The 72,089-nt window shown below is 39.2% G+C and overlaps 1 protein-coding gene and 6 long non-coding RNA genes across 7 annotated transcripts; 6 read left to right on the plus strand and 1 right to left on the minus strand.

Annotated features, from left to right (window-relative positions):
- Positions 1–817: 817 nt before the first annotated feature.
- On the plus strand, positions 818–1,296 carry LOC119909519. The gene is made up of 3 exons (XR_005445469.1): positions 818–857; positions 1,082–1,150; positions 1,255–1,296. It is a non-coding gene; the product is annotated as an uncharacterized LOC119909519 (long non-coding RNA).
- Positions 1,297–14,176: 12,880 nt separating this feature from the next.
- LOC119909543 lies at positions 14,177–14,843 on the plus strand. Its single transcript, XR_005445475.1, has 2 exons — positions 14,177–14,274; positions 14,740–14,843. It is a non-coding gene; the product is annotated as an uncharacterized LOC119909543 (long non-coding RNA).
- Positions 14,844–17,316: 2,473 nt separating this feature from the next.
- On the minus strand, positions 17,317–19,317 carry LOC119909509. The gene is made up of 3 exons (XR_005445464.1): positions 19,298–19,317; positions 17,908–18,043; positions 17,317–17,616 (listed from the first exon to the last, which is right to left on the minus strand). It is a non-coding gene; the product is annotated as an uncharacterized LOC119909509 (long non-coding RNA).
- Positions 19,318–22,959: 3,642 nt separating this feature from the next.
- LOC119909510 lies at positions 22,960–37,322 on the plus strand. The gene is made up of 2 exons (XR_005445465.1): positions 22,960–22,989; positions 37,229–37,322. It is a non-coding gene; the product is annotated as an uncharacterized LOC119909510 (long non-coding RNA).
- Positions 37,323–37,414: 92 nt separating this feature from the next.
- Positions 37,415–38,117, plus strand: LOC119909511. The gene is made up of 3 exons (XR_005445466.1): positions 37,415–37,445; positions 37,925–37,980; positions 38,085–38,117. It is a non-coding gene; the product is annotated as an uncharacterized LOC119909511 (long non-coding RNA).
- Positions 38,118–47,971: 9,854 nt separating this feature from the next.
- LOC119909513 lies at positions 47,972–54,903 on the plus strand. The gene is made up of 2 exons (XR_005445467.1): positions 47,972–48,001; positions 54,810–54,903. It is a non-coding gene; the product is annotated as an uncharacterized LOC119909513 (long non-coding RNA).
- A 2,151-nt stretch (positions 54,904–57,054) lies between these two features.
- LOC119909512 lies at positions 57,055–59,039 on the plus strand. The gene is made up of 4 exons (XM_038727766.1): positions 57,055–57,501; positions 57,748–58,077; positions 58,220–58,492; positions 58,623–59,039. The coding sequence occupies exons 1-4, from the start codon at positions 57,441–57,443 to the stop codon at positions 58,688–58,690; spliced, it is 732 nt and encodes a 243-aa protein (XP_038583694.1). The 5' UTR covers positions 57,055–57,440; the 3' UTR covers positions 58,691–59,039.
- Positions 59,040–72,089: the final 13,050 nt, after the last annotated feature.

Raw genomic sequence — 72,089 nt, forward strand, 5'->3', positions numbered from 1 at the left:
AATATATATGTACTGTATGTTACATTAAGGGGAGTCTTAAGATAAGTTATGTAATTGTTCAGAGAGAAAGATTTTTGGTTAAAGTAGTAAACCCCCCCACCCCCACGACCCGTTACCTTGCTTTTATATGGTTGATCGTTTATAAGTTATATGTTATTTAGGCACTGGATAGCCCCTTTAGCCAACTAGAAACTTCACTATCAGAGAGTAAAATTCTGAGGTTATAAGCTCACTTATGCTCATATTTCTATCTAGCTAGCTAACTGGCATAAACATATTTTACCTCAGACTTTCTGTTAATGAAGTTCCAGCAACCTCAATATTTAAAAGTCTGACAAATAAATTATAGGAAAGCACATTAGGCAAGGCAAGTTTATTTTTACAACTTAGGGCTAAATACCCTTGCTTTACACCAGCTACTAGAAAATGTCTTTTCAATACAAAAAAATACGTTTCATTAAATACAAATTAATTTCTCAACTGTAGCTATTTATTTCACTTTATAATATGTTACCTTAAGAAGAAGAAAGGGGGCGTGTCTTATCCCAAACTACCCTATAAACAAGAAGTTTTGATGAACCTGGATTTTTATTGTTGAAGCTAAAGTCGACTCTCTTTTGTCTCTTCAGGAAAAAAACCCCAGATGGATGAAAACACTGTGAGTTTTACGGCTGAGTAATCAAATGTTTCTACAGTTATGACAGAGCTGAATCAGCTGCTCTCTGACAGAGTCATCCAAATCTAAACAGCCTTCACAGAGCCAGTGTTTGACCACATGGAAGTAGACTCTGTTTGTTTGTTGTTTTCAGGGACGGAGCTTAAACCCTGCAGTGAGTCCAGAAAGCAGTCAGGACACGGTGAGATCTCACACTACACCCAGGACAAAGTTACACTCACTGTTTTTAGATTTGTTGTTCAAAATGTAGCTCTATGAGACACACAGTGACTCTTGAATCTAAGTTCTTTCTGCAAGAGAAGAAGTGGGGAGTCTGATGATGCAGCTGGACTACACCAGAACAGACCAGAACACAATCAAGTCCACATGTTACTGAGCAGCCATTATGTTGTCTTCTCTGTGTAGGCTGATCCTGAAGATGGTGTTTCCTACGCCTCCTTCAGCTACACCAGGAAGACCAACAGTAAAGGCCGGGTAAGCTGTCTGATTGGTTCTAGTGATGATGGCAGTGAATGAAAAACACTTCTCTCATTTAATGTTGTGTAATTTCTGTGTTGTGCTGTTTGTCTCTTTTCCAGGTTCTGGGTAAAGATGGTGATGATGAAGATGATGCAGTGACCTACAGCAGCGTGAAAGCTTCCTCTTCTTCTGCTGGAGCCTCAGCTGATCCCAGCGACCTCTACGCCACCGTCAACAAACCAAACAAATAAGAGACCACAGTGTAGTTACAGCTCATATCATTACAGTTCATTGATAACTGATAAATGTTTTTATTAGACTTATTTTATGATCATTTTCAGGATTTATTGCTGTAAAAAGCCTTTTAGTCCAGAAGGGGGTGCAGTAGGTTAACTAGTAGCACAATAACAACATTATCTGGCTGCTTGAAATGTAACAGAACATAATATATGGGACATTTAGCTTGATGAACTTGCTGTCAGGCACTTTAATGTGCTAGTGCTGTGTTGTAGTTAAACATGTATTAGTTTTTACTGTTATTTCTGTATCAGCTGTTATTGTTTGATATGCAGTCATTTTAACATCTATATCTCTGTTCAGGTTATTTTTTATGTTCTGTTATGAAAGTAATTAAAGCAAACTAAGAGGAAGTGGGACAACGCTCATCTTGACTGAGTCACTTTTGAGAGTTGAATTAAACAGCTGAATGAGAGGAAACTGTGGAAACACAAGGGTTAAATTTTCACTGGTGTTAATTCCAGATACTTCAGGTCAGTGTGAACTTCATACCAGCTCATATCAGCCATAAGAGAAGGAGGTCTGTCTACATTTAATGTTACAGATAGATACAACTTTTCTTTTTAAGAAGCAACTTGAGATTTACAAAAAGCAGAGAGAAAAGAGAGACAGAGAGACACGATGGTTGAGTCCAAATGGATTGAAATGTCTTTATTTCTACTGCTGGGCTTCACTTTACAGGTAAGAATTCATATAGCATACATATGGATAACATAAACATTAAAAAGGAAATTTATTAAAATTATCGTCATTTTATTACCCAACTTTTTTTAACCAAATACATTAAAGTAATCTGTTTTTATCCCAGCAAGGTGAATGGTGAATTCTTGCAAACCAAGTATGAGGCACAAAACAGTTTTGTTGCACTGACATTAATAGAAATAACATTATTTCTCTCAATATTTTTCTTTCATTTTTAGTTACCAGACAGCTTCACATCTCCTTCACTGTCAGAGTTGGAGATAAAGTCACTTGTGAACTGTCTTGTGAAAATGTGGTAGATGGTCATGATAACTTTGACAGTGCTACCAAACTGAATGAAGTAGGAGGACTGTACTGACTGACTCTTATGTTGACCATTCACTCTGGTACATCGGTCAGACTGCAGTTGACAGGACTCCAGTGTTTAATCTCTGCACTTTATTAATCAGATTTGAAGGGCAGCACAACACAACTTAAAGAGACTTTAGATTTGTGAACTTGTGTTTGTGGTTGTGCAGAAATAAAACTAAATAATAAAGTTTAGGGCATATACATAGCAGAATATTCACCATTATGTACATAGGTTCCCTCTGGTTACAGTATTCAGTACAAAGTAGCTGAACTACTCAATGAGCTTATAATCAGATGGTTAGACCTTTACAAATGCTTCCATAATAAAGAAACAGCAAAAATATTTCAGAAGGCAGCAAGATATAACCACTTGTACAGACAGAGGTAAATAACATTCACATCACCTGCCCTCCTCTTAAAACAGGTAAAAACCACCATCTGGTGGTGAAACAGGGCCATTAAATGATGCTTCTTCAATTCTTGTCTCTTGGATGAGGGACGAAACGTCTTCTAGTGTCTTCAACCAAGTCCATTTGCCCTTGACTTTAACCTTCTTTGGATAACTATGACCTGGATGACTGAGAACCTTCACAGACGACATTAAATGATGCAGCTCTATTTTAGCGTCCACAACATCCGTGAAATAGTGAGCCTAACAACTGAGCTAACTAACAAAGATAAATACTCCGATATATGTTGAAACTAATAACTTAACATGTATCTCCACACAGCCACATGTGTTTGCAAGCAGAAACAGTAACACAATAAAGCGTCTGAACATGAAATTAAATATCAGGACAGTATTACAAGAGGTCACTTTAGAATGGATCCATGAAGGTGACAATTATTCAGCTCTTACTTAAACAGGAACGCATGTGAACACAACTAAAGTCCACACAGGATTGATTAGGTCGCGCAGCTTGGAGTGTGCAAGTCAGGACTGCTAGGTGTGTGCATTCATCTTGCTGCTCCGCCACTGTGTCTTTCCTGGATTCTCATTTTCTTTACAAATCAAAGTCTAACTTGAAGTGCAGCTGTTCACCTTCAGCCCTCAGTCCTCAGGTGAGAAAACAGGTGAGAATATGCTGAGCTGTTCTGACTAAAACCACCAAAACATTTGTTTATTTGATGACTTTTTAAGATGACATCATTCTGTCTCATTTAGTGGCAGCAGATGGTAAACATGAGGGATTTTCTAACTCAACAGTTTCAGTCAGTCTCAGTCAAATGTGTTCACACAATGAGATGTTGTCCTCTTTGTTACAGAAGTTTAACTGGAACATGAAGCTGCAGCCAATTAAAAAAAAATGTTTTTACTTTCTTTCCAGATTGGTGGTGGCTTATAATTTTGTTTGCGGGAGTTGCAGCACTAATTATTGTTTTTGTTGTTCTTCATCTGTTCTTCATTCTGAAGTGTAGATATAGATAGAAGAAGACAAACAGAAACAGGAATCACTGAGTTGTGTTGTGTCATCGTATCAGCAATATTCTAATGATTCATTACAGGAAAAAACAAAAAAAGCTATTATTTTTAAACAAAAATTAAATGTGTGCTACAAGTGAAGTGGATGCAAATATTAGGTATGCACGACAATTTAATTACAACACCAACACAAACTACAGCCTCCAAAGACGCCATAGATCTGAATCAACACGTCTTTGACACAGTGTCAATACAAACTGAACATTATTCCAGATTAAAGGGTCAGTTCACCTAAATTACATCACATCATGCAGTATTTTCTCACGTAACCTAGTGGCTTTAAACAATGTGGATGCATTCAGGTGCTGTCAGGTTGTTTCTTATCTCCTTGTGTTAAATGTGGGTCAGTGATGTGGAAGTTATGGGATTATTGGGTCAGAATTAAAATAAACGTCTAAAACTAAAAGTCTAAATCAAAACTGCATTTATTATTTAGAATTGGGAAATTGACCATCTAGGAAGAAGACCTTTTCTATTCAATTTAGATCTTTAGTTTTAGACTTTTAGTTTTAACAATGTCCCAATAATCCCTCTATAGAAAGTTGTCAGTTAAAGTGTGTCAGAGTGAGGGTTTGTTTGTGTTTCACAGGTGAATAATGATGAAGATGAAGATGATGGTGTGGTGAACTATGAAAACGATGGAGACCCTTCTGCCTCTGTCAGACTCCACTGATCAACAACTTCCATATCAACATCAGCTCATCAGAGAAAAGACTCCACTGCAGTAAAATAACAGCACATTTACACGAGTAGTTGAAGCCTTTTTATTACTGATTGTTTTTGTTTTTATTTATCAATATGAGAAATGTTTGTATGTTTTGTGCTCAGCCAGTTCTGCAGCCAGTTCAGAACACAGCAGCTGGATTTCAACTTCATTTAACAAGAACGAGCATTTAACTCTTGTTAACTTCCTTAACTCGTCTTCCAGCTGAAGAATTCAGACCTGATTTTAAGGTTTGTTTTTGAAGCTACAGCAGCTTGAGCTCAGTTTCATGTCTCTGTGTAGAATTCACTTTCATTTAACATTGTTGTTGACATATTTGTTGGGACATTTATGTGTTTGGGTTTTCAGCCTTAATGGAGTCAGTAACAGTCTCCTCTTTATTATATCTGATAACAATATAATCTGCAAATAAAGAAATGTTTACCACTTAATTCTACACTGTGTTTTGTGATTCCTTCATGTACTAACAGTGTCATAATAGAAAGTAAATATTCTTTAATATAAATGTGCTGTCTCTATTAGTAGTACAACCTTGCTGCCACAGTGTGACAATCACTCCACCTTAGTCAACAACCCCAGGCTGCATGTCGAAGTGTCCTTGGGCAAGATACTGAACCCCGACACATATTCATACACTGGCTGTTCCGCCTGGATCACCTGGATCCCAGCAAGCAAACAAAAGAATTCTCATTTCCAATACAAAAGTTGGCCAACGAAAATAAAACCAAGTCTTGCATATACAAGAATTTCGGAGTTAACACAGGAGTTATTTTCTGTAGTCCAACAGGTGCTGCTGGCATGCTAACTGGCTGTCAGTCAAGATGGACTGGGCTTCTTCCACTGGTGAGTTTTCTTTGAAACTCTGTTATAGATATTCCCTGAATGGGTGCTGCAGGACGCCGGAGAGATCAGGTTGATGGCTCTTCCCATTTCTTTTGTGCCTCCTGGTCTTCTCCGTTCTCATGCCTGTGAACCAGAAATTGATCTTATCGCTCCATCTTGAAGGACATCCCCATTCTTAAAATGCACCTCCAGGAGCAAGGAGAGAGTGTCATGGTTTTAGTTTTAAGTTTTATTATTCCCTGTGTTTCTGGTTTAGCCTATTGTGATTTTGGTGGTTTGGTTTTCATGGTTTTTGCAGTTTATTTGGTCATGTCCTGGATGTGTTCCATGTTTAGTGTTAGTCCTGTTTCCTGTTTGGTTGTGTCTCTGGATGCTTCTCAAGTCCCTGCATGGAGAGACGCCAGGAGAGAAGGAATGAGGATGTTTTTAGAGACATGAGACGTCCTTTCCTCTTAAGCGTCACGTGACGCGACGTCCGTTTCTGACGACGGCGGCAGCTGATCCCAGCTCTAACAGCTGAGACGTTTGATGGAGTTTGTGCACATGTGCACTGTGTTGGTACTGATCAAGTCTCACAGTTGTCAGAGCATGATTCTCTCTGTATGACACACATGAATAATTATACTGTCCTGCTCAGAGGCACAGGAACATTTTGTCTGTAAATGGGAGTTCATTTCAGCCCTCAGCTTGATGAGGTGAGCGATTCATTCTTAGTCCTTTTACAAAATGACACCGTAACATTTACCTCATATAGCCCTGATTAAAACTATCATCGCAGGACAATACTGTTGGAATCACATGAGCAGACTACATGAGCACTATTATTCTAATATCAGTGCTGAATGCTCTGGTTGATGTTACAGCTAATAATTTGACTTCAGCAGCGGTTTGCTCTGTTTTGTCACGATTATAGCAGCTGAATTGGTGAGATGCGCAGATGCACAGACATTAACGGAATACTCGTAAATCATCCACCCGCCCCCACCAACTGATTATTTATTCAGATTTAGAGAGCAGCACCTGGATGGACGTTTTACCCCCACCTCCGTCCACCGGTCCCTGTAGCTTCCCAGATGATTTCTGTTCAGTTTAATTAAGCCAACACCCTTAGGCTGGAAAGCTCTTGGAGATTGCTCCTTGTGTGTTAGCGTGTAACAGTGTAACTACTCTGATGGCAATAGTAACACTTACGGTCATCTTTTGTTGCTTGTGGTGCTTTAGGTGGGCTACAGGGCGGTGAGGATGGAGTGCAGTGGATACTGCGTGATTTACTACCTGCAACTGTGGAGAAAGCAGTCTAATGTATGAGAACATACTCGTTGGCTAAAGTAGTAAAAGTAGTAGCTGCTGCCAATGTCGGCACCTTCTGCTCATTCAAATACATCACAAAATTCTCAGGGGGCACCTCTAAAAAGTCCTCCAAAAGCATGAACTCTGAGAAAATTAACTTAATTTACCTGGCTGGCAGCAGTCCATTTATCAAACAGTACCCTTCTCTCTAGCGAACTCAACATAGGTCTGGCCCTGCTCTCTCTTATGGTCCCTAAATCTCTGCCGATATGCTTCAGGAACCAACTCGTAAATACACAAAATGGCAGCCTTGACATTTTCATAATCTACGCTGTCCTCCAGAGGTATTGCGGCGATGGCTTCCTGAGCTTTACCTTGCATTGGAGCAGGAGAGCCCAAACTCCAGGCAGCCACTGTAACGCGGTAGCAATGCGCTCAAAAGCACTGACATAGGAATCCACTTCGGACTCACGGAAGGTTATTACCAAAGCTATATTTATGCTTACCTACATCAAAATTCATTTTGAACGAATTAATAGCTGTATCAGTGGAGGGAGAGGGTTGTAGCATACCTGAGGCAGGCGGTGGAAATGGGCGAGTCCGACTTTCATCGAGGCCTCATCCCTGGAACGAGCACTGCTACTGGGCGGGGATGGATGGACTATAACAGAATCCTTTTAAGAGGCAGAAACCTCGAGCAGAACCATGGCTCAGGGTGGGCGGCCATCTGCCTCGACCGGTTGGGGTGAAGGAGAGAGAGAGAGAGAGAGATGTAAGGAGAGAGAGAGAGATGGAAGGAGAGAGAGGGGAGGGAGGCAGCCTACACAATATACACACAGAGGACAGTAAAGGTGATGTTGCTATAGACTAAATGACTAAATGAAAAATGGTATAGATATTTATAGTAGTGTTAATGATAATAATTGTAATGTTAATGATTACAATAACAATAATAACAGTAGGACTAGCAACAATAGTTGTTGTAGCAGAGGGTGTCGAGCAGGAACATGGGGGCAGCAGGTGACCCGCAACCACAGATCCAGACTCCACAGCTCCAGAGCCAGAAATATCTGCAGGAAGTTATAGGAGGAGAGAGGAGAGGGACGAGAAAGCACAAGACTACCAGAAAGGGGAGAAGTTGAGTTAGTAACATGCAATAATGGGATGAGGTTGCATACAGAGGGAGAGAAAGTAGAGGAGAGAGGAGCTCAGTGCATCATAGGAAATCCCCCGGCAGTCTAGGCCTATAGCAGCATAACTAAAGGATGGTTCAGGACTCACCTGAGCCAGCCCTAACTATAAGCTTTATCAAAGAGGAAAGTCTTAAGCCTACTCTTAATTGTGGAGATGGTGTCTGCCTCCTGAACCCAAACTGGAACCTGGTTCCATAAGAGAGGAGCTTGATAGCTGAACGCTCTGGCTCCTAGTCTAGTCTACAAGTAACCCTGCATTCTGGGAGCGCAGCGCTCTGGTGGGGTAGTAAGGTGCAATGAGCTCTTTAAGATAAGATGATGCCTGACCATTAAGAGCTTTGTAGGTAAGAAGAATGATTTTAAATTCTATTCTGGATTTTACTGGAAGCCAATGCAGAGAAGCTAAAACAGGAGAAATGTGATCTCTTTTCCTGGTTCCTGTCAGAACACGTGCTGCAGCATTCTGGACCAGCTGAAGAGTCTTTTTCGAGCAGCCTGATAATAAAGAATTGCAGTAATCCAGCCTAGAAGTAACAAATACATAGACTAGTTTTTCTGCATCATTTTTAGACAAGATGTTCCTGATTTTCACAATATTACGTTGGTGAAAAAAGGCAGTCCTTGAAATTTGCTTAATGTGAGACTTAAACGACATGTCCTGATCAAAGATAACTCCAAGTTCCTCACAGTGGTGCTGGAGGCCAGGGCGATGCCATCTAGGGAAACTATATCTTTAGATAATGCATCACGGAGGTGCTTGGGCCCCAGAACAATAACTTCAGTTTTATCTGAGTTTAACATTAGAAAATTACAGCTCATCCAGGTCTTAATTCCTCCTGAAGGCACATTTGAAGTTTAGCTAACTGATGAGTTTCATCTGGCTTGATCGATAGATATAACTGAGTATCATCTGCATAACAATGAAAGCTTATGGAATGTTTCCTGATAATATTGCATATATAAAGTGAAGAGGATTGGTCCGAGGACAGATCCTTGAGGAACTCCATGACTAACTTTGGCATGCATGGAGGACTCATCGTTAACATGTACAAACTGAAATCGATCTGATAAATAGGACTTAAACCAGCTTAGAGCGGTTACTTTAATGCAAATGAAATGTTCCAGCCTCTGCAATAGGACCAGATGGCCAATGGTATCAAATGCAGCACTAAGATCTAATAAAACCAGTACAGAGACAAGTCCTTTGTCTGATGCAATGAGGAGGTCATTAGTAATTTTCACCAGTGCTGTCTCTGTGCTATGATGAACTCTAAATCCTGACTGAAAATCCTCAAACTATTGCTCTGTAGAAAGTCACACAGCTGTTTAGCAAATGCTTTCTCCAGGACCTTAGAGAGAAATGGAAGGTTAGATATAGGTCTATAGTTGGCTAAAACATCCGGATCAAGTTTGAGCTTTTTCAGAAGAGGTTTTATTACAGCTTATTTAAAGTACTGTGGTACATAGCCTGTTGATAAAAATAGATTCTCTTAAACTCTTCTGTTTACCTTTGATTTAAATAATTTCAATGGTCGGGGGACAGACACCGTCACTATAGGATTTTCACTAAGTAACTCCTGAAATGGAGGAGCAGAGAAGTGTGTCAGACTGCGACTCTGCCTCATAGTCTCAACTCTGGGTTGTCATGGATTTGTTACACTAATAATTTCTAGAAATGAGAGCTCCTTCAAGTGGGATGGATGCCGTCTCTCCGAATCAGACCAGGTCTTCCCCAGAAAGTGTGCCAATGATCTACAAAGCACACATCGTTTGCTGGACACCACCTTGACAACCAGCGGCGGAATGACGACATGTCATCACTGGTCAGATTTGGCAAGGGTCCAGAGAAAACTAGGGTGTCCGACATTGTTTTTGCATATGTACACACTGACTCAACATTAATCTTAGTGACCTCCGATTGGCGTAACCGGGAGTCATTACCGCCGACGTGAATAACAATCTTACTGTATTTACGTTTATCCATAGCCAGCAGTTTCAAATAAGACTCAATGTCGCCCACTCTGGCTCCAGGGATGCACTTAACTATGGCCGCTGGCTTCGCTAACTTCACGTTTCTCAAAATGGAGCTGCCAATGATCAGAGATGGTTTCTCAGCGGGTGTGTTGCGGAGGGAAAATCTGTTAGAAACGTGAACAGGTTGATGGTGCCCATCAATTCCTCCTTCGGACAGTCACCCAGCCACCCCTTCCTGGCTGCTCAGGAAATGCCGGGGGAGGGCTACCACAGGCTAACTCAGGCCGTTCCTCACCGACTACCAGGGACTGGCTAGATACAGTAGCTAAAGATTGATCTACCAAGGTGCGGAGCCGGGCTTCTAAATCACTGAGCCTCGCCTCCATGTCTATAAATAAACTACACTTATTACACGTACCATTACCGCTAAAGGACGCAGAGGAGTAACTGAACATCTGACACACCGAGCAGGAGAAAGTAGGAGAGAGAGAGGGAGAAGGAGAAGCCATCGCTAGCTGCTAAGCTAAAGTCGCTAACGGCTAAGCTAAAGTACTGTAGCATTACCAACATTTTTGAACAATTATGAGATTGAACAGCAGTCACTAAAAGAGGGGAAGAACTGTGAGTGCTTAGGCAAAATTACTGTAAGAATAAGTGTTTAGTGGACAGTTGGTATTTAGCAAGAGCAGCAGAACACGCTACCAACACACAAGAACCGGAAACGGAAATGAGTTCACACGCTTACCACAGTACGTCAGCAACAGCGGACCTGGGATCACCAATGTAATCTGCAGACCGAACAGAAAACAAATCACTTAGTTTCAAACAGGAAGTGTTACCAACTCTCAGTAAACACGTCTAGACTTTAACTGGTAACACACAGGAATTTAGCTCACAGCTAACGTCCCGCGCTCTGCAGGTGTACAAGTCTCTCGGTCTCTAGTGGCGAGGAGTGCAAGCATGCGTCCAAACTGGCGTGGACGGAGTCCCTCGTTCTGAAGAACTCTGAGCTTTGACTTTGCAGTTGTAACTATAATGTGCTCAGGAGCAGATTAGCCATGCAGCAAAAGTTACCATGGCAATGTACCCCGGTAAGAAGTGAACCACTGTCGTAGGACTGAAAACCCAGGGTTAACCCTGAAGTTAACTTGCTAATGTCAAATCTTACGTTTTAGTATAGGCCTCAACTGTCGCAGTGGTGAAGTCATGTACTAACAGTGTCATAATGGAATGAGAATATTCTTTACTATAAATTTACTGTCTCTAGTAACTAACAAGACCACGCCTTTCTCTCTCCCAATAATCCAACCACCCCAGCTTCACTCATTTCATCCACCCATGCCTCTCTAAACCAATCACTTGCACATATGTACATAAGCCCATTCAACAAACGGAAGTATCCAAATTCCTCAGTTATGCATCATTCGCTATTCTCCATCCAGCAGCTCTGAGCACACACAGAGCACACACATATCTGCCATCTGCAACTTTCGGTAGGAGTCCGTTCTTCCTACTCTGACCAGCTGGACCCTCGACGCTCAACCTGCAGCCACACACTGGCTACCCGAGCTCCTGGTCCAAGTTCCTTCCCTCGACAGCCACCTCCGACTGAACAATTGCCCTCCTTCAGTACACATTCAAGGAAAGGCAAATCCCAAAACAAGTTCTGTGAGGCTGAAGCTCTAATAGAGGTCCAATTTGTTTCACCCCATGCCTGCTCCCTTTGTGTCAGATTTTTTCCCGTTTGTTTTTCCCCATTTTTCTCATCAATGTCTCAGCAGGCTGCACACCCTAACCCTGCTCACACATGCCTTCATCCCGGCATCTGTTCTTCTTGTCTCCCCTCAGCTGCAGAGCTCCTTCGGCTCCCCCTAATCAAGCAGCTGTTTCTCTCTCGCAGCACCACCACCACCACTAACGCTGACTTCTGTTCTGCATCAGTTACAACGAGCCATGGCGCTCCGTGTCATGGACCCACTCCATTTCCTCCTTTTCTTTCGCTGTTCCCCTCCCTCCTCAACATTGCACAATCAGCCCACGATCCGATGCCCCAGGAAGTCAACAAAAAGAGAAGGCCCATACAGCATCTGAATAGTTTGCAATAACCTCAATGATTTATGTTGCAACGTTTCAAATTGACAACATCAACCAACCTGCTGCTACGATTTGTGTAGGCTTAATGCTCAGTCAGGACGCCCATGAATGTTTTAAGCGCCTCTTTATCTTATGTCCTATTAAAGTGTCATCTGTCAGTTCCTGTGAGCCTCATGTGTTTCTGATGTTTATCTAGTCATCTTTTAAGGGAAAAACCTCCAGAGCTCTGCTGCTGTTGTTAACCACATTCTCACCAAAATACTTCCTCTTCAGATCTCTGTACAAAAAAACGGCGAAGAAACGATTAAGAACCAGCAGATCACAGAGCAGTAAAATCTCATCTTATCTGTGTTCTTCAGCAGCTGCTACAGTATCACCATATTGCACCATGGACATCAGGAGTCAGATTCTGGTGGGAGAGGAGTTTGACTCTTCACCTGTCTGTTCATGTGTGCTGTCAAACATCACCATGGATCCTGTCTGTTTTCTAATAAACACTATCTGAAGAAAACAAGTCGCATTACTGCAAACATTTATCTTAACTAACAATCTTCACACCTTCAACTTTCTCTTCTTCTTTTGAGGAGGTAAAACACGTCACAAGTACAGTGGGAGTGGACAGTGTGAACTCTGATGGCTGCATCTCATGTTGCTGATCAAGAATTTGGGGTCTCTGTCAGTCACTGTGGATGAGAGAAAACTGCATTTCTAAAATGTAAAAGTGAAAACTGTAACTGAGTTTTTGGCTGTTTGGACATCGACACGAAATTCAGAGAGACTGAAATCTAAAACAGACTAAAAGTCACTATGAGGAAGTGACATCATCCTAACAGGAAAGCTGCTCTCTACTAAAGCACTAGTTTAGAAACTCAGACAGTTCTGAGCACGAGAACAAGAGACAGAAGAAGGAGAGACTCAGAGAATCATGATGGTTGAGTTCAAATGGATTTCTTTATTTCTTCCAGCGGTGCTTCAGTTTACAGGTAAGAATACATATATCACATATATAAATGGAAGGCACATTGTAAAAAATAACTTGATCAATATTATTAACGATTCTTTATTAGCTACATTTGATTTAACTAAGAAAACCAAATCTGTTGTTTCTAATGAGTTTATTGAACTCTTGGAAACTAAGGATAAAGAAATAATCGTCACTAACTATGAACATAACAGACATTTTCTCATTTCACTTTATTTTTCATCATTTTCTCAACAGCAGCAGCAGAAAAACTTCCCCCCTCCTTCACTGTCAGAGTTGGAGATGAAGTCACTTTGCCTTGTAAAAATTTAATAGCCAGTCAGCAAAATTGTGAATATACTACATGGGTCTTCACTCATTCAAACAACACAGCAGCAGTAGTGCCGGTTTTACTTGGGCAGATTGGTGAAGATGCTCTATCTAAATCAGACAGACTGAGTGTTACAGAGAACTGTTCTCTGGTTATAAAGAAGGTCACAGTCGAGGATGTTGGTTACTACTTTTGTCATCAGTACATATCAGAAGAACATGGTCCGGACTCTCTGGTTTATCTGTCTGTTGTTACCAGTGAGTATTTCCATCATAATGTTTTCAGTTCAAACTGTCTTGTTAGAACAATATACTGAAACATTACAATAATTATGATCACAGTGATGAAGTTAACTTTACTCTTGTTGTCTTTCTCTCACAATATCTCCATCTTCACCAGTGACTGAACGTAAGGACGCTGATGAGGTGACATTAAACTGCTCTGTGTCGACGTATGGAGAGTGTAGACACACAGTGAAGTGGCTGTATGAGGGTAAAGATGTTTACCCACAGTCTGGCTGCTACGCCACTGTGTCTTTCCTGGATTCTCATTTTAGTTCAAAGTCTAACTTGAAGTGTGAAGTATCAGATATTTTCTCCGGAAACGTGCAGCTGTTCACCTTCAGCCCTCAGTCCTCAGGTGAGAAAACAGGTGAGAATATGCTGAGCTGACAGCAGATGGTAAACATGAGGTACAACAGTTTCTTGGGTTGTGTTATTTTATATAAACATATTAATCTAACTTTTGATTTAAGTGTTTCATTTAGTTCTTGTTGATTTTTTTCTGTTCTACAGCTCGTACAGATCGTTCTGCTCTGGACTACATAATGTTGGTTATGCGTGTGGCTGAACTCCTCCTAATTACTGTGATTACTGTTCTTCTCATCAGAGCTCGAGGTGAGAACATTCACACCAACATTTGTTATATTAACACATTCTCTCTCAAGACTCATCACATATTGACACTTGGTCAAGGCCCTTTGGCGTCACTTTTTAACTCCCTTTAGAATAATATTTAGATATTTTTGGCTCCAGGGTGAAGTTTGCAAAGCTTAGCAACAACAAATATGCAACGTCCGGTAAAGTTAGCAACAATAAATAGCCAACATCTGGTTAGACTTTCAAAATAACATATAACTATCATTGCAAAATATCACCATTTTGAAATGGTACGTCATTAAAGTTGTGAAACATTGCAATTAGGCAACAAAACTACTTGGTTAAAACATCAACAGTAAACTGGATGGAAAATCTGATCATTTTGGGCTGTAAAAAAATCTAAGGGACTGCTCTGCTTTCCAATTCAACATTTATTTATTCCATTTTAACAGAATCTCAATTGTGTTGTGTTGCTTTTCATAGGAGCAAGACGATGAAGGTGACGGTGCCTTTGGAGCCCCTGTTCCCTCTGTGAGACTCCACTGATCAACAACTTCCACGTCAACATCAACTCAAAAAAGAGAGAAGAAAACCTTGCAACATAATTTTGAGTAGTTTCTTAGGTGTTGAAAAACATACGTCTAAATTGTTTCCATGTTTAATAATTTAGGCTTTAAAATTTTGCTCACAGCTGTCTGTTTGTGTAAACGAGAGATTAACAGGTTTTCATTTATAACACTGATGTAAAACTTGTTTTTGTGCAATTTGTTGTGTGTTTTTAAATGAGCTTTCAGCCATAACAGAGTGTCTTTACTATAAATGAGAAAAGTGTAATCTGCAAATACAAAAGTGTTTGGAAACCAATCTGTACCACACCTTTTCCAGTGCATGGTTAATTTTCTCTGCTATATATTTTAACTTTCTTTCTTAAATTCTATAAAATTTAATTGCTTAGGATGTAACATTGTTCTTACTGGTGGTCCCGCTGCACATCAGATTGTTTCCTGAAGAAATTTTTGCCATATTCACAAATTGGTTCAAATCTAAAAAGAAATATGGAGTATACTTTGTGTCCACTGGTAACAAAAAAGCAGGGAAAAACGATGTGGAGTTCCCCACGGGTCGATCCTGAGCCTCTTCTTTTTTAACTCTAAATGCTCACACTAGCTCAACAGCAAAATTTCTCACTGTAATTATGCAGATGCCCCCAATCTCATCCAATGAAACGTCAAAAATGTGTCTAAACAAAGATAGAAATGCACCTAAATTGACTTGAAAATGCACAAAAATCTGATAAATCAGGCTACTTCTTCTAAGAGCTGGATGCACATGAACACCTTCTCTGACAAGCTATGAATGTTGTTATGTGCTGTTACATATTGTAGAGGCTTGAAACTTTACTTCAAAGCAGTTAAAGACAGTTCAGTCAGGCAGCTTCTCAATGTTTTAACTGTTTGCTGCAACTAGTCTTGGTGACCTCAAACCTTCCAGGGGTTAAAATAGTTTTCAACAGAATTTGATAAGCACCTCTTTGATAAGTTTCCTAATAAAGTCTCAACTGTCTGTTCCTGTGAGCCTCATGTATTTCTGATGTTTATCTGGTCATTATTAGAGGATAAAACCTGCAGAGCTCTGCTGCTGTTGTTAACCACCAGATACTTCTTGTCTGAAAAACAAAAATATCTGCAAAGATACAATGAGGAACCAGCAGATCTCAGAGCAGTAAAATGGACATCAGGAGTCAGATTCTGGTGGGAGACGAGTTTGCATGTTGATGTTGGTCGTTACATTAACAGACAGTTAAAATCAGGACAACAAGCAGTGATGAAGTTAACTTTACTCTTGTTGTCTTTCTCTCACAATATCTCCATCTTCACCAGTGACTGAACGTAAGGACGCTAATAAGGTGACGTTAACCTGCTCTGTGTTGACATATGGAGAGTGTGAACACACAGTGAAGTGGCTGTATGAGGGTAAAGATGTGGACAAAGATAACAAAGACATGAAGACATCACAGTCTGTCTGCTACGCCGCTGTGTCTTTCCTGGATTCTCATTTTAGTTACAAATCAAAGTCTAACTTGAAGTGTGAAGTGACAGATGGTGACTCTGGAAAAGTGCAGCTGTTCACCTTCAGCCCTCAGTCCATTCACTTCTCTCATTTAATGTTGTGTAATTTCTGTGTTGTGCTGTTTGTCTCTTTTCCAGGTTCTGGGTAAAGATGGTGATGATGAAGATGATGCAGTGACCTACAGCAGCGTGAAAGCTTCCTCTTCTTCTGCTGGAGCCTCAGCTGATCCCAGCGACCTCTACGCCACCGTCAACAAACCAAACAAATAAGAGACCACAGTGTAGTTACAGCTCATATCATTACAGGTAATTTACACTGAGAACTGATAAATGTTTTTAGTAGACTTATTTTATGATCATTTTCAGGATTTATTGCTGTAAAAAGCCTTTTAGTCCAGAAGGGGGTGCAGTAGGTTAACTAGTAGCACAATAACAACATTATGTGGCTGCTTGAAATGTAACTGAACATAATATATGGGACATTTAGCTTGATGAACTTGCTGTCAGGCACTTTAATGTGCTAGTGCTGTGTTTTTTTATGTTGTGGTATGAAAGTAATTAAAACAAACTCAGAGGAAGTGGGACAGCGCTCATCTTGACTGAGTCACTTCGGAGAGTTCAAACAGCTGAATGAGAGGAAAATGTGGAAACACCTCAAGGGTTAAATTTTCACTGGTGTTAATTCCAGATACTCAAATAAAGCAACAGCTGAAATATGAGAGGAAAAGGAAAGGACAGTCACAATGAGCAAGTGAAAAATGATTGTTTAGAGGAAGCAGATAAAACATTTGTCTTTAAGAAGCAACCCGTTTAGAGATTTACAAGTAGAAAGGGCAGAGAGAAACGAGAGAGAGAGTCTCGATGGTTGAGTTCAGATGGATTAAAATGTCTTTATTTGTAATGGTGCTTCAGTTTACAGGTCAGGATGGATATGACATGTGTTTTTGTTCTGTGGCAGGACACATTATCCTGCTGAAAGAGGCCACTGCCATCAGGGAATGAACTGAATTGAATTTATTTCAGGATAGAGATCATCTCATTTTTGCATAAAACATTCTTTAACAGAATGTTCACATTACATTTAGCTGACGATTATATCCAAAGCGACTTATTATTTTTACATATGTCAGAAGTTGCAACTTGGGGTCAAATGTCAAAGCATCACACTGCCTCCGCTGGCTTGTCCTCTTTCCATAGTGTATCCTGGTGCCACGTGTTCCCCAGGAAGAGGAACTTTCACGGTGCTGTAAGTCTCTGCATCATCTTCATCATCACCATGTTTACCCAGAACCTGGAAAAGAGACAAACAGCACAACACAGAAATTAAACATTAAATGAGACAGAATGATGCAGGTTAATGCAACATTATGATATCCAGCCATCAATTTGATATAGAAAAAGTGATTCATAAGGCTAGGCCACCTTTTTCCTTTGCTCTGTGGTCCAAATCTGATGCTCACATGCTCATTGTAGGTACTTTCAACAGTGGACAGGGGTCAGCGCAGGCAAACTGACTGGTCTGCAGCTACGCAGGCCCATACACAACAAACCGGGGTGTACTGTGTGTTCTGACCGCTATTACCTTCTTCAGCAATCTGACTGCTTTTCTGTTGGATCGGACGACATGCGTCAATGAGCCTTGGCCATCCATGACCTTGTCACCGGTTCACAGCTTTTCTTTCCTTGGACCACTTTTGATAGGTACTGACCACTGCAGACTAAAACAAGGATAGAGATACAGAAACACAGAGCAGACAAGAACAAATCATGACAGCGTGCCCATTCTCCTGCGTCTAATGCTGGCCGCACAAGAGAGGATAACTGAATTTGGGTTCAATTCATCCCTCCCGACTATTTTTTTGTTTTTTTTTTAGCCGAGGTTGGTTGAAACCGATTAAAGGCCCAAATAATCCGGTAGTGTGAGGGGTTTGCAGCCATAATCTTACGGTTGCCAACTTGATTGGAGGCACCCCTGGTCATCATTAGAGGTTAAAAGATCCAAATCAAAGACATCTGAAATGAAGCACTAACAGCCAGAGAAGAGAGAAAGACGTCCCAGAAAGGGTGCGAGCTAATTCTGCATTTTATTCACAACGCTGCAACATTTCCATGCAGAATAGCAACGCCGCTGCATGCTGTCAAGCTAGATGGATGGCATTCTGAGACAAGGTCACTCTCTTTAGTTCTCCCGCACACCACCAGCAAGCTAAAGTGTCCTCTCAGATATAAGTGGACACAGTGGTTCAAAGCACCCTGATGTGTGGCTGGATGGCTTTGCGAGTGTATCTTCCAAGACTATGTGCTGCCAGGAACAGACCCATCCACTGCGATCCGTGCACACTTCATCCAAAGTGTGGCAGCGTCAGCAGAGTGTTGAAGAGATCTGCAACGCATTGTGGTCTTCATGACGCCCATTTGTGCTTTTCTATCTCTTGGATGTGTCTGGCGCTTCTTAGAATCTGTGCTCGCAGGTGCAACCCAGAAAATTAAAAAATTGTTCTGCTTACCTACAAAGCCTTACATGGTCAGGCACCAGCTTACCTCAAAAAGTTCCTCATACCTTACTGCCCAAAGAAAGCACTGCGCTCTCAAAATTCATGGCTGCTTGTGGTGCCCAAGGTCAGAGAGGGAGCCACAGCGTTTATTATCAAGTGCCTCTATTATGGAACCAGTTTGCCAATTTGGGTTTTGAGTTTCAGAGTTCTCTCCTAGGGTGACAAGCAGGCTTTGCATGCACAGCAAACCGCCAGTCACAATATTGTTCGTGATCAGTTTATCAAACAGCCAAAATAGGCCCTGCCACCATTAGTTGTCGACAACAACTTCAAAATAATGAAGGAACAGGAGAAAACCACTGATGGTGTCACGATCGTGGTGTGGAGGCAGGTTGGAGGACCCAAACGCAGGACACAGAGCGGAGCAGGTATAGTTCAACAAAGGGTTTTAATATAACCAAAAGGGAGCACACTTACAGGTGAGTGGCTGAATAACAGAAATCCAAAAGTACAGGGAGACAAGACAAGCAAGGCTGGTTACAGGCAGGCAGAGAGTACACGCACGACAGACTGAGGGGTAACATGAACAATGACCAGACAAAGACAAGACAGAAACACCAGGTTTATATACACAGGGACTAACGAGCAGGGCGGGAGCAACACAGGTGACAGACATGAGACTAACGAGGCAGAGAGAGAGAGCGCAGGGGAAAACAGAGAGACTTGACATGACAAGCAGACCTGGGGCAGAGTGAATAAGCGAGAACACAGAACTAGAACACAGTACAGAGCTTAACAGAGAACACAAGACCCGGAGTAAACACTAAAGACATGAACTAACGTACAAGACCAAGAACATGACATGGAATCAAAGACCAACTAAATAACAGATAATGAACTGACCACACAATAACTCAGAGGAACTCAAAACACAACAGACTACATAGCAGATACTGGACACCAGACAGGACAGAACCCAAAACTCAACATACTAAGGCAGATATCAAACCCAAAAGTGCAACACAAAGGATGGACAAAACCGGCAGAGCGTGACAGATGGATGACCACACAGTGGATTTGATTGCAAAAAGAAAAGCATTAAAGCTCAAGAAAGCATAGTCTGCACTCAAAAAAAGTACTCATATTCAAAAAGACAATTTTCAGCTTATTTATTTAAATTTTCTATACATTTTCCCAAACCAACACACAAAAATTCTAGGATGCTTGAAATTCCTGTATTTTTTTATATTGCAATATATATCGCAGAAAAGATAATTGTTGCAATATCAGTTTTTTCCAATGTTTTTGGTGATTTTGCACTTTAAATGAAACTTGATTGATTGATTGATCTGTGAGGAGGGACTTTGGTGACTACCAGAAGTAAACAAGCATAGTACACCGACTGTGCCTGATGTTCAGCTCAGGTGGTAATGGCCAGGCCAAACCCATATCAGTCCAGGAACCGTCTCAGGGGCGGCCTGTCACTAAGGTGATGTGGTGCTTGGTGCTGTGGTACTGGGACATTACTATTTATACGGTCCGCACATATCGGTAGAGGTGTCCTATTGGGTGGCTGTGTTTTCACTGGTGAGAGTGTGTGTTGTGAGTAGAGGAGGTTTTACCCAAAGAGTCCAGCAGAGGGCTCCACCTGAACTTATAGAACATTGACCTTACTGTTTATGTTGCTGAATGTAGGGTTTTAAAAAGGATTACTCTGATTAATAGCAGGTGGTTGGCCCGAGGATGATTCAGATGACGTCAGAGTCGATCTGCACATCACACCCATTTAACTCATGAATTGACGAGTGCAAAACAGCTGCTGATGTCAAATGAAGCTGTAATATCATCAAACGCATCCTCATTTCATGTTGTCATACAGTAATAATAGTATTTAGTCTGCAAATGTCATTCCATGAGAATAATCATGTGACGACAGGTGCAATTGGGGCTGTAGGCTACATTTAAGATCAATTTTACTTTTGTTATTTCTTACTGTGATGATGAAACTCTCACCTCAGGAAATGATCTCCTGTTACAGACAAAAGGCACACAGCCAAAAAGAAAGCGTGAGTATCTGTTCCTGTGAGCTCATGTGTTTCTGATGTTCATCTGGTCATCATTAGTCATCTCCAGAGCTCAGTTGTTAATCAGTAAAATATCATCTTATCTGTGTTCTTCAGCAGCTGCTACAGTATCACCATATTGCACCATGGACATCAGGAGTCAGATTCTGGTGGGAGAGGAGTTTGACTCTTCACCTGTCTGTTCATGTGTGCTGTCAAACATCACCATGGATCCTGTCTGTTTTCTAATAAACACTATCTAAGGATCGCAAGTTTATCTTAAGTAACTATCTTCACACCTACAACTTCCTCTTCTTCTTCTTTTCAGTTGGTGAAACACGTCATTGTCACAAATAGACGGGAATGAACAAAGTGTGAACTTGAGCCTTAATATAGTTTGTTTGTTTCAGCGTTAGATCAGTGACTTTGTTGTATGTGTTTGTAGAAGGTGGATCTTTGTCAGGCTGCACTGACCTCTGACCTCTGACATCTTTACTGACGGCTACATCTCATATTGCCGATCATTAATTTGGGGTCTCTGTCAGTCACTGTGGATGAGAGAAAACTCCATTTCTAAAATGTAAAAGTGAAAACTGTCACAGAGTTTTTGGCTGTTTGGACATCGACAAGAAATTCAGAGACTGAAATCTAAAACAGACTAAAAGTCACTATGAGGAAGTGACATCATCCTAACCACAGGAAGTAGCTGCTGCGTCTCTCTACTAAAGCACTAGTTTAGAAACTCAGACAGTTCTGAGCACGAGAACAAGAGACAGAAGAAGGAGAGACTCAGAGAATCATGATGGTTGAGTTCAAATGGATTTCTTTATTTCTTACAGCGGTGCTTCAGTTTACAGGTAAGAATACATATATCACATATATAAATGGAAGGCACATTGTAAAAAATAACTTGATCAATATTATTAAAGATTCTTTATTAACTAACATTTGATTTAAGAAAACCAAATCTGTTGTTTCTAATGTGGTGAGTTTAGTGAACTCTTGGAAACTAAGGATAAAGAAATAATCGTCACTAACTATGAACATAACAGACATTTTCTCATTTCACTTTATTTTTCTCAACAGCAGCAGCAGAAAAACTTCCCCTCTCCTTCACTGTCAGAGTTGGAGATGACGTCACTTTGCCTTGTGAAAATGTGATAGACGGTCAGCAAAAATGTGAAAATACTACATGGCTCTTTGAAGGTTCAGGAAGCCGAGCATTAGTAGAGCTGATTAATCTTGGGCAGATTGTTGAAAACACCAAAGCTAAATCAGACAGACTGAGTGTTACAGAGAACTGTTCTCTGGTTATAAAGAAGGTCACAGTCGAGGATGTTGGTCGTTATTACTGTCAACAGTTCATATCAGGAAAACAAGCTCCAGACTCTCATGTTTATCTGTCTGTTATTAACAGTGAGTATTTCCATCATAATGTTTTCAGCTCAAACTGTCTTGTTAGAACAATATACTGAAACATTACAATAATTATGATCACAGTGATGAAGTTAACTTTACTCTTGTTGTCTTTCTCTCACAATATCTCCATCTTCACCAGTGACTGAACATAAGGACGCTGATGAGGTGACATTGTGGTGCTCTGTGTCGACGTGTGAACAGTTCTGTGAACACACAGTGAAGTGGCTGTATGAGGGTAAAGATGTGGACAAAGATAACAAAGACATGAAGACATCACAGTCTGGCTGCTACGCCACTGTGTCTTTCCTGGATTCTCATTTTAGTTACAAATCAAAGTCTAACTTGAAGTGTGAAGTGACAGATGGTTACTCTGGAAAAGTGCAGCTGTTCACCTTCAGCCCTCAGTCCTCAGGTGAGAAAACAGGTGAGAATATGCTGAGCTGTTCAAGATGACTAAAACCACCAAAACATTTGTTTATTTGATGACTTTTTAAGATGACATCATTCTTTCTCATTTAGTGACAGCAGATGGTAAACATGAGGTATTTTCTAACTCAACAGTTTTGTGGGTTGTGTTATTTCATTCATGCAGGTGACGCACAAACAACAACAACAACAACAACAACTGAAAACACAAAATCAGTTACAGCCACAAAACAACTAATGATACTTCAACAAAACTACAAGGTAGTAACTCATCTTTCTCTAGAGTCTCTCTGTCTTCCTGTCAGCCTCTTTCTCTCCCCATACTGAACTAAAACAAACTTTTTTATTGTTTGTTGACTTTTTAACTTTCTGGAAAGACAAAACTGGCCATTCATCAAAGTATAAAACAGAAAGTCATAACAAATAATCATTTGGTTTATTTTACATGTATTCTCCCTCTCTTTCCTCTGAACATTTCTGCTCTGATGTAGTGGAGCATTTAGACGCTTTTATCTAATCGTTTGTAAGTAAAGTTTTTTTTTTTTTTATAACTCCAGTCTCCCTCTGTCCTCTTCTGGAGTCTAAAGTCTGAATGTCAGAGCGACACTCGGCTGTGGGTGGAGATATTCTCTTATTCAGTCAGTCTCACTCAGTTGTTGTTGCTCAATCCACAAGATCCACTGCTGCTCACAAATCAGACGACTACATTCACAGTTAGCAAAGACATGCGGGAAAACTGTGAGCTGATGAAAGTCTGTGATTCGTTGCTACTTTAGCTGCAGGATTTCAAACAGAACTGAACTGTGCAGTCAAAATGTTTCTAATGTTTTCAGAATCGTTCTGGAGGTTCATCATTGTGTCTGTGGGTTTAGCAGCACTCATAATAATTGTTGTGGCAGTCAACATCTGGACAAGAACTAAAGGTGAGAACATTCACAGATGAAATAAAATGGAATATAATTCAGTAATCAATAGCTTTTTGTTGTTGCTTAAATAACTTTCTTGGACAAAAACACATTTGTTTCTTCTATATTTAAATTGCATTGCATATTTCCTATTGAGCTATTTTTCAGAACATATTTAACCAATTATGCTTTCAAAAAGTGATGGGGACATGTCCCCAGCGACCCTAGTGTAAATGATACCAATGGTAACAAATTTGTAACATTTCATGTATGTGACTGGTACTCAAGAGTGTTTTAAGAGCACACGTTTAACAACTTTACACATGCAGTTAAAACAATGGCTGTCCATCTGAGTATGTTCTAGAGTCTGTCTGCTGTTACTGTCCTTCTCTATAGAGTTAATTACAACCATTTTTGTGTCACCGTTTTGTTCCTACCTCTACCACACTCCCTGTCTCTGCTAAGCCTACAGTAGCATCCTTCCTCCCAGCACTGGTACTAGAAGACAAGGACTCTCTGTCTGTACCGATTCCAGCAACATCCATGAACACAGTAGCCTACAGAACATTGCAGAAAAATATTTTCTCACACACTGCTCTCAACGCTGGAATACACATGAATAAAAACATTACTCACTAGCCTACTTAATTCTGCTCCTTGCCTTCACTTCTATTATTTACACACAAGCACAGAACAAACAGCGGCTTGCCCTGCCTCTTTCATTTTCTCTCTCCCTGTATTTGTCGGCTCTGTTTCTCCATCAGCAGTGAGCTCTTTTATAAAGTGGTCGAAATGACAAAGCATTCGCGATTTCCACCCGCGACACCGTTTTCACCCGCGAGTGCGCGGAGGAGGCAATGAGGAAGCCAATCAAAACCAACATTGTACCCAGTTGCACCTGCACCAAAGTGTTCGCTGTTGCTTTAACCGGTCCATGCTTGTGAAATATCCACAGTCTGAGTCTTATAATATATAATGGATGATCATTTCTCTCAGTGTTTCTCTGCAAAATGCTTAAATGGGTGCTAACTGTAATTGGAAAGCCGATGTGTGGGAAACACTGATATTAATATCAATCTGACAAGCCCACCCCAAGAACAAATGGTCTGGCCCCTCTGGCATAGCCTATGCCAGAATTGCCAGATGGCCAATCTGCTGCTGTCTGTTCTTCATTCTGAAGTGTAGATATAGAAGAAGATATAGAAGAAACAGGAATCACTGTTTTATATTGAACCTCTAGTGGCTTTAAACAATGCAGATAGTTTAGTTTTATTTCCAAAAACAACGTCCACGTTACTGTACTACTATAAAATCTAGTTCCAATGCAAACTGTCCAGCAGCCAGTCAGATAAAGATCAGATCAGACAGTAACTAATGGTGCATTCAGGGTCTGCTGACTCAACTGTGAACTGTGGTCAGGAGGTTGGGGTACCACATAAACACTCCCTCTCTGGTCAGTCAGCTGGAGGAACATGTGACAGTTTGGGGTAGCCTACTTTTAGTTTAATATATTTATTTATTTTACTTTAATTAATTAGTTAATTTCCTTCTGCGTGTCCTTCGTTACCACAGAAACACTTCCTCTCTCAGTGTCAGAAACATGTAACAGTAGCTGATGGTGCGTTCAGGTACTGTCAGGTTATTTCTTATCTCCTTGTGTTAAATGTGGGTCAGTGATGTGAAAGTTGTCAGTTAAAGTGTGTCAGAGTGAGGGTTTGTTTGTGTTTCACAGGTGAATAATGATGAAGATGAAGATGATGGTGTGGTGAACTATGAAAACGATGGAGACCCTTCTGCCTCTGTCAGACTCCACTGATCAACAACTTCCATATCAACATCAGCTCATCAGAGAAAAGACTCCACTGCAGTTAAATAACAGCACATTTACACGAGTAGTTGAAGCCTTTAGAGAACAAAAATCTCATAAGATCATTTTGGGTTTTTTATGACTGATTGTTTTTGTTTTTATTTATCAGTGTGAGAAATGTTTGTGTGTTTTTTGCTCAGCTGTTTCTGTTTCAGTCTGACTTTGAACAACAATATTCAAGTCTTGATTTCATCTCATATCAGGAAGCCCACTGTGAGTTTTATAAAATGTCTTTTCCTGCATCAGTTGTGAAAATCTTTATTTTCTGCAGCCAGTTCAGAACACAGCAGCTGGATTTCAGCTTCATTTAACAGGAACGAGCATTTAACTCTTGTTAACTTCCTTAATTCGTCGTGATTTTAAGGTTCACTGTTTGTGTTTGAAGCTACAGCAGCTTGAGCTCAGTTTCATGTCTCTGTGTACAGAAGAACTCATTTTAATTCACTTTCATTTAGAATTGTTGTTGACATATTTGTTGGGATGTGTGTGTGTTTGGCTTGAATGGGTTTTCAGCCTTAATGGAGTCAGTAACAGTCTCCTCTTTATCATATCTGGTAACAATATATTAACTGCAAATAAAGAAATGTTTACCACTTAATTCTACTCTGTGTTTTGTGATTCCTTCACTGTCAGAGATCAAGACTTGAACCCAAACTCAGACTCGAGGCAGACAGGTTATAAATAAAGTCTTTTATTAACACCTTGGAAAGGTAAGGTGAAAGGGTGGCTGGCTGGTGAGAGGGGCAGGGCTGATGAGGTTGAAGACCAGAGAGTGACTTGACTGAGGGATCTGGCTGGCTGTAGCAGGCTAATCTGAAGGCAGAGAAAACCAGGATTAGCTGGGCAGGCAGGCAAACAAGCAGACCAGCTAGCTACTGGCAAGTTAACTGTCTTAAACACTACACAAGATTTACTGTGTATGATTCTAAGATACAGCAAGAAAATACTTGATATCAGGACCTGGGTTGTTAAAGGAGTGTTGATTACTTGATGGCAGGTATAGAGGAAAGCCAGAGGCAACCGCACACAGCCAGAAACTGAGAGGGAAAGCGATACAGAGAGACAGACGGAGAAACAAAAGCAAAACACACCAAGCATGCCACATCCATCCAAAAGATTAAAAAAACACTCTCACTCCCATATTCCCACTGGCCAAATGTGTGTAAATACAGACAGTGTAAATGCACCTAATGTGACTTGAGAATTAACAAAAATCTAATAATTCAGGTTACTTCTTCTAAGCTCTGGATGCACATGACCACCTACTCTGACCTAATATGAATGTGAAAACATTTCACACATCTTAAATGTCCGACTTGTCGTGTCTTCAGTGACTTGCAGAGATATTTCCTTTGAAAATAACATGAACAGACCTGCTGCTACATATTGTGGAAGCTTGATGCTCTAAGTCCAGACAGTTAAAGGACGCTCATCAATGTTGTAACTGTTGCAACTAGTCTCAGGGACCCCAAACCTTCCAGGAGTTAAAGTGGTTTTCATCAGGATTCAATAAACGCCTCTTTGTCTTATGTCCCAATAAAACGTCAACTGTCTGTTGCTGTGAGCCTCGTGTGTTTCTGATGTTTATCTGGTCATCATTAGGGGGTAAAACCTGCAGAGCTCTGCTGCTGTTGTTAACCACATCCTCACTGAAACACATCCTCTTCACATCTCTGAACAAAAATACCTGCAAAGATACAATGAAATCACCATCTAAATAAGAAGTTGCAGTTTTGCAAACATTTATTTATCTTAACTAACAATCTTCACACCTTCAACTTCTTCATCTTCTTCTTTTCAGGTGGTGAAACACGTCATTGTCACAAATACACCGGACTGAACAAACTGTGAACTTGAGCCTTAATATAGTTTGTTTGTTTAGTGTTAGATTGGCTCAGTGCAGAAACATATTCCTTTGTCTCGTGATCACTGACTTTATCATATTTGTTTGTAGATGGTGGATCTTTGTCAGGCTGCTGTGACCTCTGACCTCTTTACTGATGGCTGCATCTCATATTGTGAAAATTGTAACAGAGTTTTTGTCTGTTTGGACATTGACAAGAAATTCAGAGAGACTGAAGTCTAAAACCATGGACAGTATATTACTGAACAAAACCAACCTGCAGATTTGAATGGAGAGCAGTGAAGCCAGTTTTGGTCCCATGAAATACTACAGGGCTACTTCCTGTTGGCACCAGCGTCTACTGCGCATGATCCACAGCATAACTGTGAAGAAACTGGCAGAAACACAGTAATTCTGGTAGCTGCACAAACAAAAGTGTGTGATTGTCACTGTTTAATCTGCCCACCTACAAGGTTCACCTGAAAAACACCAACGCAGCGTCACTGATGGCTGAATAGTTTCTTTAGATTCACAGAGAGTTTATAATCTAACCAATACAGTTACATTGGTCATGTGCGACGGGGTGTCTCAGGGTTTTGACGCCATATTTGGGCCTACATGGATCCATGCAGGCTTTGGTCAGCTTCACTGTTTGATCTCTGGTTTACCCCCTTTGTCTAAAACAGACTAAAAATCTGAGCACGAGAACAAGAGACAGAAGAAGGAGAGTACATCCACGAACATTAAACAGTTAAAAAAACACGTGAACTTTAATTCAGTATTCTGATGTTTTAATATTCTTAAATATAAATTGAGTATGTATCACAAAGGTGGCATATAAAAATTTTATTTTAAGTTGATAGAATTGGCAGGGAAATGTCTTTAAATGTGCTTCACTCAGAAGATTCTATTTTTCTTTATTTGTACCTCTAAAAAATCATTAAATAAGATAAATAGCTTGTAGTAAAATTGTTGAATACATTGCTAAAGTGTTGCTGTGTAGTTGCTAAAACACATTGTTTAATCACCATTATAATAATGAAATGTAATCATGATGTTTTGTGAGAATTATGCTTCAGTATTGACAGTAGAAATGTATTTTACTCTGTCTCTACTCTTTTCTGACTCTTTACTCTGACAGGAAGTGTATTGAAAGTGATCAGAAATATTATATGTTTTCGATATGCTTTATGTATTGTTATTTGAGAAAAACATTTGGAGTGATTAAAGATGATCTCTACTTTTAACACTAAATGATGGAAAGTTCAACAGATTTTCATTTAGCTGACGCTTTTATCCAGAGAAACTTACAATTACTATATATGTCAGAGGTCGCACGCCTCTGGAGCAACTAAGGGTTAAGTGTCTTGCTCAGAAACACAATGGTGGACGTGTCACAGTGGGGGATTGAACCGGGGTCTCTCACACTAAAGGCATGTGTCCACTGCACCATCACCCCCCCCAAAATAGTAGTTTGCTACTTAACCACAAGAGCCTGCATTCAAAGACTCACAGGAAGTGAGCCTCCAACCTGCAGATAGCATAGAGTTTATTTAGCTTATGATGAAAATGTGTGAGATATTAACAAGTGATGAACGTGAAGTTTTTAAGATTAAAGAAGGATGTGAAATAACTGACAATGATTGAGGATGCTAAATTTACCTAATCATGATTGATTTACTGATTTATTAAGTAAAAAGAAAGTTAAAATCTAACAGTATCAACGTGTGTTGCCTCTAACGACTGTATTACTTATGATAGATGTATTGATAGATGTATTGTAATGTGATCAGCTGTGCTTACTGATCAATTGATTCAGTTCATGATGATTTATTTCTAAGCTCACTTTAAAACTTAGTTTGGACTAAGTAGAGAGGACGTTGCAGGTATGTGGGTGAGATGGGAGCTATTTCTGAATGTCAAAAGGAAGCCATACATGGGGCCCTCTGTGAAAAGGCAGGAAGACAGACAGGCATGTATTAACCGCATGTATTAAAAGATACCTGATCACGCGTGGACTGAATGCACGCCAGAAAACATCCAATCACAGAGTACTTGACATGCTTTGTCTGAGTGAACAGTGTAGGACGTCCAATCACAAAAGGACATGTCTGCATGGACACTAGAGATCAACCAATCCCAGCAAGCGTTGAGCATCCGAAGTATACTGTCACATCCTGTCAGTTTATCTATGTAAGCTGTAGCTTTTGGTATTATAATACACATTCCTCTGTTCTTTTTCTTTCACTGGGACCTTTTTAGCTTTTGTGTAAACTGAAATTTATAAAAATTTCCTTTGGGCCTGTTGCTCAAAGGTACATAGAGAAAGTCTCTTATTGTTTCCTTGTTTCTTCCTCCTCCTGAGCTCGGTGAGTAATTCCACTCTGCTACACATTAGCACAGGGCCACACCTCACACTGAATAAAACTCCTAACTGGTTAAAAGGAGTTCAGCCTGTCCACTCCGATCAGGGAGGGTTACTGAGACACCTGGGGGTAGCGTTTGGTACAAATGTGGACCAGATCCTTGCAACCAAAACTTTTCTGTTAGCAGGTCCCTACCCTGGAGTGGGCACAGAGAACTAGATAGAGCGAGACTTCCTACAAGAGACACAGAATCATGATGGTTGAGTTCAAATGGATTTCTTTATTTCTTACAATGCTGCTTCAGTTTACAGGTAAGGTATCACATATATAAATGGAAGGCACACTGTAAAAAATAACTTTATCAATATTATTAAAGATTCTTTATTTGCTACATTTGATTTAACTAAGAAAACCAAATCTGTTCCATGTATCATCCAATCATTCAATTATTCCATTTAATCAGGCAAACCAAAAACAAAAAACCAAATCAGTATCTCGTTTTTCTTTATGAAAACTGACGTTTGTTTCCTTGCTTTCAGCTCGAAACGGGAGATATAATAAACAAGGAAACCAAAACAAAATAATAGGTCGAATTTCTTTATTTGTTTTCCTGTTTCCCACGGTGCTGTCCATTCTTTTTTCAAAATAAAAGCTAGCGTCTGGTTCGATCTTCCTTGTAGGTTAGTGTTTTTGAATTGAATTGTAAGGGCAATCATGCGAATAAAAAAATACTTATTAAAATATCCGTCAATAAGATAAAGAGATTATCATGCTGAATAAAAATAGCCTACTTGAAAATATGTCCGCCTAAGATAGCATAAATACAGACGGACAGATCATTATTATTTTGTATTCCAGCAATCTGGTAGAAAGATTATTTTGACTGTAGCCCCGAATGTAACTCCACAGCAACATTAAAAATATTTTCCGTATTAATATGTAGCCTTATATCCCGACGCAGCGTGTCTCCCAGCTCTTCAAAGAACGGAGGCTACTCGCAATGCAGTTTTTCACAATTGCTAAAACACTAAACCCCATTCTCTGAACCCAGTGTTCAATGGCCTAAACCCATTTGTCGAATCAGTCACTCTTTTGGCAAAACCTTAAACAAGTTCAGGTAGTTAAAACATCGTTTGCAAATCTCATCCACTCTTTTTGCAAAACTCTAAACACATTCTCACTCACTAAAACACATTTTGCACTGTGATGCACTTTTGTTGCAAAATGGTAAATACATGTGGCAAAAGTTAAACACAACTACAACACAGCTGTCATCTTTCACGCAACATCTCACAATTCTGCACACTTTCTACAGTTTTTCTCAGTTGCTAAAACACTAAAACCCATTGGCTGAACAAAGTCTGCAGTTGCCTGAACTCATTTAGCTAATTGTGCAGTCTGTTGTCACTACCATTTCACGTGGTAAAACACAATTTGCAGATCTCACTTAGACTTTTCAGCAGAACTCTAAACATATTATCATTCTCAAAACACATTCTGCACTCTAATGCACATGTCTTCCATACTGGTAAACACAAGTGGCAACAATCAAATACAAATAGAGAACACACGTCATTGATTAAACACAACCTTCAAAATTCATTTCACTTGTTTCAAATCATGTGACACAATCAATCTAAGCCAGTTCAGAGAGCAAATTGTCCGTCCCTGAACATTGTGCTTTCCATTTGTTTACAGTACTGATTGCTCAATAGATTTTGACTGGTTGCAGGTTCATATCAACAAAGAACAAGAATTACAGTACAAGAAACAAAGGACAAGGTTGTGAGATGCAGGGTACAGAACTGTAAAAATAGGGTTACAAGGAACAAAAAAATTGCAAAGAGAAAAGCAGACTATAAATTCTGATCAATTTTGAGCCACTATGATAGAACATGTTTTCATTCATCAAATTAAATCAATGACGGACAACTATGAAATTTGTTTTGAGATTAAAAATGTACTTCTCTCTGAGAACTATATGTTCTTGATAGTCTATATCATTTTGATTGCTTTGTTTATGATTTGAGAGCAGTGTTTGGTTTTGAGCACAGGTAAAACTGTTTTGAGGCGAAAGTTTCATTTTGCACGAGGAGTCAGAGGTTTTGTAAATAGTGCTTGAAGCTGAGGTTTTGTGTTTCACATTTTCAGAAAATGGAGCGAGGTTTCAGAAATTGTGTTTTAGCAATTGAGAAAAACTGTAATGATGTGATCAAACCAAAATGTGCTCAAGGAGATATATAGACATGCAGGATATCAAATGTAAGGTCTGCTCGATTGATACCCCCCCCCATCGCTGATATTCTGTTCTCAATCTACAGGCCTGTAAAGCATGGGAGTGCTTTTGGTGACAGGAATGTTGATGAATACTCCTGTTTTTATCAATATTTCAATTTTGTCATTTGGAAATTGGTTGTATGGACTGAAAAAGTATTTTAAAGATATCTATCAATAAAAGTCAGCATTTTAACAATAAATATTGCCAAAATATGGAAATTCGCCTGGTATATTTGAAAATATTGTTTGATAACTGTAGTATTTTGGGTTTTTTTCATCAGATTTACAGTTACAAGTGCATTGTAGGTGTATTAGAAGATATTCAGTTGCATTAAAAGCTTCCTCAGGATGGTTTTGATGGTTTATTGTATTAAAATATAACGTTTTTTACCAGGCGAGGATAAAAAAAATCAGATTTTTTCTTTATTGCATCTCCATGTAGTCTGTAAAAGTAAAATAAATAGAATAATACACAATGGATTTATATTCCTTAGCTTCTGACTTTTCAAAGGAGACCAGAATTATGCATCTAGGCCAAATGGTTAAGGAGTTATTCCTGATTCATTTTGGGTATGAAATTTAAGGCGTTTTTTCTGGAAAAAGGGGCCTGTTTTTAACAGGTTTAGTCCGCCGCAAAGTAGTGAGAGAATAACATGACACACCTGACCGAGACACAGACACCTGTCGCTCTGTGTCTCTGTCATTCTCACCGCTCAGAGACACTTTGCTCTGTTTGGGACAGTCTCTCTGTTCCAGGATGCTTCCTTCTGAAGCGACTGTGAGCTGCACTTTATCAGAGGTGCTATAGTTAACATTTATATAGATGTGTAGGCTTGTGAGATTTATGTGTTTCAGTTTTCCCAGGCGACTCTGTGTCTGTCAGATAATAGGGGATAACCACTAGGCTACCATATCAGCAGAACACAGGTTAATGCACAGCAGAAGGGCAGGTGGATTTTGTTAAAATATTATGACTTCATTCTTATTAGATTGCAATTATATTCTCATACCTAATATATTTCCAAATATTATTCTGCAAATGTCACAGATAGTTGCGTCTGGTTCAGGCAATCATGCTAATGAATAAAAATACTTCGTCTATAAGATAGGCCTACACAGTACAGACTTAAGATCCATTCTATCATTGTTATTATATTGTATTAAAGCAATCTGGTAGAAATATCGTTTTAAATGTAGTAGCCTATCAAGGGTCGCAAATTATATGTGTGTTACACACTCCTCTAAGTTGTTTGCAACCCGCCATTAATCAAGAGAAGAAGCAGCAGCAGCAGGAGAAAGAGTCGGAGTCACGGTAAGTTCATAAGCAAGTCTGTTGCAATCAATTAAAAAACTTAAACTTTTAAATCAACGATTTTGGCCATACAGGGGCGGGTTGGCCACCTGGCAATACTGACATGTGCCAGAGGGACTATTTGTTTTGGTGTGGGCCGGTCAGATTGATATTAATATCAGTGTTTCTCACACATCGGCTAACTTGGGCGGCCATTGAGGTACATTAACGGCCACCAACTATATTTGGTGACCCATTTAAGCATTTTGCAGAGAAACACCGAGAGAAATGATCAAGAAAACAGTCACACAAAAATGTTCGGGTTGTAATAAACTGCAGATAAAAACAGAAACAGCAGAAAAACAGACAGAGAGCAGACAGACTTTACAACATATTCAGATGGACAGCCATTGTTTTAACTGCATATGTGAATTGTTATAAACGTGTGCTCTTAAAAAACTCTTGAGCATATTCTGCCAGTCACATTCATGAAATTTTACAAATCTGTTACCATTGGTGTCATTTACACTAGGTTGGCTGGGGACATGCCCCCATCACTTTTTGAAAGCATAATTGGTTAAATATGTCCTGAAAAATAGTTTGGAATAAGAAATGTTACACTACAAATGAAAAAGCTTTGAGAAAGGTTTATTTGCACAATAAGAAAACATGCAATGCAATTTAAATATAGAAGAAATAAATGTGCATTGTCCAAGAAAGTTACTTAAGCAACAAAAAAATCTACTGATTACTGCATTATATTCCCTTTTATTGTTGTAAGTAAAGACATTTACTCCATAAATTGGTGCAGAAACTTTCTCCAGAATGCAGGAAATTAATTAATGCTCAAAATCTTCTGGGGAGGACACCCAGACCCCCCATTTACATTTTATCATTGAATATTTCTTCAAAGTAGTGTTAAACTACCTTAATTGTCCCAGATTGCTGGATGTGTCCCTGATGTTAACATATATTTAAATATGACGTTTGTTAGCAAATATCAACGTTACCTCTAGAAATTTATTGTAGCAGAGTTTGACCTAAGGAATACACCTTTTGTCTTTTAAAAAATGCCGGGTATAGGCCTACTGTATAGCCTACTGTGCTGAGTAAGTCACTTGTTGCTAACAAAAAAGACTGTGTCTTAAACAAAAGAAATCTAAACACTGTATCAGAGCAGATCAAGAGTATGGTTTTGTTCTGTATTTGCTTTAAACACAGGGTACGCTGGAAGAGAAGGATATGTTCTATGGATTCTGCAGCAATTTCTGATAATTAAGTGCAGGAGGAGAGGGATAATAAAGAATAAAATAATAATATTATACTCTTTCAAAGACTTATTTCTAGATCCTATATTGTTTCCACAATTAATAGGGAAATCATGTAAATACAATTGCTTATTCTACTGTGTGTGTGTGTGTGTGTGTGTGTGTGTGTGTGTGTCTATGTGTCACTGTGATGGCACATACACAGGATCAGTTTTGCCAAGTTACTTCCAAAAATGTAATACATTATAGATTACTAGTTATTGTCATTTGAAAGTAATTAGTTATATTACCTGTCCAGGTGTACCCTGCCTTTTGCCCGACGTCAGCTGGGATTTTCTCCAGCCCCCTGTGACCCTGTACACAGGATAAGCAGTTGACAATGGATGGATGGATGGATGAACATTGTATAATGTCAAAAACAAAAGGATTAAGCTATACATGTGACATATAGATAATCACCAGCACACCCACAGGCCTTCACACAAGCTGACTGAATCTCAATCAGTATGCTTGCCTGTATGTCTATAGCATGGACATACACGCTAATACTGTAACTGTAACAGTGGATAATAACACTTAAAAGTTTAAAACAATCTTTCAACCAGATTTCTGGAATAAAATAATAATGATCTCAGAATGGATCTTTAGTCTGTCTACCATCATCTTATAGAAGTTTTTTTAATGATTAACACGATATTCTGAATTTATCTTATTGACAGATATTTTATTAAGTATTTTATTAATTTGCATGATTGCCATTATAATTCAGTTCAAAAACACAAACCAGACACAAGCTTTTATTTTGCAACGTAGAAGCTTGTGGATGGCACCAGGGCAAGAGACTAGAGGCTCCAGCATGCAGTCATACAGTCTTGCCACTGAGGGACACTGCTTCGTAGGCTCGTTCCACGGTTGGAGATCATCCACTGCACATGCACAAATCAGAATGGACGGCACAGTGAGAAATGGGAAAACACATAAAGAAAAATACAGAAAACGTAAATTCGACCTATTATTTTGTTTTGGTTTCCTTGTTTATTATATTTCTCATTTTGAGCTGAAAGCAAGGAAACAAACGTCAGTTTTCATATTTGATTCATATAGAAAAACAGAAACACGAAATATTTATTCGTTTTTTTGTTTTTGGTTTGCCAGATTAAATGGAATAATTGAATGATCGGATGATAAACGGACCAGTGAGTTTAGTGAATCTTGGAAACTAAGGATAAAGAAATAATCGTCACTAACTATGAACATAACAGACATTTTCTCATTTCACTTTATTTTTCATCATTTTCTCAACAGCAGCAGCAGAAAAACTTCCCCCTACTTCACTGTCAGAGTTGGAGATGACGTCACTTTGCCTTGTGAAAATGTGATAGACGGTCAGCGAAAATGTGAATATACTACATGGCTCTTCAGGGGTTCAGCAGTAGCCCTGATTAAACTTGGGCAGATTGGTGTAAAGTCCAAAACTAAATCAGACAGACTGAGTGTTACAGAGAACTGTTCTCTGGTTATAAAGGTCACAGTCGAGGATGTTGGTCGTTCCAGCTGCAGATAGTTCATATCAGGAAAACAAGTTCCAGACTCTCATGTTTATCTGTCTGTTATTATCAGTGAGTATTTCCATCATAAGTTTTCAGCTCAAACTGTCTTGTTAGAACAATATACTGAAACATTACAATAATTATGATCACAGTGATGAAGTTAACTTTACTCTTGTTGTCTTTCTCTCACAATATCTCCATCTTCACCAGTGACTGAACAAAAGGACGCTGATAGGTGACATTGTGGTGCTCTGTGTCGATGCGTGAACAGTTCTGTAATCACACAGTGAAGTGGCTGTATGAGGGTAAAGATGTGGACAAAGATAACAAAGACATGAAGACATCACAGTCTGACTGCTCGGCCGCTGTGTCTTTCCTGGATTCTCATTTTAGTAACAAATCAAAGTCTAACTTGAAGTGTGAAGTGACAGATGGTGACTCTGGAAAAGTGCAGCTGTTCACCTTCAGCCCTCAGTCCTCAGGTGAGAAAACAGGTGAGAATATGCTGAGCTGTTCAAGATGACTAAAACCACCAAAACATTTGTTTATTTGATGACTTTTTAAGATGACATCATTCTTTCTCATTTAGTGACAGCAGATGGTAAACATGAGGGATTTTCTAACTGAACAGTTTTGTGGGTTGTGTTATTAATTCATACAGGTGACGCACAAACAACAACAACAACAACAACTGAAAACACAAAATCAGTTACAGCCACAACAACAACCAATGATACTTCAACAAACCTTCAAGGTAGTAACTCATCTTTCTCTAGTGTCAGCCTCTTTCTCTCTCCATAATAAACCTCATTTTACTTTTATTTTATTCATTGTCTAATTTTTTTGCATGTTTCTACTTTTAGGCATTTTTATGGCAAAACATAAAATAATGAAAGCCTCTTTAATTAAGTCACTTTCTAGAAAGACAAAACTGACCATTCATTGTATAAAACAGAAAATAGGAAGTGATCGAGAAAATTATAATTGATTTACTGATTTTTAATTGTATCTCTCCTCTTCTGAAGTCTGAATGTCAGAGCGACACTCAGCTGTGGGAGGAGATATTTTCTTATTCAGTCAGACGTCTTCACACAACACAAAATAACAAAATAAGATGTTGTCCTCTTTTATAGTCTATCGAGTTTGGTGGTGGTATGTTGCAGTTGCAGCTCTCTTAATAACTGTTGTTATTGTTGTTGGATTCATCATATGGAAGAAAACTAAAGGTGAGAGCAACCACAGATATTATAAACAAGAAGTTTTGATGAACCTGGATTTTCACTGTGGAAACTAAAGTCGACTCTTTCTCTTTTCTTTTCAGGGACAAAAACACAGATGGATGAAAACACAGTGAGTTTATAATGTTTTTACAGTTGGTACACAGCAAACCAGTGTTTGTGACATCTGTTCTTCATTCTGAAGTGTAGATATAGATAGAAGAAGACAAACAGAAACAGGACTCACTCTAGTGATTTTAAACAATGCAGATAGATTATTTTTATTTCCAAAAACAACGTCCACGTTACTGTACTACTATAAAATCTAGTTCCAATGCAAACTGTCCAGCAGCCAGTCAGATAAAGATCAGATCTGACAGTAACTAATGGTGCGTTCAGGGTCTGCTGACTCAACTGTGAACTGTGTTCAGTTTCAAAACATCAGCAGTAAACTGGGAGGAACATTTTGGATTTGGGGTACCACATAAACTCTCCCTCTCTGGTCAGTCAGCTGCAGGAACATGAACACTTGATTCAATATACTTTGTATTTATGTTCTTTGACTTTTAATTAATTAGTTAATTTCCTTCCGCGTGTCCTTCGTTACCACAGAAACACTTCCTCTCTCAGTGGCAGAAACATGTAACAGTAGCTGACGGTGCGTTCAGGTGCTGTCAGGTTATTTCTTATCTCCTTGTGTTAAATGTGGGTCAGTGATGTGAAAGTTGTGAGTTAAAGTGTGTCAGAGTGAGGGTTTGTTTGTGTTTCACAGGTGAATAATGATGAAGATGAAGATGATGGTGTGGTGAACTATGAAAACGATGGAGACCCTTCTGCCTCTGTCAGACTCCACTGATCAACAACCTCCATATCAACATCAGCTCATCAGAGAAAAGACTCCACTGCAGTTAAATAACAGCACATTTACACGAGTAGTTGAAGCCTTTAGAGAACAAAGATCTCATAAGATCATTTATAGATTTTTATTACTGATTGTTTTTATTTATCAGTGTGAGAAATGTTTGTGTGTTTTGTGCTCAGCTGTTTCTGTTTCAGTCTGACTTTGAACAACAATATTCAAGTCTTGATTTCATCTCATATCAGGAAGCCCACTGTGAGTTTTATAAAATGTCTTTTCCTGCATCAGTTGTGAAAATCTTTATTTTCTGCAGCCAGTTCAGAACACAGCAGCTGGATTTCAGCTTCATTTAACAGGAACGTTTAACTCTTGTTAACTTCCTTAAATCGTCTTCCAGCTGGAGAATTCTGACCTGATTTTAAGGTTCACTGTTTGCTTTTGAAGCTACAGCAGCCCGTTGTAAACTTTGTAGAACCAGCAAAAAGCTTTTAATCGCGAACATTTCTACACTGTCTTAGGCTAATTGAAGCATCAGCTAAAGCAAAACAGCAACGTGAAACTCAAAAAGAAACTCCAGTCGCTACTGCCAGTGATGCTTGGACTCATCGGGAGAGAGTGGCGTCTTTATGTCCTTTTGGCAAGTTATAAATTAATTTCTTGTGAATGGTTGTTACGGGGTTTCAGACGGCTTTGAACCGCGGGGTCGCTCCTCATCAACAGACAGGCAAGCAAGCGCTCCTCCATAGCAATGGCTTCTGTGTAACTGGCGAGATGCCGTGAACGCGGTCATTCTCCTACAGTTTATCAATACACAGAGACTGATCTGACTGTTTGATCTGAGTTTCCTGAATAATATAACTGTTTCTTTAACAGTAAACAGGCTGCGACCTTTGCTGCTGTCTCTTATTCATTAAAAATAATCTATTAACTTCTACTGAACTAATTTTATAGAATCAATTATTTCATGTTGCACATTTAACTGTTGAAGCTTGGTAAAAAATGAATACAAAATAATTATTATAGAGAGGTGGCGATGGAGCAGTGGACACTTGTCTTTGATTCCCACTGCAACACATTCACCAAATAAGTTGTTGTCATGGGTCCTGCTTCATCATCCATGTTATAATAGAGTCAGTATATTTTCCTGTTTTTTGCCCTTTGCCAATCACATGCCTGGTAAATACAGACAGTGTAAATGCACCTAATGTGACTTGAGAATGTACAAAAATCTAATAATTCAGGTTACTTCTTCTAAGCTCTGGATGCACATGACCACCTACTCTGAACTAATATGAATGTGAAAACATTTCACACATCTTAAATGTCCGACTTGTCGTGTCTTCAGTGACTTGCAGAGATATTTCCTTTGAAAACAACATGAACAGACCTGCTGCTACATATTGTGGAAGCTTGATGCTCTAAGTCCAGACAGTTAAAGACGGTTCAGTCAGGACGCTCATCAATGTTTTAACTGTTGCAACTAGTCTCAGGGTCCCAAACCTTCCAGGAGTTAAAGTGGTTTTCATCAGGATTCAATAAACGCCTCTTTGTCTTATGTCCCAATAAAAAGTCAATTGTCTGTTGCTGTGAGCCTCGTGTGTTTCTGATGTTTATCTGGTCATCATTAGGGGGTAAAACCTGCAGAGCTCTGCTGCTGTTGTTAACCACATCCTCACTGAAACACATCCTCTTCATATCTCTGAACAAAAATACCTGCAAAGATACAATGATATCACCATCTAAATAAGAAGTTGCAGTTTTGCAAACATTTATCTTAACTAACAATCTTCACACCTTCAACTTCTTCATTTCAGGTGGTGAAACACATCATTTTCACAAATACACCGGACTGAACAAACTGTGAACTTGAGCCTTAATATAGTTTGTTTGTTTCAGCGTTAGTTTGGCTCAGTGCAGAAACATATTCCTTTGTCTCGTGATCAGTGACTTTATCATATGTGTTTGTAGATGGTGGATCTTTGTCAGGCTGCTCTGACCTCTGACCTCTTTACTGATGGCTGCATCTCAGATTGTGAAAATTGTAACAGAGTTTTTGTCTGTTTGGACATCGACAAGAAATTCAGAGAGACTGAAATCTAAAACCATGGACAGTATATTACTGGACAAAACCAACCTGCAGATTTGAATGGAGAGCAGTGAAGCCAGTTTTGGTCCCATGAAATACTACAGGGCTACTTCCTGTTGGCACCAGAGTCTACTGCGCATGATCCGCAGCATAACTGTGAAGAAACTGGCAGAAACACAGTAATTCTGGTAGCTGCACAAATAAAAGTGTGATTGTCACTGTTTAATCTGCCCACCTACAAGGTTCACCTGAAAAACACCAACACAGTGTCACTGATGGCTGAATAGTTTCACAGAGAGTTTATAATCTAACTGTAATGTTTAGCCCCATGGTGGAAGGAGGAGACATGGAGTTCTTCACCTGGTGCTTCAATTTATTTTTTCACCAGATATGTGGAAAGCGCAATTGTGCAAGTGAATTATTGCAAAAATATATCAAAAATTAACAAAAACACAACAAGGAAACTACAGTAAGTATAAACTACTCAAATTATCATCACAAACTGATATTAAACAACACAAACAAAAAAACCTATATCAGGCCTTTGACTATGGTCTCTAGCACATGTGCCCTTCCAGGCCAAAGCTGTTCTCTCAAGAGGAGCCTCTGCCTCCTTCCTTTATACCAGAAGCCCCTCCTACAAGACAAACCAAAGTTAATTGACAATCAATTAAACACCATTATGTTACCTCAACAGTCCAAAACATTTCTGGCTACATCAATACACAATATATCGACTATAAAACCGGAAATTAAATTTTACATGCTAAACAAAGCTTCTTTGTTTAAAACAGCAACTTAAGGTACTCCAGTACACCCCTCTGTACTGGCTCACATTTGGACCATTCCAGGTCTTCCCCCCTATAAATGACTCCACACTCCATCACTTCCTGTTTGCCACTTCGGCCCAGATCCCTGCTTGAGGATGAGAACAGGTGAATAAAACATACAAACATTTGGATGACCTTGGGTAAATCCAATGAGCTAAAATAAATGACTTGAAATGAGCTGTGTATGTGTTGTATTTATCTAACCATGATTTCAACTCTTCCGAATAGTACTTAAATGAACTGAAATGAAAGGACATGAAATGACAAGCTATGTGTCCATTGATGCTAGCCCATATGCTAAAGGTAATGCTAATGCTAAAAGTCCTATGCTAATGCTCAGCTAAGGTTAGCTTAGCATGCTAAGACCAATATTACTGCTGGCTTAAGATGATCTTTACTTTTAGCACTTAATGATGAAAAGTATGACAAAAAAGACAGATTTCTTTTATCCAAAGCGACTTACAATTGGTTTATATGTCAGAGGTCACACGCCTCTGGAGCAACCAGGGGTTAAGTGTCTTGCTCAGGGTAACAAAGGTGGATGTGTCACCGTGGGGGATTGAACCTGGGTCTCTCCCCCCCCCCCCTAGTAGTCTACTACTTCACCACAAGAGCCTACATTCAAAGACTCACAGGAAGTGAGCCTCCAACCTGCAGATAGCATAGAGTTTATTTAGCTTATGATGAAAATTGAGGATGTTAAATTACCAATTTCCCTAATCATGATTGATTTAATGATTTAGTAGTCGACTGATTTAAGTAAAAAGAAAGTTAAAATCTAACAGTATCAACTAGTGTTGCCTCTAACGACTGTATTACTTATGATAGATGTATTGATTGATTGATGTATTGTAATGTGATCAGCTGTGCTTACTGATTGATTGATTCAGTTTATGATGATTTATTGCTAAGCTCACTTTAAAACTTAGTTTGGACTAAGTAGAGAGGACGTTGCAGGTATGTGGGTGAGATGGGAGCTATTTCTGAATGTCAAAAGGAAGCCATACATGGGGCCCTCTGTGAAAAGGCAGGAAGACAGACAGGCATGTATTAACCGCATGTATTAAAAGATACCTGATCACGCGTGGACAGAATGCGCGCCAGAAAACATCCAATCACAGAGTACTTGACATGCTTTGTCTGAGTGAACAGTGTAGGACGTCCAATCACAAAAGGACATGTCTGCATGGACACTAGAGATCAACCAATCCCAGCAAGCGTTGAGCATCCGAAGTATACTGTCACATCCTGTCTGTTAATCTATGTAAGCTGTAGCTTTTGGTATTATAATACTCATTCCTCTGTCCTTTTTCTTTCACTGGGACCTTTTTAGCTTTTGTGTAAACTGAAATTTATAAAAATTTCCTTTGGGCCTGTTGCTCAAAGGTACATAGAGAAAGTCTCCTATTGTTTCCTTGTTTCTTCCTCCTCCTGAGCTCGGTGAGTAATTCCACTCTGCTACACATTAGCACAGGGCCACACCTCACACTGATTAAAACTCCTAACTGGTTAAAAGGAGTTCAGCCTGTCCACTCCGATCAGGGAGGGTTACTGAGACACCTGGGGGGAAGCGTTTGGTACAAATGTGGACCAGATCCTTGAACTATTCTGTTAGCAGGTCCAGGGGTGCAGAAGAAAATTCTGGGGGGCCCCTTCCTCTCTTGGTCCCTGTCTCTCGGTCATCTTTTGACACTTGTCACTGATCGATCGAACACATTTGAGGCACAGCAGCGATCAGCTGATTTTACTCAGGGAGCCTCCGGCTGCAGCTGCAGCTGCTTCAGGTGTAGCTGGTTTGATCGGCTGGACGTGCAGCCTCTCTTTTCCTCTGTTTGCTTAGACTCTTTAGTGTTGTTTACTGACCTGTTTAAACAGACTCCTTAATCGTTTTATACTTGTGACTGTTTTGGAGGTTTGCGTCTCACCAATAAAGGAAAAAACACTCACGGAGATCTTTTTTAGGTTTTTAGTTTAATGATAGAAAGTTAACACAATAATTCTCTGTTGTTTACTTTAAACATATGTTACAAACCATTATCTTAAATTTGTTTCCCACAACTTATTTGGTCACTAAACTATTTTACTCCCCTCTCATTCAAATATAAAAAACTCCCAAGCTGTAGTCTTTCCCCGTACATACTACCCATTAGGATGACCTTATTAGGATGATGAGGATCTGATACAATTTCCCAATAATTTTATGTAACAGTTATTTGAAACAAGAAAAAAATAAAATAGATAACCTTGATTGTCCAGAACAATAATAAAAGTAATAATAGGCTACCAATCAACTACTATGGCTTCAACAGGTGGCATTTTATGCAAGGGATCGAATGAAGTACTCTATCGGTATCAGTATCACCTTAAGGGTACTGGTTTTGGTACTGGTATCATAAAACACCCAACTTTAGTGATGATACACGAAAACTGGACGAGAAGATTTTAACACTATTTTGAAGAAACATGAAATGCTGAAATAAATGAGCGGGGGTCTACAGGTCCTCCCTCAGAAATTTGGAGCATTAAACACTTAATTTCCTGCATTCTGGTGACAAAAACAAATGTTTTTAAAAAGTGATGGGGATGAAATCAGCCATTTCAAAAAAATGTTACCAGTGTAAATGACACATATGAGTAAAAATAATCTGTGATTTGTGATGTCTGTTCAGAGAAATCTTCATGTGTATTTAAGCATCCATCGTGCCCAAGGTAAAATACCATAAACGTTGACATGACCCTACATTGAGAAAATGCTTACTGTACTGCAGACTGTAAAAAAGGCATGAGTCATGTTTCATTTGCAGAAACAAGGAGACAAACAAAATCAGCTTTCAAATAAATGATAGCATTTACATGGTCATTTATATAATTTCGGTAGCATTTAATCTATATTTATGTCCAACAGTGTAAGTTAGTTGTTTAAAGGCATTTAGGCCTAAAAGCAAAATAATTAAATCTTTAGAAAGTTTAATTTATGATTCTGATATTAATTTATGCTCTAACCTAAGTTCAGTCAGGACGCTCATCAATGTTTGAACGGTTTGTTGCAACTAGTGTCAGTGACCCCAAACCTTCCAGGAGTTAAAGTAGTTTTCAACAGGATTCAATAAGCGAGTCTTTGTTTTATGTCCTATTAAAGGGTCGACTGTCTGTTGCTGTGATCCTCGTGTTTCTGATGTTTATCTGGTCATTAGAGGGTAAAACCTGCAGAACTCTGCTGCTGTTACAGGGTACAAGGTAGTTTATTTATCATTATACACAAGGTTGTATAATGAAAAGAAATAGTCCCTTCATGCTACACATGCAGAACTTAATAGATAATTAAATGTGTATAAAAACATATAAACTTATAATATAGAAGGCCAACTGAAGGCCTCACTGATGTAAAACATCATATATCATATCCACTCATCTTGGTACGGACTGATCAAGGACGTTCATGGGGCCAGGTTAGTTATGATCCGAGCTTTGTGGGGGTCTCTGATATAACTAATCATCATCAAGTGTGATTATTTTACACACTGCTAGCCGCCAGCACACAGTAGCAAGCAGATTATCATGTGTATTGTTCTTCTAATTGGAGGATGTATCATAAAGCCAATAATACAAAACAACCAAGCAGCAGTCAGACAGAGTCTAATACAGTAGGTCTCATCCTGCATTACAGTTAGGTGGCTGCCTGGTGGAGAAGTGCAGCCATCCTGTGGTCATGTGGTGCGCAGCATATTTGGAAAACATGTTCATTTTAGCCTGTTTATCTCGTTAATGTAAATAATACTAAAGAAATACAAAATACATTATTTGTGATTCAAAATAATGAATTAGTGACCCCCACAGGTGCATGATTTTACTGCTTCCATGGGAGCTTAGACCTGAGCACGTAACTCGAACCCTGGATGGGACGGGTCCCTGTTAAGATGTGGGCACAACAGTCTCTGATTTCCGTTGCTTGTCCTACATGAGTCCCATTTTGTCCAGACAGACCTTCAGGAACAGCTTTAAGTCCAAGCTGGGTCTACATGGCTGTCCTGGCCCTCTTTTCTTTCCTCTGGGTGATCACTGCACCCGCAGTGGTGCCTGGTCCGGCTGATCTGCCTGGTGATCGTCTAAGATCCGCTGCTCTTAAATCCAAAAGCCGGCTTCCTTTTCCAATAACTGTATTTCTGTCATAGGTAACACATGTTTCAGCAATAAAGCCGGAACAAAACAGAAACACAGCAAACTGCAACATGTGCTGGTTGAGGTTTTCTCACCAAAACACTTCCGGTTCAGTTCAATCCAGAGAGACTTCATTGAAAAACAGAGGCTTAAAGAGTAATTAACATGAAAAGGAACAGGAGAGTTTAAGAAATGTGAGAGGGATGTGTGACCTACCTGGTGGAGGAACTGTGACGGCAGAGGCCAGTGAATGTTGAGCAGCTCGAGTCAGAGTGGATGTGAGGGGCTGGTTGAACACAGAGACAGGCTGTAACAAGGAGGCCTGGGTGATGAAATTAGATGAGGGTGTTGTCAGAGTGACCTAAAGAAGCAGATGAGGCTGGGTGAGAAGGAGAATGAGAAGGATAAGAGGTCTTTCTCCTCTTAGGCTGAGGAGGACCTGATTTCTTGGTCCTTTTGCAGCCCTGAGCAGGCCCAGAGGGGGGACCAGTTGGAGCAGAAATGTGTTGAACAGGAGGTGGTGAATACTGACAACTGCTTGATCCACCAGCTGGTGGAGCGAGAGAGGGAGGGAGGCCTGGAGCTGGAGTGATGCTGCAGTCTTTTATCTGGTCGGGGTCCTCCAGGAGAGAAAAGACAGTTTGAAAGTTTGACAGCAACAATATGATTGGCTCACAGAGGTTGTGGCAAATTCTGATTGGTTTAACTGAAAGAATGAACGCCTTTAATCAGTTGATTGAGATTTAACAGAAAAAAGGAAGCGAGGGTATGTAAAAGAGAAAACATGAAATACATCTTCCTGATAAAACTTCTGCTGAGCTTCAATTCTCCGGGAAAAAAATGCAAAGATAAAATGAGGAACCAGCAGATCTCAGAGCAGTAAAATATCATCTTATCTGTGTTCTTCAGCAGCTGCTACAGTATCACCATATTGCACCATGGACATCAGGAGTCAGATTCTGGTGGGAGAGGAGTTTGACTCTTCACCTGTCTGTTCATGTGTGCTGTCAAACATCACCATGGATCCTGTCTGTTTTCTAATAAACACTATCTGAAGAAAACAAGTTGCATCATTGCAAACATTTATCTTAACTAACAATCTTCACACCTTCAACTTCTCTTTTTCTACAACTACACCATGTGACTGGACAAAGCGTGAACTTGAGTCCTAATATTGTTGTTTGTTTCAGCGTTAGATGCATCCAGAAACATATTCCTCTTGTAATTAGTGACTTTGTTGTCTTTACTCGCTCATTTCAGTTTTACAGGATCTGCGTGAGACTACAGCGTCCTCTGACCTCTGACATCTTTACTGACGGCAGCATCTGATATTGCTATATAATAATTTGGAGTCTCTTCAGTCACTGACAGCGTCTCTACTAAAGCACTAGTTTAGAAACTCAGACAGTTCTGAGCACGAGAACAAGAGACAGAAGAAGGAGAGACTCAGAGAATCATGATGGTTGAGTTCAAATGGATTTCTTTATTTCTTACAGCGGTGCTTCAGTTTACAGGTAAGAATACATATATCACATATATAAATGGAAGGCACATTGTAAAAAATAACTTGATCAATATTATTAAAGATTCTTTATTAGCTACATTTGATTTAACTAAGAAAACCAAATCTGTTGTTTCTAATGTGGTGAGTTTAGTGAACTCTTGGAAACTAAGGATAAAGAAATAATCGTCACTAACTATGAACATAACAGACATTTTCTCATTTCACTTTATTTTTCATCATTTTCTCAACAGCAGCAGCTGAAAACTTCCCCTCTCCTTCACTGTCAGAGTTGGAGATGAAGTCACTTTGCCTTGTGAAAATGTGATAGACGGTCAGCAAAATGTGAATATACTACATGGCTCTTTGTTGGTTCAGGAAGCAGATCACAGTAGAGCTGGTTAACTTGGGCAGATTGGTGAAAACGCCAAATCTAAATCAGACAGACTGAGTGTTACAGAGAACTGTTCTCTGTTTATAAAGAAGGTCACAGTCGAGGATGTTGGTCGTTACACCTGCAGACAGTTCATATCAGGACAACAACAAGGTCCAGACTCTCAGGTTTATCTGTCTGTTATTAACAGTGAGTATTTCCATCATAATGTTTTCAGCTCAAACTGTCTTGTTAGAACAATATACTGAAACATTACAATAATTATGATCACAGTGATGAAGTTAACTTTACTCTTGTTGTCTTTCTCTCACAATATCTCCATCTTCACCAGTGACTGAACGTAAGGACGCTGATGAGGTGACATTGTGGTGCTCTGTGTTGAAAATGAACAGTTCTGTAGTCACACAGTGAAGTGGCTGTATGAGGGTAAAGATGTGGACAAAGATAACAAAGACATGAAGACATCACAGTCTGTCTGCTACGCCACTGTGTCTTTCCTGGATTCTCATTTTAGTTACAAATCAAAGTCTAACTTGAAGTGTGAAGTGACAGATGGTTCCTCTGGAAAAGTGCAGCTGTTCACCTTCAGCCCTCAGTCCTCAGGTGAGAAAACAGGTGAGAATATGCTGAGCTGTTCAAGATGACTAAAACCACCAAAACATTTGTTTATTTGATGACTTTTTAAGATGACATCATTCTTTCTCATTTAGTGACAGCAGATGGTAAACATGAGGGATTTTCTAACTCAACAGTTTCTTGGGTTGTGTTATTTCATTCATGCAGGTGACGCACAAACAACAACAACAACACCAGAAAACACAAAATCAGTTACAACCAATGACCCTTCAACAGAACGACAAGGTAGTAACTCATCTTTCTCTGGAGTCTCTCTGTTTCCTGTCAGCCTCTTTCTCTCCCCATGCTAAATTTCATTATTTAACTTTTTCTTTTTTATGGCAAAAATAAATGTAAAAAGCCTCTTAAATTAAGGTTACTTTCACACCGACCTTGTTTATTCCGGTTGAACCAAACCCTGGAGTGTTTAACCCCTTGGTGCGGTTTGTTTGGGTTGGTGTGAACGCTGGACTTGAACTTTGGTGTGTATCAAACAAACCGCTCTCTGCTCCACCTCAATGAGGTGGTCTAGGATGCTGTCAAGTGAATTCTGGAACGATTTATTTCTGGTGTGAACGCCATTTGAATTAAACACTGAAGCTATCATTGTAGGCCTGTTTCTTTAAAATTGTTTTTATTTATTTGTACTGTACTATTTAATGTTTTATTGTCATTTACAATATTTCATATTATCAGAACCTAGGTTTATTACCAAAATAGGTTTCACGGTTTGCCAATTTGCCCAGGTGTTTGGTTCATACAATTTACACTTTAGAAGAGGAAATAAAAAGAAAGACAAAGTACGCTACTGCAACAGTCAATAACTCGGGAGGCATGCCTGTCAAACGGAAGGCAGCTCAGGGAGGACAGAAGGGCAAAAGCTCGCTTGATCTTGATTTTCATCATGATAGAGAATAGAAAAACAGTCAAAATATGAACAACCTATCTAATATAATAATATGCTTAATAAAGTCGCTTTGGATAAAAGTGTCTGCCAAAACAGTAAATGTAAATGTAATGTAATGTAATTAGCATATAACTAAAATGATTCTCTGCGGGTCAACAAACACACGTGGGAGCCGCATGCTCTCTTGAAGGGACTGCAAAACTGACCTGTATCACACAGGAAAAGACTATTTTAGAATAAGTCTAGAATGCATGTTTATTGGCAATGTTTTATATTATTAGGCCCATTGTCATATATGTTTAGGGCTATATCTATCACAATAATTGAAAGCCATAGGACTTCTTTAGGGCAACAGGCGGTTTGAAAAAATATATCTGCAACAGCATTTGTTTTAATGATCATGTAGCCTACCCAAAAGTTACCACTCTATACAAGGTTGTTTATTAGTCATTATCCAGCACAAGGCTGCATAACAAAATTAAATTTGTAGTACTTTCATGCTACACACAAGTGTAGGCCTATATTCAAATATGGTAACATATAAAATAAAACAAGATATATACCGTTAGTGTCCACCAAAGCGCTTTTTTTAATTCCTTGCAATGGAAGCGCTGGTAAAAACGCCAGCAGCATGACAAGGCGCTGAGCTTCATGGAAAAGTAGAGTACAAAAATGTTCAACTTTGGGAAAGACGCTGCGCTCGTCACTGTCACTTTTTACCTAGCTGTCCAATCACAATAGAGGAGAGGCGAGACAAATACCACACCGTTACAACGGTTACTATCCTGGAACAGGGCTGATCTAACATCAGCTCTTGGACCAAACGTACTCGAGTCCGTCCTCTGTCTCTACCTGCTTCCGGCGTCTCTTCATACAGAGCAAGGGCCAGAGCTAGTCCTCTACTCTGTGTTGACATTTTTATATCCAGTAAAGTTGGGTAGAACTACTTGCAACCATGGATTTTATGTATCATTGCAACAATGCTGCGCCTCAAAAACACACCCTGGCGCCAGGCCCGCTTTAAGGCCTTTTCACACGGGAAGCGCACTCCATCTGCGAAGTCACCTGACCCCGCGAGGTCGCTCTGCGCTTCTCTTGTGAACAGACACCAAGACAAGCGCTCCGCAAGTAAACGGAAGGCAGTCAATAGATAGTAACCACGGCAACGGCTTCTGTGTGCCACTGTATACCTCCATAGCCTCGCTTAAAGTAACGTTAGTTGATATATAGCTATATTTTATTATTCATATAGCTGATAAATCTAGTCATGCAAACGCCCTCCAGTTAATGTCCCAACTGTTTAGTGAACACATATATTTCAGGGAAGTCACAGATGGCGAGGATCAGTGTCTCATCCATCTTCTTTTTGTGCTGCGCGTTGCGTAGGCTACAGAAAGTTCAAGTCAATTCAACTTTGGCAGGGGCGGGCTTGTTCGTGAGACGAGCACGGGGCTTCAGCCCCAGTAAGCCGCTGCATTAATGCGGGCTTGCTTAGCGCTCCCAGCTAGGAGTTTTCAGCTGGTAAAAAAACACTTTGGTGGACACAGGCCCTTAGGCTATTTATATACATAGGCCTACACGTAAAAACCCCGAACATTCCACAGAGCATTTTTTGAATTTGCATCTGGGGTAAACAGCAGCAACCAGATAATATGGTTTCATCTGCACAATAAACCGTCTGATATTTGGGATGGATTGAGTCCACCTTGACTGCGTTTGTGCACAAAGCATCATTGATGTAAAACAGTTCACTTCCTCATCTTGCCGGAGTCTTGCGCTCACAGCTCGGAATATGGACCACCTGCTGAGTGCTTGATGATGTTGATAGGGCAGGTCTCTGTAATGATATGAGCACAACAGTCTCCGTTGCTTGGTCAACATAAGTCCCATTTTGTCCAGACTAGATCTTTAGGAGCAGAATTATGTCTATATAGACAGTCTTGCCATGTTGGCAAATGAAAATGGATGCAGAGTTTATGCATGTTTACTTTCTGCAAGTGGATCCCCCCTGTGCCCCTGTAACACAGACCTTGGACCCTCTATGGCCCCCCTCAGAACAAAGAGTCTACAATAATCATAGACGGTCAAGACCCATCGGCAACAGTTTGTAACGCACTAGGGAACCCTATCGTGTCATAGTTCAACGCAGTGGGGGAAGCCCTGTAGCGTCAGTTTGACCGTAAACGTAGGCATATGATATGTAACCGAGGCAAATAGTGAGGGGTTCAAATCCCCAAATATTCAATTACTAGATGCCATGGGTTTTCCACAATTAATAAAATTCGAAGACATGAGTTTTGACCAGAAGATTTATTTAAACAATTAATAAAAAAATAAGATGTAGATGCCAATACTGCCAGAGATGCTAAGGGATAAGAGCACAGTTACAAACACCTCAGCATCAACAGGGGCCAGACCTGGGGGGGCACCCAGGTGCCTTGACACCACCACTCACACTGGTGTGCAGCCACCTAGACACAGCAAGACACACACAAACATCACACAATAAAACTAAGTAAAGCATGCACACACAGCTGTCATACCCACCACCACATGCATTGAAGGGGAAAGGGGTTCCCACAATCCACCACCCTGTCCATCTGGCAGAACACTAAAAGGGGGAAAAAATGGTTAACAAGCTGAGGAAAATCTTACAGCCAAAAAACAGGGACAACCGCTACACCCTTAGCAGACCTTGGCAGTTGGCAACCACATTCACAGGGGCCCATCCACCTGTAATAAATCTCATAAAATAAGAATAGACATAACAATTCAAACACAAATAGTTAATAATTTTTATTTCAGTAGTTTTGTTTAGTTTTGTTAGAGTTTTGTTTGCCTAAACCAAACCAAAGTGCAACGTTTCACGACTTTAATAACGTGCCGTTTCAAAATGGCGATGTTTCGAAATGCTAGTGTTTTATTTTGAAAGTCTAACCGGACTGTAGCATGACTACACTGTTTTAATAAATTTATGAGTATTAATACCCAATTATGAATTTTAATATTCAGAAAATATTAATCCATAAATCTCTCGTTTTGCGGGGCACCACCGCAGTTTTAATTAACCCAGAGTCTCCAGACCTCTGGGTAGCATTTTAATAATTATACAATTATTCACCAGTGATCAGTTAGCTAATAATCGCTCAATTATCTTAAATCAATCAGTCATTCTTATATTGAAGGGGTAAATTCTCTTGGCAGGGACTTGGAGAGAGGCAATACACACAATTCCTTGATGACAGTGAAGTTTGTTAACTAACTAAGGTGACACATCAAAGAAATAAACAATGGCTAAACAATGAGAAGGGGTTCTATTGTGTGGAGCATTTGACTCATACGGGCAGCTAATGAACGCAATTAGATGATAACTCGGTTAAATTTGTCCAGGAGTTTCAAGGATTAAATATACTGGACTGACAGACTATGGGACATCCCTGATCACAGAGTGCAGGGTTTTGGTCTTACTGCTTGTGTTTCTCCCCGCCGGGTTGCTGGTAAAACGGCCTCAGACTGGCAGAGTCCGTTTAGTTTAGCTTTCTGGATATAGGCTATTGGCTGTTACATATTCTTAGAGAATATAAGCAAGATACACGAATGGCATTAGATTATCGACAGGTAAATAAAGAGATATTTATACATTTCAGACGATAGCCTGTAATACTTCTTCTGTTCCACTTGGGGGAGCTTGGGTTACATGACGATATCTCTGATTAATCCTAAAACAATCTTCTCAGGAGCTGGGGAATTTAGTCATTTTAAACCTTAAATTCAAGCTGGAAAATTAATCGAGTATAGGATGACATTTCTTTATCATCATTTCTAAAGGAGGTGTCTGAAAGTGTTGGGAAAAAGCATTGGTTACACATAAAATGAAGGAATGTCATTAACCTTGCTGAAAATTAAAACATCCGGTACTTTGATGTCTTGAGGCACCCTAGAAGGAGAGGCATTGGACACTTCTTTTGCTGTCCTGCTAAGTGTCTATTGACACCATTACGGCATCCGTAAGCGATGCATGTCTGATTGAGTCTCTGCAGACTCTTACCAAACACCAGGCGATGTCTCTAGTTTTTGCATGTCAAAAGGCCAAGAAAACTTTCCTACCCCCTCCTTTTTCTCAGAGAGAGAGAGGGAAGGGATTTTTGAGTCTCCAAATTATTTGATATATGCACAAATCCACACTGTTGGTACACAACAGGACGTTACATATTTGTTGTTGCTAACTTTACAAGACGTTGCATATTTGTTGTTGCTAAGCGTTGCTAACTTGGCTGCGGAGCCTGATGCGAGGATTATAGTTTCCGTGTGTGCAAGTACGCGAGGGTCCGCTAGAGTCAACGTGACGAAAAAGTCTTCATCAGAGGGGGTATGCATAGAGTCTGCGCAGACGTCCGCGTGCCTCCTGTTTTTTGTCATATCTGCACCAGATCCACACGGCGACTACCGCTACCAGGGCAACAACCAATCTACTGCGCATGTGTGGAACATGTCCGCCATCAGGGCTGGACTGGTAATCTGGCATACCAGGCAAATGCGGTTTGGGGCTGGTGTAACGTAAATTATTTATTTATATTAACTGTTTTTAAAAAACGTGCCATAGATCATCCCATAAAGCATGGACAGTCGCCCATTGGGTAATTTTCTGTACTGACATTGGGCTGGCCCAATCACATCTCTTACTAGCCCCCACTCGTGATTCCAACTCTGAAACTTCGTAAGATGTTCAGTTTTGCCCTTGAACTTTGTTTCTATCTTGTCACAGAAAATACACTGATTAGGAAACAGGAAGGTATAGTACATTCAGATCAAACTGTCTGAGATTTGTGCAGGCGTAGGGAGTCCTTTATTGATGATGATGATGATGATTTACCACGTAGAAGCGTTTGAGGCTTGTAAATGATCCTAGTTACCTATGAATCTGAACAGTTTTGATGAAGCCAGTTGTGTCCATACGCAAGCTCTCCAATATCAATGGTATCTTGTCACAAATATCCTTCATATGGTAGTGTGAAGTGAAAGCTTACTTTGCTCCCCCTGCATTTTACACTATGGTGCACTGTGTAGCCATAAGGAAAAACTATGCAGATAATTAATTTGAAAATGCATGAGATAAAGGTCTGCATGGGCACTTAGACTCAGATCAGGATTGGTACTGAAAAAACATGACTGGGAAATCCTTGAACACACACAGTTTGATGCTTTCCAGGAGTCATTTTGTGATTTCTGTTGGCGTTTGTCTAAAGCTTCGGTAGCACTGTCATCTCACACCAAGAGCTTGTTGTTAAAGTCCAAGCAGGTAAATTTAATGCAATTAGATTTGTCTTGTCCCCCATGACCTTCAGCAGGATAAACATTTATCAAAAATGGAAGTAACTTTGCAGACAAATGCAGAGAACATTTGCACTGAAATTATATTAATATTCCAACACTAATAATCGCTGTCCACTTTATTATTGTTGTCAGTCAGCATTTTGCACAGTAACACAATTTAAATTGTAAATTTTGAGGTGAAGGAATTAAATCTCTAATCCAAGTTATCTATTAATCTTTTATAACAATTTTCATGAACCCAGTTTTATCCATACCAAGACCTCCAATGTCTACAGTATGAAGGGTATTTGTGGGTGAAGTTGCTGCTTCAGAGTCTCTTAATGCAAATACTGTGTGGATATGATTCCCTCTCCACCTTAATGTCACTGAAGGCAGTAAAATTACCACGGGGAAAGTTTTTACAAAAGTTGTCCCCTCTGAGGTTAATTAAAAGAAAATATTTAGCTGTGGTCTTTTTTTTTGCTATTTTGCACTGTTATTGTCCTGAAATAGAGTCAAGATGTGTTTGAATCCTAACAGTAACCATTTAACTGAATTCCTTGGGTCAGATTTGTGTGGAAAAAATTTACTTATTGGTCTCTGTATGTTGTTTGCTTCAAAAGTTACGCTGTTTTCTGTTTATTTCGGATTCAGGTTGACAATAAGTATAATAAAGGGTTAAAAATAAACCCCATAGTACATTATTTCAGCCTGTTAACTGGCAGAATCTTAAAATAGACACTTCAAGAATTAATAAAAAAAACATCCTATGCGCATGGACCTATGTTACCATCTAAACTAAATCTGTTCTGTCAATTTTTTTTTTCTTTCCAGCTTTATGGCTCATCATTGTGTTTGTGGGAGTTGCAGCACTCTTAATAACTATTGTTATTGTTGTTGGACTCATCATATGGAAGAAAACTAAAGGTGAGAGCAACCACAGATATTATAAACAAGAAGTTTTGATGAACCTGGATTTTTATTGTTGAAGCTAAAGTCGACTCTCTTTTGTCTCTTCAGGAAAAAAAACCCAGATGGATGAAAACACTGTGAGTTTTACGGCTGAGTAATCAAATGTTTCTACAGTTATGACAGAGCTGAATCAGCTGCTCTCTGACAGAGTCATCCAAATCTAAACAGCCTTCACAGAGCCAGTGTTTGACCACATGGAAGTAGACTCTGTTTGTTTGTTGTTTTCAGGGACGGAGCTTAAACCCTGCAGTGAGTCCAGAAAGCAGTCAGGACACGGTGAGATCTCACACTACACCCAGGACAAAGTTACACTCACTGTTTTTAGATTTGTTGTTCAAAATGTAGCTCTATGAGACACACAGTGACTCTTGAATCTAAGTTCTTTCTGCAAGAGAAGAAGTGGGGAGTCTGATGATGCAGCTGGACGACACCAGAACAGACCAGAACACAATCAAGTCCACATGTTAGTGAGCAGCACATTATGTTGTCTTCTCTGTGTAGGCTGATCCTGAAGATGGTGTTTCCTACGCCTCCATCAGCTACACCAGGAAGACCAACAGTAAAGGCCGGGTAAGCTGTCTGATTGGTTCTAGTGATGATGGCAGTGAATGAAAACACTTCTCTCATTTAATGTTGTGTAATTTCTGTGTTGTGCTGTTTGTCTCTTTTCCAGGTTCTGGGTAAAGATGGTGATGATGAAGATGATGCAGTGACCTACAGCAGCGTGAAAGCTTCCTCTTCTTCTGCTGGAGCCTCAGCTGATCAGCTGATTAAAGCAACAACTGACATATGAGAGGAAAAAGAAAGGACAGTCACAATGAGGAAGTGACTAATTACAGGAAACAGATACAACTTTTTTCTTTAAGGAGCAACTCGTAGATTTACAAGTAGAAGAAGCAGAGAGAAAAGAGAGACAGAGAGACATGATGGTTGAGTTCAGATGGATTAAAGTGTTTTTATTTCTGATGCTGGTGCTTCATTTAACAGGTAAGAATATATAGAAAATCTATCAGACTACTGTTGTGGCAGAAAATTGTGTCCTCTTATATTCAATCTTTTTATGATTTATTTTACTATTATTATTACTATTGTTATTACTAATATAATTATGTCTTATAGATATATATGTATTGTGTTTTTATCCTTAACCTTTCCTCTCCTATACTGCTTATGTTAGTCCGTCCACATTTACTAGGGTTTAAGTCAGAGCCGTCAGATTGTTTTGGTGTTTCCTCTCTTGTTGTTCCTCTCCTCTCCTGGAATGATCATTCAAGGCTGAGAGAGGATCTCTGTTCCCCAAAACATAGAAACCTAGACTGTGTAAATGATTATGCATCCCTTTGCTCGGGGCCAGACGCCTGAAGCCACCCTAGGCGGCAGGTCTCTGGACCAGCTGTATATGTGTTTTAGTACTTCTGTTTATTCTTTTATTAATAAATTCTTAAAAGACAACGGTTGGTTGTTACTGAATTATTTGCTCAATCCCTCACCAGCAAGATACAATTTACACGACAACTACCAGAAACATTAAAAAAGCTGAGTTATTAGTATTTATTACTTAACCTAAATTTAACCAAGACGTCAAGTGTTTTACTTTCTTAAAATTTTCAATGTTTCTCTCACATCTTCTCAGCAGCCAGTCAGCTTTTCCTTTCATTTTTCTGTTATTTACAGTGAGTATTACATCATAATGAACAGTTCTGAAACAATTTATCAACCAAATCTTTTAATATGGACGACTGGAAGCTGCATGTAATGTGATATTAAACTGACTGGCACCTGCCTGAACTATAAGGCTCTATTCAGTATTTAAGTTAAATTATCACCATTGTCTCTCAACAAACACTGAAAAGGCCTCAGAGAGTATTCTAGGATATAGCATAACTTATGCTGTAGTACTCCCTTCCTGCACTTATCTGTATGAACACTTCTGTACTTCTGGTTAGATGCAAACTACATTTCATTAGCGTGTACCCGTACTCTGCATAATGATAAAGCTGATTCTAATCTAATGAGTCCAGAGAGCAACATGTGTCATCAGAGTGTTGGTTGGTTGTTCCTGAGAGCCTGATTAGAAGGTAAACCTTCCAGAGCTGCTGTTGTTAACCACATTAACAAAAAATACTTCTCATTCAGTTCTCAGAAAACATTACAAAGCTACAAAGAGGAACCAACAATTCTTAAACCACTACATCACCACATCACATTTGTTTTCCGCCAGTTTCATGATTTTGGACCACGAGCCTCTGGTTCCCTCCACATTATTGGTTTTGCTGAAAACTCGAAGACATCAGTTGCTCTTCTTGCTGTTAAAATATTTATAAGAAAGAAAACGAGAAAAACTGATGGACTCAACAACAAAGAATGAAAAAAGATGCAAGTCACTATAAGGAAGTAACACTTTAATAACGGGAAGTAGATCCCGCATCTCTCTTCAAGACGCACAAGTTCAGAGACAGTTGAGGGCGTGAGAACAAGAGAGAGAGAAGCAAGATGGTTCAATTCAGATGGATTAACGTGTCTTTATTTGTGATACTCGTGCTTCAGTTTACAGGTAAGGATTCACAAAACACATACATGCATAAAATAAACATTACAAAACATTACTAATAGTGTTTAAGAAGCTAACCTTAAAGTTTGATAGCCAAGTTTACTGTTTGTTTTGAACCTGGTGAGTTGAGTGGATTCTTGTAAAAGGAAAATACTGTACACTGTTTGTTATTCTCACACATAACTATAAATATAAAAGCCATATTCCTCTCACAGCTCATTTTTTACATTTATCTATCATCTTCAACAGCAGCAACTGGGCAGAACCTCTCCTTCACTGTCAGAGTTGGAGATGAAGTCACTTTGCATTGTGGAAATGTGATACAAAATCAGGATAATTGTGACGGGACTTCCTGGTTGGTCAGTCGTGATATTGGGGCAGCAGCAACAGAGCTGATTACACATGGGAAAAATGGGATTTCCAAATCTAAATCTGACAGACTGAGTGTTACAGAGAACTGTTTTCTGGTTATAAAGAAGGTCACATTCGAGGATGTTGGTCGTTACACCTGCAGACAGTTCAAGAAATCAGGACAACAACAAGGTCCAGACTCTCTGGTTCTTCTGTCTGTTATTAACAGTGAGTATTTCCATCATAATGTTTTCAGCTCAAACTGTCTTGTTAGAACAATATACTGAAACATTACAATAATTATGATCACAGTGATGAAGTTAACTTTACTCTTGTTGTCTTTCTCTCACAATATCTCCATCTTCACCAGTTGAACAATATCAGAACAATGATACAGTCGGCTTCATCTGCTCTATGTTGACATATGGAAGGTGTGGACACACAGTCGAGTGGTTGTATGAGGGTAATAAGAACAACATGTTGACATCACAGGGTTCCTGTTCAGCCACTGTGGTTTTTACAACTCCTCCTCTTAGCCAGAAGTCAAACTATTGTGAGTTACTGAAGTGTAAAGTGACAGATAATAAGAGTGGCCAGATGCTGCTGTGTAGCGTTGACCTCCAGTCCTCATGTGAGAAAACAGGTAGGTTTGATTTTATTTGATGAATTTTAATGTTTAGGATTAGAACATTATTCTTTCTCATTTTGTTAACATGAGGTATTTTTTCATATCTTCTTGTGTTCTTTCATATCGTATTCACCAAAATCTAAAGGAAGCACATTAGAGGGGAAAAACAAAACACCATCTGGAAATGATGAAACAAAACAAGGTAGTGACTAAACATCTTACATCTCTCTCTCTCTTTCCTTGTGAAGTCTACATTATGAATGATTGTCACTCGGCTATGTTTGGTACTCCTCTACACATGTGAGATTAAATCTGGAACAATTTTTTTTTAGAAAACTAGAAGTATAGAAGTAGTTTTAAAAGGTCTGGATTTGTGTTGGCATGAAATCTTTATCAATAATAAAATTCACGTCAACCAAGGACACTTTCCAACAGAACTGAACTGTGCAGTCAAAATGTTTCTAATGTTTTCAGAATCGTTCTGGAGGTTCATCATTGTGTCTGTGGGTTTAGCAGCACTCATAATAATTGTTGTGGCAGTCAACATCTGGACAAGAACTAAAGGTGAGAACATTCACAGATGAAACTCAGAAACAGGAAGTTTTGATAAAGCTGGATTTTCACTGTGGAAACTAAAGTCGACTCTTTCTCTTTTCTTTTCAGGGACAAAAACACAGATGGATGAAAACACAGTGAGTTTATAATGTTTTTACAGTTGGTACTTTACACACCAAACCAGTGTTTGTGACATCTGTTCTTCATTCTGAAGTGTAGATATAGATAGAAGAAGACAAACAGAAACAGGACTCACTGAGTTGTACTGAAGTGGCCTTAGCAGCAAAGTTCAAAGGATTCATTGCATATAAAAATTAAACAAAAGAATATTACAATAAAAAATTAAATGGATGCAAACATTAGATAAACATGACAATTTAATCACAACACCAACACAAACTACAGCCTCCAAAGACGCCATTCTCACTTAACCTCTAGCGGCTTTAAACAACACAGATAGTTTGGTTTTGGTCAGTCAGCTGGAGGAACATGTGACAGTTTAGGGTAGCCTACTTTTGGTTTTATTTACTATATATTTATTTTCTTTGACTTTATGTCCTTTGTTACCACAAAAACACTTCCTCTCTCAGTGGCAGAAACATGTAACAGTCACTGACGATGCGTTCAGATCATTTCATATCTCCATGTGTTACATTAATTTACATTTATTCATTTAGCTGATGCTTTCATCCAAAGCGACTTACAATTGCTATACATGCCAGAGGTCAAACACCTCTGGAGCAACTAGGGGTTAAGTGTCTTGCTCAGTGACACAATGGTGGATGGCTCACAATGGGGGATTGAACCCAGGTCTCTCACACCAAAGGCATAGTCTTATCCATTGCGCCAGAGTGAGGGTTTGTTTGTGTTTCACAGGTGAATAATGATGAAGATGAAGATGATGGTGTGGTGAACTATGAAAACGATGGAGACCCTTCTGCCTCTGTCAGACTCCACTGATCAACAACTTCCATATCAACATCAGCTCATCAGAGAAAAGACTCCACTGCAGTTAAATAACAGCACATTTACACGAGTAGCTGAAGCCTTTAGAGAACAAAAATCTCATAAGATCATTTTGGGTTTTGTTTGTTGACTGTTTTTGTTTTTATTTATCAGTGTGAGAAATGTTTGTGTGTTTTTTCAGCTGTTTCTATTTCATTCTGACTTTGAACAACAATATTTAAGTCTTGATTTCATCTCATATCAGGAAGTCCACTGTGAATGGTCCATATTTGTACAGCACCTTTCTAGTCTTTTTGACCACTCAAAGCACTTTTATATGACATCTGCATTCACCATTCACACACTGAGCCTAATGGCTCAAACAGAAACTAAGATTCACACACATTCATACAGAGGTAATTCAGGGTTCAGTATCTTGCCCAAGGACACTTTGACATGCAGCCTAGAGGAGCCGGGGATTGAACCGCTGACCTTCCGATTAACAGGTAACCCGCTGTACCTCCTGAGCCCCAGCCGCCCCGCTTTGAGTTTTATAAAATGTCTTTTCCTGCATCAGTTGTGAAAATCTTTATTTTCTGCAGCCAGTTCAGAACACAGCAGCTGGATTTCAGCTTCATTTAACAGGAACGAGCATTTAACTCTTCAGACCTGATTTTAAGGTTCACTGTTTGTTTTTGAAGCTACAGCAGCTTGAGCTCAGTTTCATGTCTCTGTGTACAGAATAACTCATTTTAATTCACTTTCATTTAACATGTCTCAGGGAAGTAGTTTTCATCAGGATTCAATAAACGCCTCTTTGTCTTATGTCCCAATAAAAAGTCAACTGTCAGTTCCTGAGAGCCTCGTGTGTTTCTGATGTTTATCTGGTCATCATTAGGGGGTAAAACCTGCAGAGCTCTGCTGCTGTTGTTAACCACATCCTCACTGAAACACATCCTCTTCACATCTCTGAACAAAAATACCTGCAAAGATACAATGAAATCACCATCTAAATAAGAAGTTGCAGTTTTGCAAACATTTATCTTAACTAACAATCTTCACACCTTCAACTTCCTCATCTTCTTCTTTTCAGGTGGTGAAACACGTCATTGTCACAAATACACCGGACTGAACAAACTGTGAACTTGAGCCTTAATATAGTTTGTTTGTTTCAGTGTTAGTTTGGCTCAGTGCAGAAACATATTCCTTTGTCTCGTGATCACTGACTTTATCATATGTGTTTGTAGATGGTGGATCTTTGTCAGGCTGCTGTGACCTCTGACCTCTGAGCTCTTTACTGATGGCTGAATCTCATATTGTGAAAATTGTAACAGAGTATTTGGCTGTTTGGACATCGACAATAAATTCAGAGAGACTGAAATCTAAAACCATAGACAGTATATTACCAACCTGCAGATTTGAATGGAGAGCAGTGAAGCCAGTTTTGGTCCCATGAAATACTACAGGGCTACTTCCTGTTGGCACCAGCTACTACAGCGCATGATCCACAGCATAACTGTGAAGAAACTGGCAGAAACACAGTAATTCTAGCAGCTGCACAAACAAAAGTGTGTGATTGTCACTGTTTAATCTGCCCACCTACAAGGTTCACCTGAAAAACACCAACGCAGCGTCACTGATGGCTGAATAGTTTCTTTAGATTCACAGAGAGTTTATAATCTAACCAACACAGTTACATTGGTCATGTGCGACGGGGTGTCTCAGGGTTTTGACGTCATATTGGGGCCTACATGGATCCATGCAGGCTTTGGTCAGCTTCACTGTTTGATCTCTGGTTTACCCCCTTTGTCTAAAACAGACTAAAAGTCACTATGAGGAAGTGACATCATCCTAACCACAGGAAGTAGCTGCAGCGTCTCTCTACTAAAGCACTAGTTTAGAAACTCAGACAGTTCTGAGCACGAGAACAAGAGACAGAAGAAGGAGAGTGTTGTATATCCACGAACATGAAACTGTTAAAAAAAACATGTGAACTTTGATTCATTATTCTGATGTTTTAATATTCTTTTCTATCAATCTATTCTAGATTTTCATTTAGCTGACGCTTTTATCCAGAGAAACTTACAATTGCTTTATATGTCAGAGGTCGCACGCCTCTGGAGCAACTAAGGGTTAAGTGTCTTGCTCAGGGACACATTGGTGGACGTGTCACCGTGGGGGATTGAACCTGGGTCTCTCACACTAAAGGCATGTGTCCACTGCACCATCACCCCCCCCAAATAGTAGTTTGCTACTTAACCACAAGAGCCTGCATTCAAAGACTCACAGGAAGTGAGCCTCCAACCTGCAGATAGCATAGAGTTTATTTAGCTTATGATGAAAATGTGTGCGATATTAACAAGTGATGAACGTGAAGTTTGTAAGATTAAAGAAGGATGTGAAATAACTGAAAACGATTGAGGACGCTAAACTAAATTTACCTAATCATGATTGATTTACTGATTTATTAGATGACTGATTTATTAAGTAAAAGAAATTTAAAATCTAACAGTATCAACGTGTGTTGCCTCTAACGAGTGTATTACTTATGATAGATGTATTGATTGATTGATGTATTGTAATGTGATCAGCTGTGCTTACTGATCAATTGATTCAGTTCATGATGATTTATTTCTAAGCTCACTTTAAAACTTAGTTTGGACTAAGTAGAGAGGACGTTGCAGGTATGTGGGTGAGATGGGAGCTATTTCTGAATGTCAAAAGGAAGCCATACATGGGGCCCTCTGTGAAAAGGCAGGAAGACAGACAGGCATGTATTAACCGCATGTATTAAAAGATACCTGATCACGCGTGGACTGAATGCACGCCAGAAAACATCCAATCACAGAGTACTTGACATGCTTTGTCTGAGTGAACAGTGTAGGACGTCCAATCACAAAAGGACATGTCTGCATGGACACTAGAGATCAACCAATCCCAGCAAGCGTTGAGCATCCGAAGTATACTGTCACATCCTGTCTGTTTATCTATGTAAGCTGTAGCTTTTGGTATTATAATACACATTCCTCTGTTCTTTTTCTTTCACTGGGACCTTGTTAGCTTTTGTGTAAACTGAAGTTTATTAAAGAAATTTCCTTTGGGCCTGTTGCTCAAAGGTACATAGAGAAAGTCTCCTATTGTTTCCTTGTTTCTTCCTCCTCCTGAGCTCGGTGAGTAATTCCACTCTGCTACACATTAGCACAGGGCCACACCTCACACTGATTAAAACTCCTAACTGGTTAAAAGGAGTTCCTACCAGCCTGTCCACTCCGATCAGGGAGGTTACTGAGACACCTGGGGGGAAGCGTTTGGTACAAATGTGGACCAGATCCTTGCAACCAAAACTTTTGTTAGCAGGTCCCTACCCTGGAGTGGGCACAGAGAACTAGATAGAGCGAGACTTCCTACAAGAGACACAGAATCATGATGGTTGAGTTCAAATGGATTTCTTTATTTCTTACAGCTGCTTCAGTTTACAGGTAAGAATACATATATCACATATAAATGGAAGGCACACTGTAAAAAATTACTTTATCAATATTATTAAAGATTCTTTATTAGCTACGTTTGATTTAACTAAGAAAACCAAATCTGTTCCATGTATCATCCGATCATTCAATTATTCCATTTAATCAGGCAAACAAAAACAAAAACCAAATCAGTATCTCGTTTTTCTTTATGAAAACTGACGTTTGTTTCCTTGCTTTCAGCTCGAAACGGGAAATATAATAAACAAGGAAACCAAAACAAAATAATAGGTCGAATTTCTTTATTTCCCACGGTGCTGTCCATTCTGTTTTGTGCATGTGCAGTAGATAATCTTCAACCACGTGGAGCAGGCCTACAAAGCAGTTCCTCAATGGCAAGACTGTATGGCTGCATCTTGGAGCCTCTCGTCTCACGCCCTCATCATCATCCGCAAGCTTCTACGTTGCAAAATAAAAGCTAGCGTCTGGTTCGATCTTCCTTGTAGTTTAGTGTTTTTGAATTGAATTGTAAGGGCAATCATGCGAATAAAAAAATACTATTAAAATATCTGTCAATAAGATAAAGAGATTATCATGCTGAATAAAAATAGCCTACTTGAAAATATGTCCGCCTAAGATGGCATAAATACAGACGGTAGACAGACTCATCATGATCTGAGATCATTATTATTTATATTCCAGCAATCTGGTAGAAAGATTATTTTGACTGTAGCCCCGAATGTAACTCAACAGCAACATTAAAAATATTTTCCGTATTAATATGTAGCCTTATATCCCGATGCAGCGTGTCTCCCAGCTCTTCAAAGAACGGAGGCTACTACAGTTTTTCACAATTGCTAAAACACTAAACCCCATTCTCTGAACCCAGTGTTCAATGGCCTAAACCCATTTGTCGAATCAGTCACTCTTTTGGCAAAACCTTAAACAAGTTCAGGTAGTTAAAACATTGTTTGCAAATCTCATCCACTCTTTTTGCAAAACTCTAAACACATTCTCACTCACTAAAACACATTTTGCACTGTGATGCACTTTTGTTGCAAAATGGTAAATACATGAGGCAAAAGTTAAATACAACTACAACACAGCTGTCATCTTTCATGCAACAACTCACAATTCTGCACACTTTCTACAGTTCTTCTCAGTTGCTAAAACACTAAAACCCATTGGCTGAACAAAGTCTGCAGTTGCCTGAACTCATTTAGCTAATTGTGCAGTCTGTTGTCACTACCATTTCACATGGTAAAACACAATTTGCAGATCTCACTTAGACTTTTCAGCAGAACTCTAAACATATTCTCATTCTCAAAACACATTCTGCACTCTAATGCACATGTCTTCCATACTGGTAAACACAAGTGGCAACAATCAAATACAAATAGAGAACACACGTCATTGATTAAACACAACCTTCAAAATTCATTTCACTTGTTTCAAATCATGTGACACAATCAATCTAAGCCAGTTCAGAGAGCAAATTGTCCGGCCCTGAACATTGTGCTTTCCATTTGTTTACAGTACTGATTGCTCAATAGATTTTGACTGGTTGCAGGTTCATATCAACAAAGAACAAGAATTACAGTACAAGAAACAAAGGACAAGGTTGTGAGAGACAGAACTGTAAAAATAGGGTTACAAGGAACAAAAAAATTGCAAAGAGAAAAGCAGACTATAAATTCTGATCAATTTTGAGCCACTATGATGGAACATGTTTTCATTCATCAAATTAAATCAATGACGGACAACTATGAAATTTGTTTTGAGATTAAAAATGTACTTCTCCCTGAGAACTATAATTTCTGAACAACGTGTATTGTATTTAGTTTACTGACTGCTTGATAGTCTATATCATTTTGATTGCTTTGTTTATGATTTGAGAGCAGTGTTTGGTTTTGAGCACAGGTAAAACTGTTTTGAGGCGAAAGTTTAATTTTGCACGAGGAGTCAGAGGTTTTGTAAATAGTGCTTGAAGCTGAGGTTTTGTGTTTCACGTTTTCAGAAAATGGAGCGAGGTTTCAGAAATTGTGTTTTAGCAATTGAGAAAAACTGTAATGATGTGATCAAACCAAAATGTGCTCAAGTCCCTGGCGAGCGTAGTGGCGATGTCACACTTTGACCAAGCTATAAGTAAGGGACAGGTTCTCTACTGTCATTCAACCTCAATGGTTTTGAGGCAAGGGTTTGATTTTGTGGCCGATCCGTTGGAGATATAGACATGCAGGATATCAAATGAAAGGTCTGCTCGATTGATACCCCCCCCATCCCTGATGTTCGTTCTCAATCTACAGGCCTGTAAAGCATGGGAGTGCTTTTGGTGACAGGAATGTTGATGAATACTCCTGTTTTTATCAATATTTCAATTTTGTCATTTGGAAATTGGTTGTATGGACTGAAAAAGTATTTTAAAGATATCTATCAATAAAAGTCAGCATTTTAACAATAAATATTGCCAAAATATGGAAATTCGCCTGGTATATTTGAAAATATTGTTCGATAACTGTAGTATTTTGGGTTTTTTTCATCAGATTTACAGTTACAAGTGCATTGTAGGTGTATTAGAAGATATTCAGTTGCATTAAAAGCTTCCTCAGGATGGTTTTGATGGTTTATTGTATTAAAATATAGCGTTTTTTACCAGGCGAGGATAAAAAAAATCAGATTTTTTCTTTATTGCATCTCCATGTAGTCTGTAAAAGTAAAATAAATAGAATAATACACAATGGATTTATATTCCTTAGCTTCTGACTTTTCAAAGGAGACCAGAATTATGCATCTAGGCCAAATGGTTAAGGAGTTATTCCTGATTCATTTTGGGTATGAAATTTAAGGCGTTTTTTCTGGAAAAAGGGGCCTGTTTTTAACAGGTTTAGTCCGCCGCAAAGTAGTGAGAGAATAACATGACACACCTGACCGAGACACAGACACCTGTCGCTCTGTGTCTCTGTCATTCTCACCGCTCAGAGACACTTTGCTCTGTTTGGGACAGTCTCTCTGTTCCAGGATGCTTCCTTCTGAAGCGACTGTGAGCTGCACTTTATCAGAGGTGCTATAGTTAACATTTATATAGATGTGTAGGCTTGTGAGATTTATGTGTTTCAGTTTTCCCAGGCGACTCTGTGTCTGTCAGATAATAGGGGATAACCACTAGGCTACCATATCAGCAGAACACCGGTTAATGCACAGCAGAAGGGCAGGTAGATTTTGTTAAAATATTATGACTTCATTCTCATTAGATTGCAATTATATTCTCATACCTAATATATTTCCAAATATTATTCTGCAAATGTCACAGATAGTTGTGCCTGGTTCAGGCAATCATGCTAATGAATAAAAATACTTCGTCTATAAGATAGGCCTACACAGTACAGACTTAAGATTCTATCATTGTTATTATATTGTATTAAAGCAATCTGGTAGAAATATCGTTTTAAATGTAGTAGCCTATCAAGGGTCGCAAATTATATGTGTGTTACACACTCCTCTAAGTTGTTTGCAACCCGCCATTAATCAAGAGAAGAAGCAGCAGCAGCAGGAGAAAGAGTCGGAGTCACGGGTAAGTTCATAAGCAAGTCTGTTGCAATCAATTAAAAAACTTAAACTTTTAAATCAACGATTTTGGCCATACAGGGGCGGGTTGGCCACCTGGCAATACTGACATGTGCCAGAGGGACTATTTGTTTTGGTGTGGGCCGGTCAGATTGATATTAATATCAGTGTTTCTCACACATCGGCTAACTTGGGCGGCCATTGAGGTACATAACGGCCACCCAACTATATTTGGTGACCCATTTAAGCATTTTGCAGGAAACACCGAGAGAAATGATCAAGAAAACAGTCACACAAAAATGTTCGGGTTGTAATAAACTGCAGATAAAAACAGAAACAGCAGAAAAACAGACAGAGAGCAGACAGACTTTACAACATACTCAGATGGACAGCCATTGTTTTAACTGCATATGTGAATTGTTATAAACGTGTGCTCTTAAAAAACTCTTGAGCATATTCTGCCAGTCACATTCATGAAATTTTACAAATCTGTTACCATTGGTGTCATTTACACTAGGTTGGCTGGGGACATGCCCCCATCACTTTTTGAAAGCATAATTGGTTAAATATGTCCTGAAAAATAGTTTGGAATAAGAAATGTTACACTACAAATGAAAAAGCTTTGAGAAAGGTTTATTTGCACAATAAGAAAACATGCAATGCAATTTAAATATAGAAGAAATAAATGTGCATTGTCCAAGAAAGTTACTTAAGCAACAAAAAAATCTACTGATTACTGCATTATATTCCCTTTTATTGTTGTAAGTAAAGACATTTACTCCATAAATTGGTGCAGAAACTTTCTCCAGAATGCAGGAAATTAATTAATGCTCAAAATCTTCTGGGGAGGACACCCAGACCCCCCATTTACATTTTATCATTGAATATTTCTTCAAAGTAGTGTTAAACTACCTTAATTGTCCCAGATTGCTGGATGTGTCCCTGATGTTAACATATATTTAAATATGACGTTTGTTAGCAAATATCAACGTTACCTCTAGAAATTTATTGTAGCAGAGTTTGACCTAAGGAATACACCTTTTGTCTTTTAAAAAATGCCGGGTATAGGCCTACTGTATAGCCTACTGTGCTGAGTAAGTCACTTGTTGCTAACAAAAAAGACTGTGTCTGAAACAAAAGAAATCTAAACACTGTATCAGAGCAGATCAAGAGTATGGTTTTGTTCTGTATTTGCTTTAAGCTGGAAGAGAAAGATCTTCTGACCCTGGATTCTGCAGCAATTTCTGATAATTAAGTGCAGGAGGAGAGGGATAATGAAGAATAAAATAATAATATTATACTCTTTCAAAGACTTATTTCTAGATCCTATATTGTTTCCACAATTAATAGGGAAATCACTGTAAATACAATTGCTTATTCTACTGTGTGTGTGTGTGTGTGTGTGTGTGTGTGTGTGTGTGTGTGTCACTGTGATGGCACATACACAGGATCAGTTTTGGGCAAGTTACTTCCAAAAATGTAATACATTATAGATTACTAGTTATTGTCATTTGAAAGTAATTAGTTATATTACCTGTCCAGGGTGTACCCTGCCTTTTGCCCGACGTCAGCTGGGATTGTCTCCAGCCCCCTGTGACCCTGTACACAGGATAAGCAGTTGACAATGGATGGATGGATGGATGAACATTGTATAATGTCAAAAACAAAAGGATTAAGCTATACATGTGACATATAGATAATCACCAGCACACCCACAGGCCTACACACAAGCTGACTGAATCTCAATCAGTATGCTCGCCTGTATGTCTATAGCATGGACATACACACTAATACTGTAACTGTAACAGTGGATAATAACACTTAAAAGTTTAAAACAATCTTTCAACCAGATTTATGGAATAAATAATAATGATCTCAGAATGGATCTTTAGTCTGTCTACCATCATCTTATAGAAGTTTTTTTAATGATTAACACGATATTCTGAATTTATCTTATTGACAGATATTTTATTAAGTATTTTATTAATTTGCATGATTGCCATTATAATTCAGTTCAAAAACACAAACCAGACACAAGCTTTTATTTTGCAAAGTAGAAGCTTGTGGATGGCACCAGGGCAAGAGACTAGAGGCTCCAGCATGCAGTCATACAGTCTTGCCACTGAGGGACACTGCTTCGTAGGCTCGTTCCACGGTTGGAGATCATCCACTGCACATGCACAAATCAGAATGGACGGCACAGTGAGAAATGGGAAAACACATAAAGAAAAATACAGAAAACGTAAATTCGACCTATTATTTTGTTTTGGTTTCCTTGTTTATTATATTTCTCATTTTGAGCTGAAAGCAAGGAAACAAATGCCAGTTTTCATATTTGATTTATATAGAAAAACAGAAACACGAAATATTTATTAGTTTTTTGTTTTTGGTTTGCCAGATTAAATGGAATAATTGAATGATCGGATGATAAACGGACCAGTGAGTTTAGTGAACTCTTGGAAACTAAGGATAAAGAAATAATCGTCACTAACTATGAACATAACAGACATTTTCTCATTTCACTTTATTTTTCATCATTTTCTCAACAGCAGCAGCTGAAAAACTTCCCCTCTACTTCACTGTCAGAGTTGGAGATGAAGTCACTTTGCCTTGTGAAAATGTGATAGAAGGTCAGCGAAAATGTGAATATACTACATGGGTCTTCAGGGGTTCAGCAGTAGCCCTGATTAAACTTGGGCAGATTGGTGTAAAGTCCAAAACTAAATCAGACAGACTGAGTGTTACAGAGAACTGTTCTCTGGTTATAAAGAAGGTCACAGTCGAGGATGTTGGTCGTTATTACTGTCAACAGTTCATATCAGGACAACATCAAGCTCCAGACTCTCAGGTTTATCTGTCTGTTATTACCAGTGAGTATTTCCATCATAATGTTTTCAGCTCAAACTGTCTTGTTAGAACAATATACTGAAACATTACAATAATTATGATCACAGTGATGAAGTTAACTTTACTCTTGTTGTCTTTCTCTCACAATATCTCCATCTTCACCAGTGACTGAACGTAAGGACGCTGATGAGGTGACGTTATACTGCTCTGTGTTGACGCGTGAACAGTTCTGTGAACACACAGTGAAGTGGCTGTATGAGGGTAAAGATGTGGACAAAGATAACAAAGAAATGAAGACATGGCAGTCTGTCTGCTACGCCGCTGTGTCTTTCCTGGATTCTCATTTTAGTTACAAATCAAAGTCTAACTTGAAGTGTGAAGTGACAGATGGTTACTCTGGAAAAGTGCAGCTGTTCACCTTCAGCCCTCAGTCCTCAGGTGAGAAAACAGGTGAGAATATGCTGAGCTGTTCAAGATGACTAAAACCACCAAAACATTTGTTTATTTGATGACTTTTTAAGATGACATCATTCTTTATCATTTAGTGACAGCAGATGGTAAACATGAGGTATTTTCTAACTGAACAGTTTTGTGGGTTGTGTTATTTAATTCATACAGGTGACGCACAAACAACAACAACAACTGAAAACACAAAATCAGTTACAGCCACAACAACAACCAATGATCCTTCAACAAACCTTCAAGGTAGTAACTCATCTTTCTCTAGTGTCAGCCTCTTTCTCTCTCCATAATAAACCTCATTTTACTTTTATTTTATTCATTGTCTAATTTTTTGTTTTGCATGTTTGTACTTTTAGGCATTTTTATGGCAAAACATAAAATAATGAAAGCCTCTTTAATTAAGTCACTTTCTGGAAAGACAAAACTGACCATTCATTGTATAAAACAGAAAATAGGAAGTGATCGAGAAAATTATTATTGATTTACTGATTTTTAATTGTATCTCTCCTCTTCTGAAGTCTGAATGTCAGAGCGACACTCAGCTGTGGGAGGAAATATTTTCTTATTCAGTCAGACGTCTTCACACAACACAACTAACAAAATAAGATGTTGTCCTCTTTTATAGTCTATCGAGTTTGGTGGTGGTATGTTGCAGTTGCAGCTCTCTTATAACTGTTGTTATTGTTGTTGGATTCATCATATGGAAGAAAACTAAAGGTGAGAGCAACCACAGATATTGTAAACAAGAAGTTTTGATGGACCTGGATTTTTATTGTTGAAGCTAAAGTCGACTCTCTTTTGTCTCTTCAGGAAAAAAACCCAGATGGATGAAAACACTGTGAGTTTTACGGCTGAGTAATCAAATGTTTCTACAGTTATGACAGAGCTGAATCAGCTGCTCTCTGACAGAGTCATCCAAATCTAAACAGCCTTCACAGAGCCAGTGTTTGACCACATGGAAGTAGACTCTGTTTGTTTGTTGTTTTCAGGGACGGAGCTTAAACCCTGCAGTGAGTCCAGAAAGCAGTCAGGACACGGTGAGATCTCACACTACACCCAGGACAAAGTTACACTCACTGTTTTTAGATTTGTTGTTCAAAATGTAGCTCTATGAGACACACAGTGACTCTTGAATCTAAGTTCTTTCTGCAAGAGAAGAAGTGGGGAGTCTGATGATGCAGCTGGACGACACCAGAACAGACCAGAACACAATCAAGTCCACATGTTACTGAGCAGCCATTATGTTGTCTTCTCTGTGTAGGCTGATCCTGAAGATGGTGTTTCCTACGCCTCCATCAGCTACACCAGGAAGACCAACAGTAAAGGCCGGGTAAGCTGTCTGATTGGTTCTAGTGATGATGGCAGTGAATGAAAACACTTCTCTCATTTAATGTTGTGTAATTTCTTTGTTGTGCTGTTTGTCTCTTTTCCAGGTTCTGGGTAAAGATGGTGATGATGAAGATGATGCAGTGACCTACAGCAGCGTGAAAGCTTCCTCTTCTTCTGCTGGAGCCTCAGCTGATCCCAGCGACCTCTACGCCACCGTCAACAAACCAAACAAATAAGAGACCACAGTGTAGTTACAGCTCATATCATTACAGTTTATTGATAACTGATAAATGTTTTTATTAGACTTCTTTTATGATCATTTTCAGGATTTATTGCTGTAAAAAGCCTTTTAGTCCAGAAGGGGGTGCAGTAGGTTAACTAGTAGCACAATAACATTATCTGGCTGCTTGAAATGTAACTGAACATAATAAATGGGACATTTA

This window comes from Micropterus salmoides, unplaced genomic scaffold (genome assembly GCF_014851395.1).
Source record: "Micropterus salmoides isolate LMB-PRFRI ecotype aquatic unplaced genomic scaffold, ASM1485139v1 Ms_hic_scaffold_18, whole genome shotgun sequence".
Taxonomy (NCBI): domain Eukaryota; kingdom Metazoa; phylum Chordata; class Actinopteri; order Centrarchiformes; family Centrarchidae; genus Micropterus; species Micropterus salmoides.

Bases quoted from the DNA above. Each gene is read 5' to 3' on its own strand.
- LOC119909512 (XM_038727766.1), top strand. From the start codon at position 57,441: ATGGTTCAATTCAGATGGATTAACGTGTCTTTATTTGTGATACTCGTG. The intron at 58,078-58,219 runs GTGAGTATTTCC...CATCTTCACCAG, and splicing joins TCTTCTGTCTGTTATTAACA to TTGAACAATATCAGAACAAT. The intron at 58,493-58,622 runs GTAGGTTTGATT...CAAAATCTAAAG, and splicing joins GTCCTCATGTGAGAAAACAG to GAAGCACATTAGAGGGGAAA.